The sequence below is a fragment of the Martes martes genome (assembly GCF_963455335.1).
Source record: "Martes martes genome assembly, chromosome: 16".
Taxonomy (NCBI): Eukaryota; Metazoa; Chordata; class Mammalia; order Carnivora; family Mustelidae; genus Martes; species Martes martes.
In genome coordinates this window covers 43,758,811-43,830,899 of record NC_137904.1, presented here as the reverse complement: position 1 = coordinate 43,830,899, position 72,089 = coordinate 43,758,811, and the positions used below count along the sequence as shown (strand labels likewise).

The window sequence follows — 72,089 nt, the reverse complement described above, 5'->3', positions numbered from 1 at the left end:
TAAAATTTTATTTTCTTACAACTGGCAAAAGCAAGAAAAAAAAAAAAAACAGAAGACTATTAAAAGGAATCTGACCATTTTTTAGGAACCAAATCCCTAAAATTGGTTTCAGATACCTTCATCCAAAAAGATGGTATATTTATCATCTAATTCCAAAGGAAAAGAGGTTTTTTTAAGCACAGGCATCAAAAATGCATGAGGACAGAAATCAATAAGTGAAAATACAAGTAGGCTGATAGCCTGCAAATGTTATCTGCTTCACTTCTCCAGCGTGAGGCTTTTCTGTGCTTTCAAATAAATAAGATGCTCTATGGAGTTTAACGAACAATTAACAAAACGATAACTTGGTATTACAGATGTCATTGAAAATCCTTCAGGGGATGGTATCAGAGAGGAAACACCCACTTTATCAGCTAGAATAGGAGGTACTAACTGATAACTCCCTAACACTCTCCTGGAGGTTGGCCTTTGCAGGATTGAAACCCTTCCACCCTGTCCCATTTTGCCCAAAAATCTAGTCTATGGCAATTAGATTCTGATCATAGGAAAGGAAAAATCCTGGGCGGGGGGAGATAGGGGGTGGCTCCTCAGGCTTCTCCTTTTCGCACCAGCTTTGGGGGTGCCAGGTAGGGAGGAGGTGAGAGCAGGTCACTCTATGATAATGAGAAGGATACGATGTGACCATCTCATGGTCTGCAGGAAAAGAGAGCTCCATGGAGCCCGCAAGAATATAAAATCAAAGCATGGTGTAAGAAATTTGGACCTGGGGCAATGGTCAAGAAGTAATACAGGACTAAAGAAGTATCACCAGATAACTGAGGAACTTAAAAACAAGCTAAGAAATTTTGCTACTGCTGGACAACAGAATATGAAAAATGACAAAATACGAAAAGATGGGAGACCGTCTGACACCGTTACCCATTCTTTCCTCAATTTAACCAGATTAAGGAGTTTAATAAGCAACAGAATATCCTTCTTAGCTATTGTTCAGTTGTTGTTGGGTTTTTTTTTTTTTCTAACTTGCTTACTTTTCTATAGGTTATGTTCTGGAAGGAATTACAGAAATGTTTCGAAAATACTTAAAATTAAACTAAGTAAATTGACTGCAGTTGTTGTATCCTCAAAAGAAGAGATAAATGCTAGAAAGATACAGTTAGACAACTATTTAATGTATTTGTCCTTAAAGAACACATACTTATAAAATTTCTGTGAAGACCCTGACACGGGCTTTGTTAAATACCAGTGTGCATGAGGTGCCTGGGTGGCTCAGGTCATGATCTCAGGATCATGGGCTCAAGCCCCACATCGGGCTCCCTGCTCAGCAGGAAGCCTACTTCTCCCTCTCTCACTCCCCATCCTTGTGTTCCCTCTCTGTGTCAAATAAATAAATAAAATCTTTTTTTAAAAAAAGTGAACAATCTCCCTTCTTAAAAAAACAACAAAAAACAGTGTGCAGAACTTCAGAATGTGAGTGACAAATGGCTTTTTTGTGTCCTGTTGTCCATATATCAAATGCAACCATGAGCAACACCAGACTTGACCGTGTAAAATGAATCCCTGAACAGTTCAGACAGAAGTAAGGTGTGGTTACCTTCAAGAGCACAATGGAAAACATAGGCTGTGGAGAGAAGCAGTAGGGGATGCTATGCTTATTTTTATCCTGGAATCGCAAGTGACAAAGGAGTATTGTTCTTAGAAATAAACGAAATCCTAAAGATGGAAAAATATTTTAGCTGAATACACCAGAGAAGGCCATTATCTACAAAAACATTATGGCAGTTCTATGTTCAAACAAAGAATCATCACCTAGTTTGTAAGAACTTTTATGAATTGGGTATGTTTTAAGTGAGGCTCCTAAAAAGTACCATTTATTATGTGTTTCTGAAGATTCTTTAATGCCCTTCTTTACGTGTGTGTACAAGGCCCTCGTGAACAAGAGGGAAATAAAGTGTGGCAACTGTGTGCTAAGAAATAAAAATGCTAGAGAGTTTTGTTTTGTTTTTAAAGAGTTAGTTTATTTATTTATTTATTTATTTGACAGAGAGAGAAAGAGAGAGAGATCACAAGTAGGCAGAGAGGCAGGCAGAGCGAGAGGGAAGCAGGCTCCCCGCCGAGCAGAGAGCCCGATGCGGGGCTCGATCCCAGGACCTTGAGATCATGACCTGAGCCAAAGGCAGAGGCTTAACCCACTGAGCCACCCAAACGCCCCTAGAGAGTTTTTCCTCAAAGAAGAAGATTTTAGCATTTCATATGTGATGTCATGGTACACCCCGTTCCCCCCAAAATGTGAAAGGTGAATAGCAAATTACAATTAAAACAAATGTTAAAAAAAAATAAAAATGAAAATAAAAAATAAAACAAATGTGAAACTGAGGCTTAGTGTTTCTGGAACAGTCCTTTAAAAGACTGTTCAGAATAGAGTATTAACACGGACCTAATAATCACTGAGAGAGATTGAAACCTATGCCAGAATGTGGAGGCCAACAGCGATGGCTTGAGCAGAATCTAGGATGACCTCACTTCTTCCAACACTGATCTGGAAATGCAGATTGAAACCTGGTGGAGGAGTTGGCTGATCTCATGAAGAACCATGAAGATGTGTTTGTCCAGAGGCTGAAGTGTAACTTGCCTCTTCCTTATTTCTTGTCCTCAATTCCAATCTAATGATGAGGTTAAGTTTGTTTTTTTGTTTTTTGTTTTTTTGTCAGAATGAGAGAGACAGAGTATAAGCAGAGGGAGCAGTAGGCAGATGGAGAAGCGGACTCCAAGCTGAGCAGGGAGCCTGATGCTATACTCAATCCCAGGACCCTGGGATCATGACTTGAGCTGAAGACACACACCCAACCCATTGAGCCACCCAGGCATCCCGAGGTTAAGGGAAATTCTAATAAATGAATTCTAGTGCCATCACGGTTGAATCTCTTGATGGTTGTTCCCCCTTCTGGAAACGGAAGGCCCGCCAGAAACCACAGGCTCTGACAGGCATGTGGAGACGGTCGTCATACCTGGAGCTAACCTAACCGAGCTCCTCAATGACGTGAGAACTCCCCGTGAAGCCCTCACTGAACAGAATCTCCAGGATGCTAAAATTAGGTTCAAGAACAAGGTAAACTAGAAACACAGTCAAGGTCAGAAAATTAGGACGACTTCCCTTCCATGATAAATGGCTCTGTTTTATAATGGCATTTCAGAGCAGACCGCTACTTCAGCAGATCGTATCCAATTCTGCTAAGATTCAGATGAATGGGCTGAGTGGACTATTCAGGCCATGGAGCTAGAACCACAGTCTGCCTGAGCTCCAGTATGTAACAGTCTCCTCCTGGGTGAATATGCCCGAAAAATTTGTCTTCACAGGTAATTTCATGATTTCACCTCAGCAATAGGTTTCCAAAATATTGTATTCCCTAACGAAATTTATTTTTAAAAGCTCTTGAAATTTTAAGACCTTTGGTTTCTTAAGTACTAACTCAGACAGGAAAGCGTTCATTTAATATATGAAAAATATCTAGAAGCAAAATTAACTGCACATATCCACCCCTATTTTGAAAATACTCCAGCCTCTGAATCAGTTAAGACACCGCAAATGTCAACATGAGCTCACTGTTAGAGAAACACTGGGCAGGCTCATTTCCAGAATGAGATCACTTGTTTCTATCTCCAGGTAGGTGGTAAAGCAGGACTCCTGTCTGAAAGCTTAAGAGAATTAATCTAGGTAAAATGTCTTCATGAAGATCCAACTATGATTTCCTTCAATATCAATGTTGTTGTGTTTTATTGTTGTGTTATGTTGTATTATGTTGTGTTGTGTTTTATTGTTGTATTATGTTGTGTTTTAATTAAGAAGATTTTATACATTTACACTTGAAAATGTTCTCCATTTTAAAAAATCACTTTTCAGGGGTACCTGGGTGACTCAGTCAGTTAAGCGTCTGCCTTTGGGTCAGGTCATAATCCCAGGGTCCTGGGATAGAGCTCCACGTCAGGCTCCCTGCTCAAAAGTGAGAAGGAGAAACATCTCCTCTCCCTCTGCCCCTCTGCCCGCTTGTGCACTCTCTCTCTCTTTCTCCCTCAAATAAATAAACAGAATCTTTTTTAAACACACACACACACACACACACAAATTTTCACTTGTACTCCCAAAAGACAACATTATTTATGATAAGCATTTATCAAGTATCTGATGTTTCAGAAACTGTGAGAGAGGAAACAGGATAGCAGTGGCGTTTCTGTCTTCTGGGAAGCATACTTTAACCACAGGGAAGATTTTATTAAAGTAATAATGCATTAGCTAGTTGCTATATTTTGCATCAACCTGGGAGACCTGAGCCCCAGTCCTAGGCTATCTCTAAACTCAGACTATGAGCTTAGATAAGTCACTCTTCCAAATGCATTCATCTCTAGACCTCATTTTTCCTTTCTCCATTAAACAGGGGAATTGATAATCCGTAAGGTACTTTCCAATTCTAAAATCTATGAATCTAGGCAACTAAATTTTTAAAACAATAAAAAAAATCAATGTGGTGAAATGAATTGTTATAGTGAATTAAAATTAGGTCAGATTCACCCTAATTCAAGGGGTTTGCTGAAACTTCTGTAATACCCAACATCCAATGTCAGGTTCTAAGGTAGGGTGTATCAACCTTGACATTCTAGACATTTGAGATTGGATAATTTGGGGGCAGGGAGTGGCTGCCTGTACAACTTTATCAGTTATAGTTTATAACTATATCATCTATAGGTTTTATCCACTAGATACCAGTAGCATCCCCCATCATCCTTTGTGACAACCAAAATGTCTCCAAATGTTACCATGTACCCAGAAGAGGAGCAAAGACATCCTTCTGAGAATCAATGCTCTCGTACGCATTCAGCGTTTTCATATTCCACAAAAGCAAGTGCTCACCACAGTTTGAAATGCTTGTCTTGGTACAAAACACAAAAGATAAAATACCCTCCTCCTTCCCTCAAATCTGAAAACTTCACCCCCCTTGGAGCCCCTGGGTAGCACAGAATGTTAAGCATCTAACTCTTGGTTTCCACTCGGGTCATGATCTCAGGGTCTTGAGAACAAGCCCCTTATTAGGCTCTGAGCTCGGCAAGGAGTCTGCTGAGGGTTCACTCTCCCTCTTTCTCCATCCCTCCTTGGGCGCATGCCGTCTCTCTCTATCTCTCTCTCTCAAATAAATAAATAAATCTTAAAAAAAAAATTCACCCCCTTAAAACATGGTATCCAAGTGGAAAAGTTATCTCTGTTTCACTTGAAAGGGGAAGGGCTAGAATAGAGGAGAAAAAATGGCTTTGCATTGTGTCTTCTTTCTTACAACATGAATAAGGACGCTTTCTGATACTCATCTGCCTGAATAACTCTTTGTTTCATCTTTTGTCTGGGGAAAAACCTCAAACTTCACAATATCCTCAGAAAACATGCATGGAAGCCAGGCTGATGGAATCTGACGCCGACTAGCAGACTCAGCTTGCACAGACCCACACGTGGATTCTGACCCCGGAGATCCAGGTCCTCAAGTTCACAGGGAGGGAGAGAGCCAGAGTGCAGGCCGCCAGCAGGACATCAAGATGTGCGTGGAGAATGAAAGGGAGACCCACCACCACCTGCTCCAAGGACAGGGCTGGTACGTGGGAAGCTGTGAGTTTGGAGAAGAAGAGGAGAAGGTGGGGCTGAGGGCTAGGATAGGAATCTGGTGGCTCCTATTTACGTTCTTAATTAAAAGCAACAGTATTATACCACAGGGGCTGAACAAACTTCCATAAGGCCCATCCTGTCCCATTTTTTAAAAAAGATTTTATTTATTTGACACACAGAGAGAGAAATCACAAGTAGGCAGAGAGGCAGGCAGACAGAGAGAGGGAAGCAGGCTCTCCGCTGAGCAGAGAGCCCGATGCGGGGCTCGATCCCAGGACCCCGAGATCATGACCTGAGCTGAAGGCAGAGGCTTTAACCCACTGAGCCACCCAGGCGCCCAACCATTTTTAATACCCCCTCAAACAGCTCTATGAAGGTGGTGACCAAGGCCTTGATTTACAAACCAACTCCCCTCCCCCACTTTCATGCATTGCCATCCCATACAGGACACTCCAGAAATGTTTGCTCCACTGAATTCAAGTTTAGGGCAGCACTGTGGTTCTACTGTCCCTGCTCAGGAAACAAGCACATTATATCCAACCTACTGTATGCTTAATAGTCATTCGGAGCCACGTAATTCAAAAACAGAATGAATAAAAACACAAAAAGTTTAGAGTCAATGTCTTCAACTCAGTCTTTAAAAACAGTCCTGGGTATTACAATTTTTATGACTATCTCAAACAATCACTGTAGAGTATAAGAGCTTCTGTTTTTCTTTTCAGTCATGAGTTTGAAACTGCATAAGAAAGGGGAAATAAAATCAAGGGTAAGTTCAATGAGAAAGATTTTCCATTATCCTATTTCATTTTCTTTGGAGGAACAGTATATTCCAGGGCCAAGAGAATTGAGTTTTCATATGAACTTATCATTTATATTAAGCATTTACAGGCGTATGAAACCAAGGATCTGACTTGTGGAATAGTTTCAACTGAGATATTTATCAAAATAGTGCTGTAATTTTTTTCTTGGAGATGTACATCTATTTAAATAATAATAAATGTCCTAGAAGCTTTTACTACATCATATTCATATTTCCTTTCAACATTGTTCAACTCAAAATGTGGGGAGACATTTTATTTTATCTTATTTTATTTTATCTTATTCTATTTTATTTTATTTTACTTAATTTTTGAGAGAGAGAGAAAGAGCATGCACATGTCGGGGCAGAGGATGAGGGAGACAGGGAGTCTTAAGCATGTTCCACACCCAGTGCAGAGCCTGACATGGTGCTCAGTCTCACAACCCTGACGTCACGACTAGAGCCAAAATCAAGAATCAAGATGCTTAACTGACTGAGCCACCCAGACACCCATGGGGGGACATGTTAATGTACGTTTACTTTGAAAGGTCAAAGGATATAAAGAAATAAAGGAGACAGATTAAATAGATAAAGATGCTTCACGGAAGACAAAATGTTATGAAACAAGGTTTAAGCTAATAGGTGAGTTGAAGACCATTTTTCAAACTGCAGATTTTGACCTGTTAGTAGATCTTTAAAAATATTAGGTCCCAGTCAGCATTTTTAAATGGAATGAAACAGAAAACAGTAAAGTCCATGTTAGCTATGAATGATAAATATTATTTTACAGAAGTTTTGTTTTAATTATATACGTGTGCGTGTGTGTGTGTTGGTGTTGTGTTGTATACTGATGTTACAGTATAAAATGCATTTCTTTTGTGGGTTGCCAAAATAAAGTTGGAAAGCTACCCTGTTGTTATCGTTTCGGGATTTTGAGGGGTTTTTTTGCAACCTGTCTCTACGTCTATCTGTTCATCTTCCATACCGCTGCTAGAACCATCTCCTAAATTTGGATCACATCATTCAGGCACTGTTTCAAGCATTTCATACATGTCAACTAATTCAGTTCTCACTATGGCCCTATGAGGTAGACTATTAGTATGAGGAAACTAAGACACAGAGTAAGTTAAGTAAGTTGAGGAAACTTATGAGGAAACTAAGACACAGAGTAAGTTAAGTAAGTTGGCCAAGGCAGTCAGTAGGTTACCTTTCCAAGTTTCTGGCACAGGTCCCTCTATAGATGAATCAACAGTCTAAAAAGAAAAAAGAATATATGTAAATATATAAATAATAAAGCACTAACCATAATTCTGCTGGACTTCACATCAAAACCACTCCAAATTAGTGAAGCTTTAAAAGTAAAGATTGAGGGGCACCTGGGTGGTTCAGTTGGTTAAGTGTTTGACTTCAGCTCAGGTCATGATATCTGGGTCACAGGATCAAACCCCTTATAGGGCTCCATGCTCAGTGAGGACTGTGCTTGTCCCTCTTCCTCTACCCCTTCCCTGCTCATGCTCTCTCTCCCTCTCTCTCAAAAAAATAAATAAAATCTTTTTTAAAAAGTAAAGATTGAAATCAATGAGATTTACATGCTTATCTTTCTATTCAGTAAGTAATCAGTGCCCAATAAAAGAGCTGTCTCACTTTTGATTAAAGTGGAATGCTTTATCAATTTCCTTCAAATCCATCAACATAAAATTGATGTTTCATTTTTCATATTTTTTTCACAGAACCAACAAAAATATTCCAGTACAATTGTTGAAGAATTTGTTTTTTTTTTTTTAAATCACACTGATGTGTATTTTTTTTTTAAGATTTTATTTATTTATTTGACAGAGAGAGATCACAAGTAGGCAGAGAGGCAGGCAGAGAGAGAGGGGGAAGCAGGCTCCCTGCTGAGCAGAGAGCCCGATGTGGGGCTCGATCCCAGGACCCTGAGATCATGACCTGAGCCGAAGGCAGAGGCTTTAACCCACTGAGCCACCCAGGCGCCCCTGTTGAAGAATTTGTTGATGGCCATCATTGTCTCATCACAAATAAAAGATGTTCACCAAAGACCAGCTTAAGAAGCATCACACAAATCAACCAACAAGAAGTAAGACAAATCAAAGACCATTTAATCTTGGTCGTGAATGTAGGATAAACTGTGCAATGTTTAGAAAGTCAGACTGGGGGCGCCTGGGTGGCTCAGTGGGTTAAAGCCTCTGCCTTCGGCTCCGGTCATGATCTCAGGATCCTGAGATCGAGCCCCACATCGGGCTCTCTGCTCAGCGGGGACACTGCTTCCCCCTCTCTCTGCCTGCCTCTCTGCCTACTTGTGATCTCTCTCCGACAAATAAATAAAATCTTTAAAAAAAAAAAAAGAAAGAAAGAAAGTCAGACTGAAAGAGATGTGAAGACCATGGGATACATTCACACAATATTGATCTTTTAACAATAGGAACAAGAAATGTCACCAAGATATTTGGAGACCTTTTTTTTGGCTGATATACAAGAAAGTCGTATAAACAGATTCACTCAATTTTGAAGTTTTTTTAATCTTTGTGAATTTAACAAAAACGGGTACACCTCCAATTCAGGAGGTCTAATGTTGAGGTTTTCAGTTCTGGTCTGAAGCAGTCAACTTGGGCCAAGTGCCTGGTTAAACACTCGAGATACTAAACAATAAGTATGTCCATCTAGAAGCTAACATCTAGCTGGAATGTAAGAGATACCCATGAGAAGTTCAATGGCATCAGAATATCACATAGCACCAAAATTAGTAGTACAGATGATAAGTGCCAAGGGAATTCATAGATGAGAGTTCAATAAGGGCCAGAGAGGCCAAGGAAAAGCTCACAACGCTCTAAAGTTACAATAATATGACAGTCCAGGGAACCTGGGTGGCTCAGTGGGTTAAAGCCTCTGCTTTCAGCTCAGGTCATGGTCCCAGGGTCCTGGAATTGAGTCCCGCATCGGGCTCTCTGCTCAGCAGGGAGTCTGCTTCCTCCTCTCTCTCTGCCTGCCTCTCTGCCTACTTGTGATCTCTGTCTGTCAAATAAATAAATAAAATATTTAAAAAATAATAATAATATGACAGTCCATACTCATCAGTGAGCAAAAGTTAAAAAGACAATATCAAGTGTTGACAAGGATGTGAAGAAACTAGAATATCCTGCAACTAACTGAAACACAATGTCTACTACTGATGGGAGTATAAATCAGCACAAAAACTTCGGAAAATAGTTGTTATTATCTACTACAGTTGAAGAAGATACACTATGAACCAAAAATGCCTTTAATTCATTCATTCTTTCATTCATTCATTCACCAAAGTGAACCCTAAAAGATTAACACTTAGGATTTCTCAAAGAGAGCTGAAAATGTTTCCCTAATTCTCAAACAATGCTGATTTCAATGACCATCCCTTCCAAGGTATGACTCACTAGTTTTTCTGGCTACTTGGAGGAGTTTCAAAGGTAACGATTTTTGACGGTAACTGAGCTTGTCATACCTGCATGTCAACCCATCACCAAAAATTTCATTTCATTTCAGGAGTCAGCAATGATAGATGTACTGAGCCACTGGTGAGATGAGATATTTGGGAAAAAAAAAAAAAAAGCAATTAAGAAGGAGTTGAAGCTTAATGGATTAGTATAATGAATTTTTCCAAAGGCAACAGTGTGAAAATATTCATAAAAGGTGCGGCAGAATGTGGAATCACTGAAGAGCAACTATTCTGGCCCTACCAACAGTTTCGTTTTTCATATAGACTGGACTAAATTTCAGAAAGTTCATTAATTTCTAAATGTAATTGTTTAAGATTTAAGCCAAAAGACCTCTTAAAATGTATTAAACTTTAAATTTTTTTTAACTGAATAGACCAGTGGCATAAGAAGCCAAAGAAAAACAAACGTCAAATTGAGGGGCCAAAAAATGTAAAGGAAACAAAAAATGTTCACTAATTTCAGAACACTTTGTACCACCAAGGAGTACAGTATTGTAGAAGACTACAGTCTTTAAGAAGTCAGCAACTGTGTTCAGCACTAAATCAGAAAATGAATCATGCACATTTTAAAAAAAATTTTTTAAGATTGTATTTATTTATTTGACAGAGAGAGATGACAAGCAGACAGAGAGACAGGCAGAGAGAGAGGGGGAAGCAGGCTCCCTGCTGAGCAGAGAGCCCAATGTGGGGCTCAATCCCAGTACCCTGAGATCATGACCTGAGCCAAAAGCAGAGGCTTAACCCACGGAGCCACCCAGGTGCCCCTGAATCATGCACATTTTTAATACCAGATTATTTTTAATAGATAGCTCCAAACTTATTGATTGCTAAAAATGTGAAGGTATAGGTTTTTTTTTTAAGATTTTACTTATTGCGGGGCTCGATCCCAGGACCCTGAGATCATGACCTGAGCCGAAGGCCGAGGCTTAATCCACTGAGCCACTCAGGCGCCCCAAATGTGAAGGTATAGTTAAAAGTAAAAAGGTGATATAACTAAACTATCAAAGGTATCATATGGAATCATATAGTTGAAAAGAAGGGGTTTTGATTTACTCAATCTCTAGATTAACACTGAGAATTTATCAAAGAGAATGGGAAATGTTGCCCAAATTTTCCAACAGTGCTAACTTCAACAAGCGTATCATTCAGCGCATGGTGGCTAGTTTTGTGGCTGCTTGGGGGGAGGTTTCAAAGATAATGATTTTCAAAGGTCAAAACTACTGATCCCAGCATTTTCTCTAAATGCATAAAATTATTCACAGAAATAGAAGTACAATCTTCACATAAAATTATATGATATATAAGAGATAATTATGTTGTATTAAACTGGGTAATTGCTGGGTATAGTGGATTAGTGTCTTTAATCTGATCACAGCCCACACCCAAGAGGAAAAGATTCTCATTCTATCCTAAATATACAACAGTAATCCCTAAGAGAGCAACACTTCACCTGGTTATATAATAAGAAATCCAAACAAACCTGAACCTTGCAATGAATATTTCTCAACATTTTTGAGAGAAGTTTAACAATCTTCAATTAATTTTTAAGACAAGATATAAAGTCAATAAAAGATTATCTACTCTGATATTCACTCATGTGTCAAAAGCATTAAGTGAACATTAAGTCTAAAGGATTAATGGCAAGACCCATTAAATTAGTGGGAGTTGGGGCAGGTTCCAAAGAAATATAAAACACGCACTGTGTGCCCTTGAGAATTTCACAATTTAGTTAAGGAGAAAATAATTACCAAGCATTTTGAACCTCACTTAAAGATTATGGAGAAATAAAATTTTTATTAATCTATATATTTTAAGTGCCATTCATTTAATACTCAAGGTTAGATAGTATCTCCTATCTGGGGAAATAAATTTAAAAAAAATTTTTTGTGTGGCTAAAATTTCTTTTGCAAAATGTCTCTTTGTGAAAAACCTGGATGTATCTCTTCTGAGACTCCATTTTTTTTTTTTTTTTTTTGGTGGGGTGGCAGGGGGTAGTGTTTGTTTTTTATTTATTTATTTAAATTTTGTCTATTTAAAATCAATTAACATATAGTATATTATTAATTTCAGAAGTAGAGTTCAGTGATTTATCAGTCTTTTTATTTTAAGTTATTTATTTATTTACTTGACAGAGAGAGAGATACAGCAAGAGAGGGAACACGATCAGGGGGAGTGGGAGAGGGAAAAGCAGGCTTCCTGCCTAGCAGAGAACCCAATGAGGGGCTCAATTCCAGGACCCTGGGATCAAAGGCAGACGCTTAACAACTGAGCCACCCAGGTAAATCTTGATAAATCAAGACTGATTTATCAGTCTTATATAGAAGACTTATATATAAATCAAGACTGATTTATCAGTCTTATAGATTACCCATTGCCCTCCTTAATGCCCATCCCCCAGTTACTCCATCCACCTATCCCCCTTCCCCTCCAGCAACCCTCAGTTTGTTTCCAGTGACTGAGTCTCTTATGATTTGTCTCCCTCTCTAATTTCATCTTGTTTTATTTTTCCCTACCTTCCCCTATGGTCCTCTTTCTTTCTTAAAATTCTTTTTTTTTTTTATGAAAAATTTTTTAAGATTTTTATTTATTTGACAGAGAAAGAGAGATCACAAGTAGGCAAAGAGGCAAGCAGAGAGAGGGGGAAGCAGGCTCCCCGCTGAGCAGAGAGCCCAATGTGGGGCTCAATCCCAGTACCCTGAGATCATGACCTGAGCCAAAGGCAGAGGCTTAACCCACTGAGCCACCCAGGTGCCCCTCTTTCTTAAAATTCTGCATATGAGTGAGATCGTATAATAATTTTCTTCCTCTGATTGATTTATTTTGCTTAACATAATACCCTCTAGTTCCAACCAGTCATTCCAAATGGCAAGATTTCATTACTTTTGATATACTCCATTGTTTATATATATAATATATTTTCTTTATTCATTCATCTGTTGATGGACATCTGGGCTCTTTCCACAGTTTGGCTATTGTGATACTGCTGCTATGAACATTGATGAGACTCCAGTTTTTATACATCAAGCTTACTTAGAAAGAGATCCACAGGTATCTCACAAGTCCAAATGTCCTACCATGCTCACTGTGTCCTCCAAAGCTATCCATCCAATCTGAGCAAATGGAAGGTTGTTTTGATGGACACTTGGGTTAGTTCCACCCTTTGGGTAGTACAATCAGTGCTGCTATCCATAATGACAGAAGGCAAATCGATGGTTCCATAAGCTGGGGGAAGAGGGAAATGTGGAGTGATGGCTTGATAGGTACAGGCCTTCCTTTGAGGGTAAGTGCTTTAGAACTACACAGATATATTGGCCACAAAACACTGTGAATGTACTCAATGCCAGTGAACTACACATTTTAAAAATTTTATGTTATATGGGGTGCCTGGGTGGCTCAGTGGGTTGGGCCTCCACCTTCAGCTCAGGTCATGAACTCAGGGTCCTGGGATCAAGCCCCACATCGGGCTCTCTGCTCAGCAGGGAGCCCGCTTCCCACCCCCACCACCACTCTGCCTGCCTCTCTGCCTACTTGTGATCTCTCTCTCTGTCAAATAAATAAACAAAATCTTTTTTTAAATTTTATGCTATATAAATTTCATCTCTGCTAAACTCAACAGTAGATCAAAGAGAAGAAGAGCAGCAATTCTAGGAACAGAAAATCCACCACCTTCTGGAAGGAGGACATGCGAAGAAGTGAATTCAAGGTGATCTATAGGAAGAGAGACTGTGGGGGGAGGGCTGGCTCCTGGCAAGTGAGAGAGCAGTGGAGTACAAAAATCAGAACTTTTAGAAGTCCACTCCACTGAGGGACATCGCTCCAGAGCCTAAGCAGGGGGTGGAGCCCTTGCGGGGACAGTGTGGCCTCAGGACCGCAGGGTGACAGAAAGACCAGGGTGCCTGAGTGTGGCAGAGCTCCCAGGTATTGGAGCGGGGAAGTTGGCTGCAGAGATGTTGCTGAGGAGGGGGCTTTCAGCTCGGGGTTACCTTAAATCATGACCCGAGACACAGTCAGACCACTGCTCTTCGAGCGGGAACTCCACAAGTGGCAGATCCGGGGAGATTCACCTTCCTTCCCTGGGAGGAGCGACACAGGAGCATGTTGCAGGAATCTGCTGGATTTGGAGACTCCAAACGGGACAGTGTGCCAGAGATAGAAATGCCCAGTCACAGGCCGGGTGAGCACAGTGTGCAGCCGAAGACCAGGGAGATGGAAGGGATTGACTGCTTTTCTCTGAGGGTGCACTGAGGAGCAGGGCCCTGAGCTCTGGAATCCCGTTGGCCGGAGATTGGGAGGCCGCCATCTTCATTCCCATCCTCAACAGCTCTACGGAAAGTGTTCAGGGAACAAAAGGTACCAAGAGCAAACCCAAGAAGATTACTTAACCTGGCCCCTGGCAAGGGTGGTGCAATTCCACTTCAGGCAAAGACATTTGAGAATCAATGCAACAGATCCCTCCCCGAGAAGATCAGCAAGAACATCCAGTCAAGACCAAGTTCACCTATCAATGAGAACTGCAAAACTTCAGAGGTACGGGAATACAGCACATAGAATTCATGGCTTTTTCCCCATGATTCTTTAGTCTTTCAAAGTTAATTTTTTAAAATTTTATCTTCTTTTTCTTTCCTATTTTAACATTTTTAAACTATGTTATCTTATCAATACCTTTTTTTAAAAATCTTTTTTAATTTTCATTGTTATAGTCATATTCTATCCCTTCATTGTATTTTTTGTATACATATATGTTTTGTATATATTGAGATCTTCTAATAGATCAAAATATACCCTAAATCTAGAACATGGCTTTGTTCTAGTCTCCAGCCTAATCATTCTTTCCTCTTTTTTTCCTGTCTTCAACCAACTTCTTATCAATTCCTTTCTTAGAATCTTTCTCGATTTTCATCTTTACAGTCATATTCTATCCCTTCATCATGTTTACCCTTAGTGTGTGTGTGTGTGTGTGTGTGTATACACACATATAAGTTTTTCTTTCTTTAAAATTTTGGGAGGCAATTTCTTCTAACAGACCAAAATTCACCAGTCTAATAGATATATATTTCCTTTTTTCCTCCTTTCTTCTTCCCCCAGTTTCGGGTCTCTTCTGATTTGGTTAGTGTATATTTTTCTGGGGTCATTGCTACCCTTTTTGTATTTTGTTCTCTCATTCATCTGTTCTTACCTGGATAAAATGACAAGGTGAAAAAACTCACCTCTAAAAAAGAACATGAGGCAGTACCGAACAAGAGGCTAGGGACCTAATCAATAAGGACATTAGTAATATGTCAGAACTAGACTTTAGAATGACGATTATCAAGGTACTAGCTGTGCTCGAAAAAAGCATGGAAAATACTAGAGAATCCCTTTCTGGAGAAATAAAAGAACTAAAACCTAACCAAGCTGAAATTTAAAAAGCTACTAATGAGGTGCAATCAAAAATGGAGGCTCTTACTGCTAGGATAAAGGAGGCAGAAGAGAGAATTAGTAATATAGAATACCAAATGATGGAGAATAAAGAAGCTGAGAAAAAGAGAGACAAACAACTACTGGACAACAAGGGGAGAACAAGTGATAGATAAGTGATGGACAACAAGTGATAGAACTTTCTTGAGAAAACTAGACAAAGACCCCATCAAAAAGGAGAATTACAGACCAATATCCTTGATGAACATGGATGCAAAAATTCTCACCAAATACTAGCCAATAGGATCCAATAGTACATTAAAAGGATTATTCAACACAACGAAGTGGGATTTATTCCTGGGCTGCGAGTTTGGCTCAACATGCACAAATCAATCAATGTGATACAATACATTAATAAAAGAAAGAATAAGAACCATATGATACTCTCAATAGATGCTGAAAAAATATTTGACAAAGTACAGCATCTTTTCTTGATCAAAACTCTTCAAAGTGTAGGGATAGAGGGTACCTACCTCAATATCATAAAAGCCATCTATGAAAAACCCACAGCAAATATCATTCTCAATGATAAAGACAGACATATCACAAAAACTGAGAGCTTTTCCCCTAAGGTCAGGAACACGGCAGGGCTGTCCACAATCACCACTGCTATTCAACATAGTACTAGAGGTCCTCACCTCAGCAGTCAGACAAGAAAAAGAAATAAAAGGCATCCAAATTGGCAAAGAAGAAGTCAAACTATCACTCTTTGCAGATGATATGATTCTTTATATGGAAAGCCCAAAAGACTCTACCCCAAAACTGCTAGAACTCATACAGGAATTCAGTAAAGTGTCAGGATATAAAATCAGTGCACAGAAATCAGTTACATTTCTATACATCAGCAACAAGACGGAAGGAAGAGAAATTAAGGAGTTGATCCCATTTATAATTGCACCCAAAACCATAAGATACCTAGGAATAAACCCAATAAAAGAGGCAAAGAATCTGTACTCAGAAAACTATCAAGCACTCATGAAAGAAATTGAGGAAGACACAAAGACACAAATGGAAAAATATTCCATGCTCATGGATTGGAAGAACAAATACTGTGAAAATGTCTATGCTACCTAAAGCAATCTACACATTTAATGCAATCCCTATCAAAATGCCATCATTTTTTTTCAAAGAAATGGAACAAATAATCCTAAAATTTATATGGAACCAGAAAAGACCCTGAATAGCCAGAGGAATGTTGAAAAAGAAAACCAAAGTTGGCGGCATCGCAGTTCCAGACTTTAAGCTCTATTACAAAGCTGTAATCATCAAGACAGCATGGTACTGCCACAAAAACAGACACATAGGTCAATGGAACAGAGTAAAGAGCCCAGAAACAGACCCTCAACTCTATGGTCAACTAATCTTTGACAAAGCAGGAAAGAATGTCCAATGAAAAAAAAGACAGTCTCTTCAACAAATTGTGTTGGGAAAATTGGACAGCCACATGCAGAAGAATGAAACTGGACCATTTCCTTATACCACACACAAAAACAGACTCAAAATGGATGAAAGACTTCAATGTGAGACAGGAATCCATCAAAATCCTTGAGGAGAATATAGGCAGCAACTCTTCAGCCTCAGCCACAATAACTTCTTTCTAGAAACATCGCCAAAGGCAAGGGAAGTAAGGGCAAAAATGAACTATTGGGACTTCACGAAGATCAAAAGATTTTGCCCAGCAAAGGAAACAGTCAACAAAATCAAAAGACAACTGACAGAATGGGAGAAGAGATTTGCAAATGGCATATCACATAAAGGGCTAGTAACCAAAATCTATAAAGAACTTATCAAATGCAACACCAAAAGAACAAATAATCCAATCAAGAAATGGGCAGAAGACATGAACAGACATTTCTGCAAAGAAGACATCCAAATGGCCAACAGACACATGAAAAAGTGTTCCACATCACTTGACATCAGGGAAATACAAATCAAAACCACAATGAGATACCACCTCACACCAGTCAGAATGGCTAAAATTAATAAGTCAGGAAACAACAGATGTTAGCGAGGATGCAGAGAAAGGGGAACCCTCCTACACTGTTGGTGGGGATGCAAGCTGGTGTGGACACTCTGGAAAACAGTATAGAGGGTCCTCAAAAAGTTGAAAATAGAGCTACCCTACAACCTAGCAATCACACTACTGGGTATTTACCTTAAAGATACAAATGTAGTGATCCAAAGGGGTATGTGCACCCAAATGTTTACAGCATCAACGTCCACAATAGCCAAACTATGGAAAGGACCTAGATGTCTATCAACAGATGAATGGATAAAGAAGATGTGGTATATACATACAATGGAATACTATGCAGCCATCAAAACCCCCCTAAATCCTGCCATTTGCAACAATGCGGATGGAACTAGAGAGTATTATGCTAAGTGAAATGAGTCAATCCAAGAAAGGCAATTATCATATGATCTCTCTGACGTGAGAAACTTGAGAGGCAGGGAGAGGTATGTCTATGGTAAATGCTGTGAATTGTGTAAGACTGATGATTCACAGACCTGAATCAAATAATACATTATATGTTAATAAAAAAACTATTTTTAAAGACAAAAGAATCTCACTTCAAGCAGATAGAACTCATAATGCACACGTTCTCAAGATAAATGAAAACCATCCTCAGGTGAAAGGATTTGACAGCATCATTTGTCACATGTAGCTCATCCTAACTTTACCTAGCAATTGGGGTCACCACCTGTGTTAGCTAGTAGGTTTTTCATAAAAGAAAAACAAGCTCATCTTATCTTTATGACAGGAGGTGGTTTCTGAGAGATGCACCCACCAGAGTTAGGCTCCTAGCCTCCTACAGGCACTGAGAGATGGGACCGCTATGTTCTTTGGATAGGTACCACCCAAAGATATGGTTCCCAAGTCCTTGAGAAAGATATTCCAGGGCCATAAAACTGGCCAACGCCTTATTTAGCTTTTAAAAAGATTTACTTAGATTTCAAAGAGACAAAGAAAGAATGTACAATTAAGTTTTCTGAAGTAAATGCTCTAAGAGAGAGTGGGAGTGTGTGTGTCTTACCTTATGTTCAACAGGGAGAAGTAAGTCTCTTATTTTTAATTTACATTTGCCCTTATAGGCCTTTTCTTATCCCCTCAGCAAAAAGTAATTACTCTCAGGGCTCCTGGGTGGCTCAGTGGGTTAAAGCCTCTGCCTTCGGCTCAGGTCATGATCCCAGGGTCCCGAGGTCAAGTCTTGCATTGGGCTCTCTGCTCAGCAGGGAGCCTGCTTCCTCTTCTCTCTATCTGCCTGCCTCTCTGCCTACTTGTGATCTCTGTCAAATAAATAGATAAAATCTTTTTTTTTTTTTTAAGTAATTACTCTCTGAAGTGCCTTTCTGTGGCACCTCCCACTCTCCAACCTTGAATTGAAGCAATTCTGGCGGGATCCATATCTGATTCCTTTCTTCATCCCTCACGGTGCCCAGCACACCACACAGAGCCACCAATCAGGAAAGGCCCCAGACAACCAGAAGGAAATTTGTGGTGATAGAAATATTCTGATTCTCAACCGTACAGTGTCCATATCCTGGTTGCAATATTATTGTATAGTTTTCTAAGATGGTATCACCGGGGAATCTCAGTATGTGGGATTTCCCTGTAGTATTTCTTCCAACTGAATCTACAATTACCTTAAAATAAAAAGTTCAGTAAAAAAGTAAAAAGGTCTTGAATAAATAAACACATGTGTATTATCAACCATCAGACACTACTCACAGAATACGATAAAAAGAAAAACAGACCAAACTATAGAGAAGAAAATTCACAGCTGTATGCAGGGAAAGAATTACGCAGAATTAGGAGACGCCTTTGGGAAACTGCGCAGAAGACCCATCAGGATGCTAGAAACTTCTAGGTACAGTGGAAAACCTGTGAGATGAGCCTAAGTAAAAAAAAAACAAAACCAACCAAAAAACTGTTAAAAAATATTTTTAAGAGAGAAGAAGAAGATAACAGAGATAATATCCAAGAAAGAATGGATCCAAGTGCAAGAGATTCAGTTGTTTAGAATAAACCAAGATGAGGGGAAAATAACTAAAAGCAGAATATCCAGAACACTGGAAGATAGCGGGCCAACGCCATCAGTGAAAGAAGGGGAGTTTAGAAAAACCAGTATTTCAAAGACAGAAAGGGAAGCTAAAGGAACACCTGTCCAATTGGTGAGAAAATTGTACTCAGGGCCCAGCAAAGACCTATGTCCTAAGGATCATAAAAGAAAAGCAAATAAGGTAGCTCATGTGGGACCAGCCGAAAGGTGCACAGTTTCAGCCTAAGAACTACACCTTCTGGGCGCCTAGGCAGCACAGTGGGTTGAGCATCTGACTCTTGGTCTCAGCTCAGGTTGTGCTCTCAGGGTCATGAGATCGAGCCCCACATCAGGCTTCACGCTCAGCACAGAGTCTGCTTGAGATTCTCTTTCCCTCTGTTTCTCCTGCTCACAAACATGTTCTCTCTTTCTCTCTCTCTCTCTCAAATAAAAATAAATCTTATGGGGTGGGTCAGTGGGTTAAGCCTCTCCCTTCAGCTCAGGTCATGATCTCAGAGTTCTGAGATCATGGGCTCTCGGCTCAGCAAAGAGCCTGCTTCCCCGCCGCCCCTCCCCCCCCCCCATCGCCCACCTCTCTCCCTACTTGTGATCTCTGTCAAATAAATAAATAAAATCTTTTTAAAAAATTAAAATAAATAAATCTTAAAAAGAAAAAAAAAAAAAGAACTATACCTTCCAGCGTTGGGATTTAATGAAGGCACCTCCAGAGGAAAAGGCGATGGGGAAAAGGAAATTGAATTTCCCGAATAGTTTTGCTTAGTGCTTATAGTCTATAAGCTACCAGTATTAACAGGAGCTGTATTTGCAATACATTGAAACTGGACGTAATGAGGATCTTCGATTTCCCTCACCCCCTGGTGGCGCTCATTTTTGAGCATGAAACGTCTGCGTGCCAGCACTGGGTGCTGCAGTGAACAAAGTAGGAAGAGGAAGGACTGTAGGAAGATACCAGAGGAGACGGGATCCAAAGGCAGAGTCCTCGACTGGAGAAATGGTCTTGCTTTTCATTCGTGGGTTGCAGCAGCAAAGAATGAAGTCAGTAGCCGCCAAGGGCAGGCCTGTGTGTGTACCGTAGCCTGCTCACTTACTCTGTACAAAATGTATGTGCAAGAAGTACTGTATGTACATATGCGTTGCATGTGCACCTTGAAGCATGCTGAGAAAATGCTGACAGATATATTCCAACACAAATCTTTGTCTAATTATATTCCTAACTGACACATGAAACAAGATGAAACCATATCATGTGGAGGCATGCTCCTATGAGCAGGAAAACCAACAATATAACAAAAAGGGGATAAACCAGGAAAGTAAAGGCCTGTCACATAACATGATTTTTCACAAGAACAACAACAATACATCTTTATCTGCTGACTAATTATGCATCTATAATCTTATTAAAATGCATGATTGATTAAAAAAACACAGGATCCTTAGCTACTGAAGAAATTAACACTTAATAAATAAAATAATACCCCAGCTCTATGGGATTCTCACCCAAATTAAAAGATCAGTTGGACTGATATGTCTTGTCTAAAGGAAAGAGGTTCTTATTTACAACTGCCTGGAGAAGAAATCCATTTAATATAAACTCGTGTTGCTGTCAGTTCTATCTGGCATGCTTGTTAGAATAAAACCTGATCACATCGATGCATAGGATGAAACATTAAATGGACTAAGATTTGTGATTCTTGTATACAACAAAATTAAGTACTTTTTTTAAAAGATTTTTTATTTATTTATTTGACAGACGGAGATCACAAGTAGGTAGAGAGGCAGGTGTGGGGTGGGGGGGTGGGTTGGGAGCAGGCTTCCTGCTAAGCAGCAAACCCAATGTGTTTTGTTTTGTTTTTTTTTAAGATTCTACTTATTTACTTGACAGACAGAGATCACAAGTAGGCAGAGAGACAGGCAGAGAGAGGGGGGAAGCAGGCTCCCCGCTGAGCAGAGAGACCGATGCGGGGCTCGATCTCAGGACCCCGAGATCATGACCTGAGCCGAAGGCAGAGGCTTAACCCACTGAGCCACCCAGGTGCCCCCAAAATTAAGTGCTTTAAAGGAGGCCCAAGTGCCTTGCATTAAAAGTGCATACATATGTGCCCAAGGGCAATACATAAAAATAAATTTGCCCATTATTTTCTTTTCCATGTATTTTTTTTCCTCCTTAAAGCAAAAATCCAATCTTAAGTAGAAACGGGTCAGGGGAGATGCTATTTCCCACAAAGGTTAATGCAAATCTCTTCATATCGCCCAGCAAAAATCCACCAAGATGGTAGGTGGGTGCGTGCCTGACCCTTGGATTTACAAACACCAAAACGTGAGGTCTGTAATGTTCTTGAACTGCTTACCTGTCTCCTGCTAGTTTCTTACTAGCCCGGCTCCCACCTCCTTGGAGCAAATAAGTGACTGTTCATTGCCTTTGGGGAGAGTGAATAAAGCCATTTATAAAGTCTTCGATTGAAGAGGACTCAGGACTGAGTCAAAAGGTACAGAAGAAACATCATTCATCCCACACACATTTTCTGTCGGCGGTCTCAGCGCCAGGCACAGAGCTAGATGGATTCAGGACCAGACAGACAGGTCTTGGAACCATGCTAGACTAGAACCCTCAAGAAGAGAAGAGCGTCTCTGGACCAGAGGGAGAGAGGAGAAAGGAGACAGGTGGATCCCTGGGAGAGGAGCCCCAGGCCCTGCTTCTGAGTCTGAGCCCCTGCAAAGCAGCAAAACGGGAGGGAAGTTGGGGAGTGGACTGCTTCTTGGATTGTGGCCCCGGGAAAGGGACGAGGGCCAAATAGGTTTCGGTTGAGCAGTGTGTCTGGGCAGATGGGGCCACAACCTACCCGCTATTTCCCTGCCACCGGAAGCAGCAGAATGGTTCCCAGGCTCTCTGCCCAGAGGGGAGTCTGCAAGAGGGCGGCTGGAGGCAGTGAGGGCAAATGCAAATTAGAAAGGAGAGGCCTAATGCTCCAGGTAGAAAATAAGGGAAGACACACAAACTCCCCCTCTCTTAGAGCATTTACTTCAGAAACCGTGTAATTGTAAATACTTTCTCTGTCTCTTTGAAATGTAAGTAAATCTTTTTAAAAGCGAAATAAGCCCTTGACCCATTTACCACCTGGAGGGTCTTGACCTGGAAGGTCTTCCTCAAGGACCTGGGAACAAAACAGTCCTGTCTGTTTCCGTGGGGAGGTAGGAGCTTCTCTCCAAACTACATCCTGTTATAAAGTGTATTTTTCCTTTATGTGAAGCCTCTTAGTGAACACAGATGGTCACCCCATAACCAGGGAAAGTCACCAAAGTACAGGATGAATTATGTGTGACTAATGGTGCTGTCACGTGTGGTGTCTCTCCCCCATCGATCGGATGGGGGTCCCCAGATGTGAGCCAAGGATCAAGAGCGTGGGGGCTGGGGGTGTGGCCAGTGCCAGGATTCAAAGGAGGTAGTTTATTGACTACACTGCAAGGGAGCAGCGGGCAGGGCAGCAAAGGAAAGGGGGTCTGCAATGAGGCAGTGGGTGGGAGCTGTATTTAGAGGGGAAGGTGAGGAGGTATGGGGACTATAACATTTTCCCCTTTTTGGTAACCGTGCCTGGTTGTAAGTAGCCCATTGGTAAGTTAGGGCCTACGGATCATTTGAGGTGGGTTGTCTGATGGGCCTGTCTGTATTCAGCTCAGTGGTGGGTGGTTGCCATGGGCCCTTTCTAATTTCCATTGTTCAAGCCTGTTGCCTAAAAGCAGCTGCTACATCAAGTCCTCCTACTTGAGGACTAGCTATTGTTTATCTTGAGAATGGGGATGCATGGGTTGTATGCGGCTGGTACACAAAACCGTGGGGTTTCTTTCAGTTTTTTGCAATCTCTCAGTGGATTACCTGTGCTGTGCCTCCCATTCTGATTTAATGTTTATCCAATAATAAAAGTGTTTTCATTCTCTTCTCCCTTTGCAGAGAGGTTTTCTGGGTTGGGAGTTTTTGTTTTTAATTGTTTCCCCCAGCAACGTGAACAGGACAAAGGGAAAGAACAGTCATTGACTTAGTGAACACAGACTTGGACGGACGGGACGACATCAAGGACCATCCTGACCAGCCCTGATCCCATCTACCGAACTTCCCCGAAATTTAGATGCAACATTCTGGAGAAAAGGCAGGAAACCCAATTGAGGAGATTCAAGTACTCATCCTCTACAGAATGGGAGCTCAAAGTAAAGATTAATTTGTTACAGAAAAATAAACAAGGCATAATGTCGTATCTACCTGACTCAGATCTGCACCAATCACAGCATGAATAAACCAGCCATTGCTGGTTTAATGACTAGTCTTACTACACCTGTACTAATGGCCCATTTCCTTAGGGTGAAGCAGGATGGGGAAGGAGTAGAAGGAAACATTTGTAACACATAGAGCTATAATTGTCAAACTTTGCCACCTGTTAGACTCAGCCGGGGAATTTTAAAAGCGCTGATTCCCAGGCAAAACATCCTAAGCTAATAACTCCAAATCTCTGGCAGGAGGTTGGAGCATCACTATTTCTTAAAGTTCCCCAACTGAGTTCATTGCACAGCAAGTTCGAGAACCAATGATTTTAAAACGGTACTTCTCAAACTTCAGTGTACACACAAATCAACTAAGTATCTTGATAATATGAAGATTCTGATCTGGGAGGTTGGGACGTGGCCTGAGAGCCTTACGTTTCTAACCAGCTCCCAGTCTAAGTAGCAAGGATTTAAAGACCTCTATTTTGTGCCAGGGTTTTACTTCTGATTATTAAGAAGTTAGCAGCTGTGCTGTGAAGGGTAGACTCTGGAGTCGGACTGCCTGGCCTGGCCTTGAGTCTTGCCTCTGCTGTCGACTGGACTTCAGTGTCTTTATCTGTAAACTGAGGATGACGACAACACGATCTACCAGTGTTAGTAGCCGTAGAAGTAGCATGAGAAGTGTATCATTAATCTCAATTCACAGATGAGGACCTTAGAGTTCATTTATTTGACAGAGACAGATCACAAGTAGACAGAGAGGCAGGCAGAGAGAGGGGGGGAAGAAGGCTCCCCGCCAAGCAGACAGCCCGAGGCGGGGCTCGATCCCAGGACCCTGAGGTCATGACCTGAGCCGAAGGCAGAGGCTTAACCCACTGAGCCACCCAGGCGCCCCAGGACCTTAGAGTTCCAAAAGCATCAGGACTTTACCCAAGCTCACCTTGTTAGTAACTAGCAAGCAGGGACTTAACTGTTGGCCTTCCCCCACCATATCCTGCTGCTTTAAGAGTCTGAATTGAATTGTCTCATTATCTTCCTGTCTTCCCTGTATCTGATCACAGGATCCCTGAGGTTCTAGGTGCAGAGAGTACAAACCTGAGTCACCTGTGTCCCTGCCTCCTCTTCCTTTGCAAACAGCTGCCCTTCCCTAAAGCTCTAAGAGGTCACGTCCTCTCCCCTCTGCTCTATTCCTACAGCATTATTCAGATTCAGCTTCCAGATTCCAGTTACCCTGAACTTCTAAAATAACTTTCCTTCTTTATCATTAATCCCGCTTCTCTCATAGGTGTCCCTACTCTGAAATCTTTGGCGCTATTCCCAAATTAATCCGACCATGGGACTTCCCCTTTCATAAACCAGCAATGACTCCCAGCTCCTTGCCAAATAAAACCCCGCCTTCATCACCTGCTTTTCCACCATCTGACCCTGACCACGTTTCTTTTTCATTGCTTCCTCTATAATGCCTTCTTCCTCTTGTGTCCCCACCACGTGGCTTTCAAAGAGACTCTCAGAAATAAAGAGCATACAATAGCTCAGTAATATTTTAGTTTGATTCCAAGTTGAAATAATTGCATCTTGGCTATATCTGGTTAAAGAAAAATATAATACTAAAATTCGTGTCACTTGTTTCTGTTTATCTCTCTTTATTTGGCTACTAGAAAGTTGAAAATTCCAGTATGCGGATTGCATTTGTGGCTTGCCTTACATTTCTATCGGCAAGTACTGCTTTAGGGTACATAGGAAATATCTGGGAGTCCTGCTTAAAATGCAGATTGATAGGACCAGCCCTCTGGGGAATCTGGTTCAGCTTTCTGTATTTTCCACAGAGATGAGCAGGAGCTACACAGTGACTATAATTATTTACTCTCTTGCTTCTCTCCCCACTACCAAGTGCCTGATTCTTTTTGTATTTCTCTGTTGCAGTAACCGAGAAAGGGGATCAGTTTGGTCTTGATAATCATAAGTGACCCTCTTCAGTCAGAACTTTTTTTTTTTTAAAGATTTTATTTATTTATTTGACAGACAGAGATCACAAGTAGGCAGAGGCAGGCACAGAGAGAGAGAGAGAGAGGAAGAAGCAGGCTCCCCGCAGAGCAGAGAGCCCAATGTGGGGGCTTGATCCCAGGATTCTGGGATCATGACCTGGGCCGAAGGCAGAGGCTTTAACCCACTGAGCCACTCAGGTGCCCCTAGTCAGAGCTTTTGTACCAGGCTACCACAAAGGTCTCTGCCTCATGGATTGGCTATCCTGTCAAGTGTTCATCTCTAGACCAATCATTTGTGGCTGATGCGGAGGGTGGAGGAGGCATGGGTCAGGTTAAACAGAGGACAAGAATGACCAGAACCTCTCCTCTCCGGAGGGTCAATGGATGGCCAGCTTTGTTTACAGGGGACTGTAGGAATCCCCAGCACAGACTGGCCTGGCCAGCAGTGAATTAATTCAGAAATTAAAAGAACACAATGCACATTCAAAGGTCCTGTGAGCAATAGAGCCAAGGATTGATTATTTCCTGAACTACTCTTTGGATACAATTCCAGCCAAGCCACTCTACAAATAACGATGACGATAGATCTATCCTCCAAAATATTTCAGTCACTTCCAATAGCCAGCTGGCCAGAGTAAACAAGGAATTTAGGTGGGGAGAGAGAGAATGCAGAGGCCGATGGGGCAATATATGGGATACAGTGAGGTAGTCACAGTTCCAGTCCCAAAGATGCCATGACATAGCCCTAGGACCTTGAGCAAGACGCTCAACCCCTCCGGCCTCAGGCTTGTCACCTTTTCAGACTACAAAGTGACAGGGATTGTGACATTTAGACTTTAGAAGGCATGACAGACATAAAGATGCTTTTTAAAGTTAGGAGGGCTGTGCAAATGTTATATGAGTTGTCATTTACTAGACGTTTACTAACAAACGAGTAACCCCTACAGTGAGTCTTCCCCAGTGAAGACCCCCTGAACACAGACCATCTGGTTGTATTTCTTCAACTTTGTTAAAGTATTGGAAATGTTAACTCTCAGCTCTCACTGCCACTTCCTCTGGGTATACCTTCAGGAATCCACCTCAAGACATCAAACTGTGCCATGGGACCAGCAGCCTGCCATGAGCCACACAATATGCATTTGAGAGAAATACAGTCAGTCCCATGGCTAATGACAAATGTCAGCTTCATCTGATGGTAGCTTTTCCCAATTCCTGTCCGAATATTCGAGATTTACAACATCTTCTAATGTCCCACCACCACATCTCTGTTTAAATAATCCAAATGGCAAGAAAAACGATAAAAGAAAATTTTAGCTGTCATGTTTTCAGCCCTCATTAATTGCCATGCAGAATCTTGGGGGAAAACAAAATACAATTTTCTTCCCCTTATTCCCCATTTCCTTTACACCCAAGGTAAGTGGACACCCCTACCCCCACCCCCATCTCCACCCCTCACACGCTCAATTTTACGGAGAACCAATTTAGAAATGCTGAGGAGGCTTTCCTTTTCCTGTTCCTTTATGGAGAGTCGGAGGCTTCTACTCTACCAAGGACAGCAGAAAAGGATCTGCCTATTTGCATAATTGATTGGAAGCACGGGAATTCCGGTGCTTCTGAAAAAGGGAGCTCTGCGTCTTTAAGGCTCCGCGGAGCTTCGTCTCTGCTCGACGCAGACGGACCAGCTCTGCCGCAGCGACTCATCCTATCGATAAGGTTCACTTAGCCAAGGTGGAGGATGGGAAAAGAATGGAGCTGTCCCAGCTACTCAATGAGATCAGGGCAAACTATGAAAAGCTCCTCACGAGAAATCAGATAGAGACCGTGCTCTCAACAAGGATCCAGGTAATGATTTCATACAGACAGGCACCTTCCAGGATAAGGAGACAATCCCTGTCTATCCAATTCCTGTCCCGGCCTCTCTGAGGTACAGTATTTCCTTTTCAATGCAGCGTCTAACTGGGGAAGGAATTTAGGTTTTACTGCGATGTGACTGGGACCACAGGGGGAAACGCTGGGATTATACTGTTATGTGGCCATTTGATTCATGTCAATTGACGATTTTTACATCAGTGGTGAGGTTCCTATCATTAACAAAACATGGGGCCAACATGCAATAAAATGGGGCACTCTAACCTCTTTTAGCCATCCTTCAGGAAGGAGGCATTTCAAATACCCTTGGAAGATATTACAGAGTTATTTATAGAGAATGTTTCAATAACGTCTTTAAAATGGCAAGCTTTATGGTACCATGTATTAGCTTGCTCACTTCGTAGAGATAAAACGAAGTAAAATATTTCTGAAAGGTTTCTGTCATCCGTTTTATACCAGATTGTTATAAATAGAAATTATCTAAGTATGTGAAGGTGGCATTCAGAAACAGTGATGTAAATTGGGAGAATCAAAATCCCCCAAATTGATACTGACTCTCCACTTACAGATTTTTGCTTTTGTACAGATGAGAAATGTTTATTTACAATACAAGTCATGAAATATTTAAGTATTAAAAAGAGGGAGAGCCCCGTTGAATAAAGGCTAAATCCTAATTTCATAGACTTACTTTGTTTTAAAGTGACAACACATTTAGCAGTTAATTAAGACCTCAAACATTTCAATAAATATACAAACAAATGTTTTAGAAAGAAGATTTAAAAATTCAGGGTTGGATTTTGGGTTTGGGGGTTGTTTTACCTATTGTATCTAAGTTCAAATTCTATTCCAGACACCCAAATACAGCAAAGAGTAAACTTAAGAACAATCACCAAAAGTGAAAAAATATGTCTAGGAAATCATAGGACTTTATTTCATTAGCAATTCATTTTTGGTGACAATATAAATTTTACCTCTAGGTAATATTTTCATTCTTCACAAAAAATGATCAATATACTAGATCAAGCAAAGTCACTGGGATATTTAAGTATTGGAATCGTTCACTCACCTTTTGTAAAGAGAAAGGAAAACATTACTAGATGATAATTTCTGAAAATTATAAACCAAATAAACATTTTATTTGGCCATGGTACCAATGCAAGTTATTTAGTTTGTAAGTCACAATGCCAAAATTAGCAAATTAAAGGGAAAAGGCAAGGCTACAGTAAGTTTTGTTTAGGGTCTTTTTTAACATATATCTACTTTAGAAGTTTCCCCCCCCCCAAAGAATTCAGAAAGTCAGAATAAATTCAGGGAAGCCTGATTCATTATTATAAAATAAAGAAACGTAAGTTTTTTGTGATTTATTATTGTAGAACAAACTACCCCCTAATTTAGTGGGTTAAAACAACCATGACATTCTCTCTCATGATTTTGTGGGTTGACTAGGTTCAGTGGGGGTGATTCTTCCGCTGTGCATGACATTGGCTGAGACTGTAATCATCTTGGGGCACAGCTGGGCTGGGGCAGCCAAGGTGGCTCACTCCCGTGTCTGGCGCCTTGGCAGGGGATTTTTGGAAGGCCAGCTCAGCGGAGACGACCGGGTCTGTTTCTCTCTCTCTGGGTCCCCTCAGGGTCTCTCTCCATCTGGCCTCTCTGCAATCTCTCCAGCCGGGTATCCAAACTTCTTAACATGTTGGCCCAAGGCTCCCCAAAATCACAGGAGCGCAAGCTGTCAGGGCTTCCTGACGTTTAGGGCTATAGCTGGCACTTCTGCCACATTCTGCTGGCTAAAGCAAGACAGAAGGTCCACCCAGATTTGGTACGGAAGGGGGACCACACAAGGACATGAATTTGGGGAGGTGTGGGTCATTGGGGACCGTCTTCAACATCTAGCTACCACATAAACGGAGCTGCTGGTTCCATACACAAAATCCAAAAGACCAGCAGATACAAGCATTCTCATGCTCTCCTATTTCCTACCTTCTTGACATTCTCTTTTGTAGTTGCTCTGCTAAGTGTTGCTGCTTAACTTTGCCAACTTAACACTAAGAAAAAGTGATACAACAAACCAAAAGAGATGTATGAATTTTGTTCTTTAATGCCTTGCCCTAAACTTTATTTGTGAACTTTCATTTACGGCAGTGCTTTCTTTAAAAAAAAAAAAAAAAAACACACACACACAAAAATCTACCGTACCATCAAATTAAAATTTGTTATTGCAAAATGCATTTTTATGAAAGCATTAATAAGTTGCAATTTTTGCTACAAAATACTACAATCAATTCCATACGTTGCCCCTGCTGCTCTTGGGGCCAAATGTTGAGAATTCTGTCAAAGGATGCTTTCATTTGATTTGAACATGAGCATAAGAACATTCAGAGCCAAATATAACATATTCCACTTGTTATTTAATATGATGACATTTAGAAAACAATCTTTAATGATGTAATTTTGGCTACTTCCCCAGATACCCAAGATTAACATGCTTTCCAAAAAGATCGTTTAAAAAAGGTGAATCGACTGTGGGTTCTCCTTCTACGGAAGTCATTTTAGAGCCTCTAATGCCTATGACAACCTAATTCTCTGAATTATTCATAATATAACTTCCCAGCAGTATTTAATCTCTGTCCATATGCCCAGTTCCAGAATTGATCGGTTTCAGATACATAACTTTATCTGCTTTTACAAAGCAACCTACAAGAAAGTAACAGGGGGAAATAATAGCTGAGTTTCAATCCATCTTCCTCATAAGGCCATAAATAATAGAAAGTTAAGAATCAGAGGCCTCAAACTTAGATCCTCCAAAATATTACTTTTCATTTAAATAGATGTATTTTTCTCTGCATTTCATAGATCGTCATAGTAGGAAGAGATGCCTGAGGTTCATTTTATATCTCAGAACACTGAAGCAGTTCACTTGCTCCCACATCTAACTAATGAGTAACTAAGCCCTGGGACACACTTTTGAAATTTAACAGTTTAAAGAAAAACTGATGAGACGCCTAAGCTGTGTTTCTAGGATGACTTTTAAAGGTCTCATTTTCAAGAGTGCTCTTTGTTTCTGTTATTCTTGTGGCTGGTGGCTTCCTTAAAGCTAGAAGAAGATATGAGCAAAAAAATGGACAAAGATGAAGAGGCTTTAAAGGCAGCTCGAGCAGAACTCAAGGAAGCGCGACGCCAGTGGCACCACCTGCAAGTGGAAATTGAGTCTCTCCAGGCGGTGGTGAGAATGAGCTCAAAAGAGACTGGCCCACTGAGTCCCCAGACATTTGTTGATTAAAAGAGAAAGAGAGAAAGGAATAATGCCCATTACCTTACAGCCAGAAACTTGAAAAGCAAGGCCACAGAATTCTATCCCTGGTCCTAGTTCAACTAACACCCCCCCACCATCATGGCCATGGCTATTCTCAATTCGTTCAAGGTCTAGTTTATGGCTATAAAAAGGAAGTAATCCTTTCTTATCATCCTACGGTTCTCTAATTGCTGCAGTGGGAGAATATAGCCTTTGTGGGGGAGGGGACGTGGAGGGTGGGGAGGGAGTCTTCTATCTCCACGCCTAAAATTTCTAATAGTAAAAAATATTTAAATACCTTCCTAAAATGCCTTTTCTAAGCAGCCTGCTCTGCTTTAACATTCAATATTCTATATTTCCAATTTTTAAAAAGCCAAATAAATCAGAGCGATAATAAGTCAATCACACCGCAGATTTTTTTTTTTTTTGTCCATAAGAATTATCACGGGATTCCTTTGAACTAGTAAGCTCTCTAGCTATCTAGATATAATTTTTTTTTCATTTGAGTCCTCCACAAAGTTGTAAGGAAACATCTTTTGCCTAAGTGACATACCTTTATGGCAAACTTTGGAAGAGCACGATAGAATGGAGACATTGTAAATCAGATCTCAGCAGCACGTTTTGTTTCACTGATTTCACTGATGAAGGTCTATATAAAACAGGAAAGGGGCCTTGAAAACTCCCTACACGCCAGTGAGCAACATTACCAGATGCAGCTGCAAGATCTAGAGGCCGTGATTGAAGGACTAGAAAAAGAGCTGCAGGAAGTAAGGCGGGGCATTGAAAAGCAGCTTCAAGAGCACGAGATGCTTCTCAACACGAAGATGAGGCTAGAACAAGAAATCGCCACTTACCGCCGCCTCCTAGAAAAGGAAGAAATCAGGTACCTAATTCCGTATACAGTCGTTAATGGCAAGTGACCAGAAGTACAGAGCTTCTGTCTTTGTTGAGGTAGAGAAATTACATCAAAAAAGCCATCATCAGCAGGGCATGCTCCCTGGGTTCCTACAGCAAAATAGGATTAGTAGACATTGTAAAGACTATGTGGAAGAACTAGTTCCAGCCTCCCAAAATTATAAGCAGAATGGCCAAAGTTGGGGACAGTAGCTACAACAAAAAGCCCTTCACGCCTACAGCGAAATGTAAATAATTCTTGATCACTACAAGCATGACCTTTCTGGACTTGCTCACTTTCCTTGTCATTCATCTCTTTTAGAATTAGTTAGTGCCTTCTATGGACCACCCACAAAGAAAGCTTGGAAAATGCACATATTACCACATCCCCCCCCCCCACCCAGGGCCCACTCCCACCACAGATCAAAAGCCAAAATGAATAATAATTTAGTTCTGAATACATGATTTAAAAGAGTTCCAGATTTCTTGATAACAAAAGTATCAAAATATCACAAAAGAGGAATTCTTACTAATTCAGTTTCATAATCGGCAATCACTTAAAAGGTCACATGGCTTTGAGCACAGGACACCCTCCAATTTTCCATGTTCCCGTAGAAAGAAACCTTTATTCTTGCTTGCTCCAGAATTCTGAGTCTTCTACAAAATAAGATGAAATTGCTTTAACCTATAATAAGTTTTGACATTTACTAAAGCTTTGAAAAACATGGATTGAATTCAAAATCTACCACTTACTAGCTGAGTGACACCAGGCAAGTTACCAAACCTCTCTGTGCCTCAGTTTTTTCATCCATAAAATGGGAATGATACTACCCCCCTCATAGGATTCCTGTGCGCATTAAATAGATTGTTTGTAAAGTGCTTAAAACAGTGGTATGTTAATATACACACACATATAATTTGTTGTTAAATAAGTGGTTATAGATTTTATTTAATGCCTTTAATTTAATCGTTGAAGATGTTGAAAAGTGGTCTTTAATATTCCTTTAATACAATTTTTAAAATATTCATTATGCTATATTTAAGATATACAAGAAAGTATCAAGAATTTCATGAACTTCATGTACACACTTCCCCCAGCTTGAGAAGTGAAATATTTGCAGTGTTGTTGAAGTCTCCCCACCCCCACTCCAGGCACCTAACCCTATCCCAAACCCCCGTTCTCTTTCTTAGTCTAACCTGGCTCCTGAATCTGATGCTTATTAGCCTTAAACATTCCTTTCTACTAATATGTATATATATCCCTGAACAAAATATGAAATTGTTTTGCCTTTTATTTTAACCTTTATAAAATTAGCTACAAATTACCTTTCTTTTCCCACTCAGTGTTTACTTAGGAGATTCATCCATAAAGAAACAGTGTACCCTTAGTTCATTTATTTTCATTGTTAAATAGAATTTCCATTGTATGAATACACTACATTTTATCCATTCTCTTACTGGTGAGCATTTGTTTCAATTATATGCTAATACAGTGTTGCTTCTATAATATAATTCTTTCCAATTTCAGATATTATGGTTGTATCCAAGGTGAGAAAAAAGAACAAAAACCTTCCACAAGTAGAGTTGGCTTTGTTTTACCTTCAGGTGAGTTTCTGATATAAGTAAAAAAACTTAAAAAATAAAGTGCCATTTATAAGGATTATAACTAAATATTATAAAGTAGCAAAAACAAGCAATATTTGAATGAAGTTTGACATATGAATCAACTGTGACTAGTACTACAACACTGTGGTTTAACGTTTCACGATAACATTTTCACAGCCATTATAAATGAAATATCTTTTTCAACGAAACTCCCACAAAAGTATGAGAATGAAAAAGTGGAAACAGTGACCAAACAGGCAATACTAAATGGAAATATTGTGAAGGAGAGCACTGAGGCTCGTGGCACTATTCAGTAAGTAAAATAACTTTGACTAATAATAATAAACACATGCAAACTTCAGTAATCTTTGCATGTTTCCAAACACAATTTTAATATGCTATTTTTTTAAAGCTGACATGAGTAAATATATTTAAACAAAACTCAGATATAGGAGTACTCAATCTTTAATTCACCATTTTTCCAAAAATATAATCAAAACATGAAAATTCCATAGAATTCCTTGGAAATCATACCTGTGTGATTTTTAAAGTGTGTAAATTATAAACTCCACAATGTAAATTATGAGTTATAATTCAAAATGTGTCAATTATGAATTACATAACTTTCTTGATTTTTCATGTGGAATCCATATTACATATTTTTAATAGATCCATACTTCTTCATATGGAAAGGTTTATTGTATCATTTCAGGACAGAGAAAGTGGATGAAGTTATTAAAGAATGGGAAGGCTCCTTCTTTAAAGATAACCCTCGATTAAGGAAAAAATCGGTTTCTCTTCGATTTGATCTTCATTTAGCAGCCACTGATGAAGGGTGTTTACAGACTAAGCAGGATAATCTACCAGATATAGAAGTCAGGCTTATCATGAGAAGATCATGCAGTATCCCCTCTATCAAACCTCCATCAGCAGCTAATTAATCCAACGACAGTACTTGACTTGATTTGAAAATGACATTAGGGTGGACCAAGGTGGGCCATGCTGACTGCCTTCTGTCCCGAAATGTAAGTTATTAAGTATGTATGCAATGATTAATGAGTGATTCTCTTCAGAAAACAAACAGGAAGGGACACAATTTCTCTGAATCTAATTATGGATGCATTCTTTGAAGAGGAGGAGCTTCAAAATAAAATCAGAAATTCAGTATGGTTTCTATTTTGTTTACTCCAAATAGTGTTCTTTTCCTCTTGAAATTTTATCAGAGACTATAAGCATTAAGGTGGCTTGGTTAAAAGTTTTTGAAATTTCACTCAGTGGCTGAGTATTCTAAGGAAAAGGAACAATTTGTTTAAGTATGATTGTATTATATTAAGAATCACACTGACTTCATCATTATTCCATGACTGGTTATAGCTAAAAAGATTTTTCTACTTAAAAAAGAAAGCAATTGTAAACAAACTTTTAAAGAGGACTCACTAGTCATATATCAAAAAAAAAAAAATTTTTTTTTTTGAGACAATCATTTGCATACTTAGAAAAATAACAGAGCTACTTTCCACAAGCACTTCCAAACAAACTATAGAACACACCCCTGGCTAATCTGATGATTAAATAAATTTAAATTAATCTTCACCCAAAAGCTTTTTGTAATATGATCTGATTTCCGAAGAGTTACTTTATTCAAGGAACTTTAAGGTTGTGTCCTCCCCCACAAAAAAATCAGAAGGCCAGTAGCATAAACAAAAGATGAAAATCTTGTTGCTACCATTCCTAGAATAGAGTTCTCTAATCTCACCATCCCAGCTTTTCCTTCTGTAAAATTAAATGTGCCTAATTTGAATATTCAATGTGAACATTAGGTAAGATACTAGGTAAAAGTATTATAAATATTTCTTGCAATCATTTATGTGAGTTAAGAGAACAATATTGTTATCTAAATGATGAGTATTTGCAGGATTTCCGTTTTTAAATTGTTCAAACTGTAATAAATATGGACAGAAAATCTATTTGTGAATAAGCCAAGTATTGTTGCAAAGTTTTTTAAACAACTTAATTTGTTTAATACAGGCATATTTATTTATTTTAAGACCTTAAATAATAAATACCTGTTTTAAAACATTAGAAATTTATAGGCTATCACTTTTTTTCTAAGCAAAAAAAAAAAAAAAAAAAAAAGTTGAGTACAACTTACCATACTTTTTCCCAGCTGAATTATCATCAAAGGGCTACAGCTCAGTTAGCATTTTCATTACCAGTCTTTGCAATCTCTCTCTCTCTCTCTCATTTCACTCAGAACAAAATATATATTTTAACCAGGAGAAAATTATGTTAAATCATCTTTAACATAATACAGGGATATAAAATTTTAAAATTTTCTTTTTCAATTACCTTTAGATTCCTTTTAGCCTCTCTTATTCTATTTAGCAAAAGGGACGATTTTGTTTTGTCAAGGATACAATAGCATGTTAAATGCTTATTCTTGTGTAAGCATCTGTCCTAAAATACATCTTATACAGTGTTTTCATTCAATATTAGTTAAATGCTATGCTACTACTAACTTCATTAATGCTTTGAAAATGCAATCATATAAACTATTATACTAAAGTTACTGTACTAAGCAACAGTAATCATAATAAAACAATATCTAGTATAATCTACATGCAGCGCTCAGAACAGTACTTGGCATCATGAATGTAATTGCTTGTTATAGTAATTCCGCTATGCAGCTCTTGTGTGTATAACATGTACATTTTAAAATACAGTACTTGAATTTATTTAAAAAAATTATTTGTTTTGGGGCATTTTAAATCGGGATATGAATTTACCAAAGTAAATGATACCACTACAATAAAAAGCAACCTGAAACATGAACTCCAAAGCTGCATTTTATTTGTTTGATACATTGTATTGTGTTTAATTGTTCCAATATTGTTAGTTCCCTTGGGGAATAAAACTGCAACCCTAGACAGATAATAGTTTTTATACTTTTTTTTGGAAAAGAAAAGTTAAGAATGGTACAGTTTAATAAATGGTATATTCTAATTAAGAGAATCAAAACAATCCCATAACCCTGGGAAAAGTATAATAGCCATAATTTGCTAAGTGTTTATTCTGCTCCTGGCACTGTCCTGAGCAAGCTCATACATGTTCTCTAATCCTGATAGCTGGGCTACAAGATTCTATCCTCATTTTATGGATGAGTAGAAATTAATATTCTTCAGTCTGATTTTTGTGTATGTTAACATACAAATACGAAAGCAAAGAGTAATTCCAGTTACTAACAATTTTATAGGATCCTAGCCCGGGTGCTGTCACTAATTCCCCATGTGAGCAGGAAGGAATCATTGGAATCCCCCTAGGCCTCAATTTCACACTTGAAAACAATACGAAATACAGTGCTTGGTAATATTCCTACCCTGCCTACATCACAGAGTTGTTTGAAATAATATACACATGAAAATACTTGATAAAGCACTACTCAAATATACGGCACCATTTGAATGAAAATTGTCATTGGGAATTTGTGAGAACAATCATAGCTGTCGATGATTAATAGTTCAAAACACAACAGTAAAGAAAATTTTCAGATTCTTCCATTGCTGCCATATGAATTATCTTTTACCAGGGAGTTGCCTAATTGGAGCTGTTCTACCACAATAGTTTTGAAAGTACAAAAATGTTCTCTTTAAAAAAAAAAAAAAATGAGGGGCGCCTGGGTGGCTCAGTGGGTTAAAGCCTCTGCCTTTGGCTCAGGTCATGATCCCAGGGTCCTGGGATAGAGCCTCGCATCGGGCTCTCTGCTCCGCAGGAGGCCTGCTTCCCTCTCTCTCTGCCTGCCTCTCTGCCTGCCTCTCTGCCTACTTGTGATCTCTGTCTGTCAAATAAATAAATAAATAAATAAATCTTTAAAAAAAAAAATGCTTAAATTTAATTTGAAAGTTTCAAGCGGAAACACGTTATGGGACATGGGCCAAAATTAAACTTTGGTTAAATAACACGTATACACACATTATTCAAATGTGTGTACACATAAAATCAAGGTGTGTGCACAGAGAATTTACTTCTGTGTCTATAAATTAGGGCCAGCATGGACCCACAGATTGTTAATAGATGGACATACTACAGATACATTTTTTTTTAAAGATTTTATTTATTTGACAAAAAGAGACAGACCAAGAGAGGGAACACAAGAAGGTGAAGTGGGAGAGGGAGAAGCAGGCTTCCCGCCAAGCAGGGAGCCGGATGCAGGGCTCGATCCCAAGATGCTGAAAGGCAGATAGATGCCTTAATGACTGAGCCACCCAGGAGCCCTGACAGATACAGATTTTAAAGGAAGGTATACACGCGATCAGTACAAGCCTTTTCCTGTTTCCCTCATCCACTTAGACCCCAGGCCAAGACTGGCAAACTTGCTCTGTAAAAGCCCACATAGCAAATATTGTAGGCTTTCCAGGAAATATGATCCCTGTAAAAACTATACAACTCTGTCCCTGTAGCTGAAAGGAAGTATAAATAATATGGAAACACATAGGCATGGTTGTGTCCTAACTATAAAAACAGGAGGCAGCTTAGATTGGGTCTGCAGCAGTCCCAATCCCAGGTATTTGCTCATACCTGCCCTAGAACCTCAAATAAGGTCTGTGGATGCTAGACCATACCCCCAGATTCTCCAGGACCATCCTGTTTTCATCCTTTCCCACACCATGTGTCAAAGCTCATGTCCTAAATCCCCAAGGCATTTTGCAGGGAACGCGGAAGTTTGTAAAAGCAAACCATACTCTGTCAAATTCTACAAAACACTGTGAATTACTCTATCCTGGAAATCTACTGGGCTTCAATGTCTCACAAATATTTCTAGCGATAGAAACTGAATACCCATAACTTCTGCTTTCACAGAAACAGCTGAGAAAATTAACCTATTTCACCATTTTGCCTATAACCAGGCTTTTATAAGCTATTTGGCCCAGGGAGAACTCTATCATCCCTTTCCTTATTTTAAGGGGGGAAAAATCCATTTAAGGGGCACTTAGGTGGTGCAGTGAGCTAAGTGTCTAACTTTTGATTTCAGCTCAGGTCATGATCTCGGGGTCCTGGGATGGAGCCCAGCCTCAAGCTCTGTGCTTAGCACAGAGTCTGATTGAAATTCTCTCTTCTCCCTCTGCCCCTCCTGCTCAATATCTCTCTCTAAAATAAATGAACAAATCTTAAAAAAAAAAAAAAAAAGAAAGAAAGAAAGAAAAAGAAAAAAAATCCATTTAAAATAGCTTCATTAAAGATATTACAGACAAACTACATGGGTTCAGTGGTTGGTTCAAAATCTTTTTGCTGTCACAGATCTCTGAAAAATCTGTTGAACTACTAATCATCTAGCTGGGGGGGAGGGGGGAGCAGGAGAAGCACAAAAAATTGCACAGAATTTTAGGGCCTAGTCATGGACTACCTAAGTATCCAAGGACTGCAGGATTTTCCTCGGTGTCTCCCATTTCTCCTTTTCCTTCTTTCTTCCCAGCCACAGTTCTCTTTCTACCCCTCATTCTGTCTCCTTCTCTCCTTCCTCAGCTTTTTCCCACAGTACTATGGAAAGAAATCAAAGAGAACTGGGCTTAAATCCAACTTAATCACTCACTAGTTCTGGCTTCCCTGTTTGGGGGGGAGGAAGAACCTCAGAAAAGTACAGGTAAGTGTCAGAGAGGAAAGCAGGCCAAGTTCCTGGGTCTTGCTGCCAGAAAGAAAACTAAACTACTTGGGCCTAAGACTAGGCTTCTATGAGGGCTCCTAACAACCTTTATGGTTATAATAGTTTAAATAGTCATAATTAATGATGCATCTCATATTTTCTAGGAATAATCACCATTCCAAAAGTCTGTCCTCTCATTCCCATAAATACCCCAGTACATACAAGATCATACCTGTTTGCTTGCAGGGGGTGGGGGTGGGGGGGGCCACAACTCAGTGTAAACAGAGTCTATCTTGCTGCATATTTTTCTCTTCAGTCTTAATTTCTTCAGGACTAGGGAACCAGACTTTTTTCCCATTATATTTTGTCTGTATTCTTCCTTTCTTAATTTTACAACTCTCTGGGAGTGGGAAAAGAGCCAAGCAGAGAAAATGAGATACCCATTGATTCATTCTGCAAATACTGAGCACCTGGACGTACCATATACTGTTCCAGATGTGAAAAGTCCCCACCTTCAAGAAGCCTTTATTCCGATGGGAAGAAAAAGACAACAAAATAAAATCTACAACAAATATAGTACGTTAGGTGATGATAGGAGCTATAGGAAAAAAACAAAGCAAAGACCATGGAGAGAGCTGGAAAATGAGCTGTAATTCTTTTTTTTTTTTTTTAAAGATTTTATTTATTTATTTGACAGAGAGAGATCATGTAGGCAGAGAGGCAGGCAGAGAGAGAGAGGTGGGTAAGCAGGCTCCCTGCTGAGCAGAGAGCCTGATGCGGGGCTCGAGCCCAGGACCCTGAGATCATGACCTGAGCTGAAGGCAGAGGCTCAACCCACTGGGCTGCAATTCTAAAAAGGTTTGAGAAGACCCACTGAGAAGATGGCATTTAAGTAAAGATGAGGAGGTGGGAAAGCGCATCAGTGCCGCTGTCACACTCAGCTCCCCTCCTTTCTTTTTCCACCATTTTTGTGCCATCCCTTTCTCACTACAGTGTAACATCTAGCACCTGCAGAGGACTGCCTGGAGATGACACAATGGAGCACCTGCCCCAGCATTGCACTTGCCCAATCCCCCACCATAACCCCAAGTACAGGGAAGAACCCAGGCGGAAGGTGCTGGACAAGACCAGAGAAAGAAGGTACTGATATCCTTGCTGAGGCTCCATGTATCTTACATTAGTCTTTTATAGGTCTCAGATGCTTTTATAATAAAAATGCAATTTCAAGTACAGTTGACCCTTGAACAACATGGGTTTGAACTGTGCAGGTCCACTTGCACGTGGATTTTTTTTCCCCAATAAATACATTGGAAAAATTTTTTGGAGATTTGCAACAATTCAAAAAAAGTTGCAGAGGAAATGTATAGCCTAGAAATGCCAAAAAAGTTTTAAGATAAAGTTAGGTATTACTGTAAGAACACAGTACATAATACATCTAAGGTACAAAATATGTGTTAACCTACCACTTATGTTATCAGTAAGGCTTCCAATCAAAAGTAGACTATTAGTAGGTAAGTTTGGGGGGCATCAAAAGTTATAGCTGGATTTTCAACCAGGGGAGGTCCCCAACCCACCCCTCCTATTCCCCCCTGTTCAAGGTCAACTGTATATTAACTCAAGTACCACTCAGACTACCTATTATCCTTTGATGACCTCTCTTTCAGTCTTCCCCTTCAATTTCACCAACCCCTATTTATGAGTATAAAAATATTGGAAGCAGAATTACAGAAAATGTCACTTATGCCTGGCTGTGCAATCTTCTGGAGATGCCCTGGTTCCTGTTGGCACACAGAAAAGCACCTAAGAGCAGCCCAAGAATCCAATCAGTCACCAAACGTCAACAGTGTTTTTTAAAAAATTACAGATCCTTCTCCCTTCACAGTGGCCCACAGCACAGTCCAGGTGTTTATACAGCCAAGGAAGGGGGTAGTACTGGTAAACCAATGTACTCATGATTTAGAGGGAAGAACCTTGGACTAGACTAGAAAGCTGTCTCTGTTCCCATTTACTGAACATCTGACAATGAATCAAGCCCTAAGTAGGCACTGGCAATAGAAAGATGGTCAATGCAGATTAACTGAGCCTTTTCTTTCAAGACCCACTGTAATGGGTCTTGAAATGTCCTGTAATGCGCTGTAATGCGCGGGAGATGACAAACGCAGTTCAATACAATAGATCAGGTATAGAGTACAGTGAAGTTACCAAAGAACCGTGGGAGTTCAGAGGAAGGACTATGGGGGAAAGTTCCAGGAGGGCACCACAGTGAGAATCTGAGCAGGATCCGGAAGGACAGATAAGCTGAAAGTGGGGATGAGCCAGGGCAGCGCTGGGCAGAGACTAGTGGCACTCCCCGCGCGGCAAGGGCGCACAGCCTTGGCCGAGGGGATTTCCATCTCTGGGCCCCGGCTCAGAAACCTGGCACTTACAACACACGCGCGCTTGGAAAAACTAAAAAAGGTCCGTGTTGCTTTTGGTCAAGGTTTCATGCCTGGCCGTTAAGGCAGGAAGCCCCGCGAGGCGCGCGTGGGAACGGAAACTGCGCGAACCCGGTCGCCCTCGCCTCCAGCCTTCGCTTGCTGAAGTATATACTCTTTCACCGAGAGAAAGAGCAAGGAAGAACCCGGAAAAAACCACCACCACCCGCGGGCGCAGCGGGGGCCCGGCCGCCGCGGCCGCAGTGGTTCCGAGCTCCTCTACCCGGAGAGACCCCGCCGTCTTCCGGCCCCGCGTGTGGAAGCCGAGGCCAGTGCCTGCCGCCACGCCACCTGCAGCCACTCCGGCCCAGCGCGGCGGCCGTTCGGGCCTCTCCCGCCGCCGGGCCCCTCCGCCCACTCCGCCGTGACGAATCGGCGCCCGGCCTGGGGAGTACCCACATTCGTGGGGTTTTGAAGAACGTGTGGGGCCTGAAAAAAAATCCCTGACCAGAGGAAGCATCACCGCGTCCTCACCTGGAGCTTTATTTTTTCAAAAAGAGTCGGGGGAGGGCTGGAAAGCAATTAAGAAGAGTGTGGAAAGTGCGAGTGCGGACGCTCCGGACGCGAGGGGCGGGGCGTGCGCGGGACAAAGGGAAACGAGGCCGGAGCTGCGGGCGCTTTTTCTGCCCGCGGGTGAGTGCTTCCGACTGGGCCGGAGCGGGTCGGGAGGGTGGCGAGTCGCGGTGTCCCGGCTTGACTGGAGCTCGAGTTCCCGGGGGCTGCTGGGGTTCAGGCTGGGCCGCGGGCCCAGAGCTGGGGGCCGGTTGCGGCCTCCTTGAGGCCTAGCGGAGCGGGGTTCCGGAGGGAGTCCCGTCTGGGGCCCCTCCCCGGCGGCAAGATTTGCCCCTTCCACTAACCCCGCGAAATTGGTCAGGGTACCCATGCATTCCTCTTCAGTGGAGTTGTTAGTGAAGTGCATTCAGCATAACAACCTGAAGGAAGCGACCTCAGGGAAACCCGTTGGGGCAGGCCAAGTCCGTGGTCCATCCCCCCTCTTCCCCCCCCCCCAAGGAAGGTGGTTTCCCTTTGGTTCGGCAGCGACCGAGGACACACTGTGTGGCTTCGAGTGGAGAGCGAAAGCTCGGAAACAATCTGGCCTGGGTTTGAAACCCAGCTCTGGCACTTCCTGGCTGTGTGGCTTTAGACAAGTTACTTAAACTCGCCGCCGAGGCTCCCATTTTTCTTGTGTAAAGTAGGGATATCAATACATATCTCGAAGGTTAGTTGTGACCATGAACCGAGATAAGTGATAAGCCTGCCCCGTAGAAAGTCTTCAACGAGTACCTAGTATTTTATGCCAGGCGCCAGGGATGGGTCCAGTGGCAGACAAATGTACAAGCCCACCCTTAGAATTTATCGTAGCAGACGACAGCAGTAATTTTGAAGTATTAACAATAGTGTGATGTACCGGGTAGCTTTGGCTTTATTATCAGGGCTCCCCACAGCGAGGCCTACTTGTTGTTGACAGCCACCGCCCCCCATCCCACCCACCCCCCCTCCATGTGAGCAGGAAGGAGATCTGCACCAGAGTCCATGGTTTCTGCCCGAAGGTTCTTACCGAAAGAGGGAGAGACCCAGGTTGGGCCGTTCAAAAAATACTTCTTTCCACACAGTCCTCTGATTCCTTATGTTCCAGGGAATTCCCTTAAAATGTAGAAGAGAAGCAAAAGCATCATGCTTGTTTCACGTAATGTTTGATGAAAGTACTCCAGTAGTCATAGAAGTTATTTGCTCTTTTTCTAAAATGTTTGTCTCTTTGTACACATTGTGTGTGATGTATATTGATGTAAGAAACAAGCTCACGCCTTCATGTTCTTGTTCAGAGCTGGTAATACTAGGACCAAATGTAAGCATGAGCTAGGTGCTGGGACTGCGATAATGAATGAGATGGCCTCTGTTCTACAGTTTAGCCATATTAACAGGTATAATACAATGTAATGAACAATATTATAGATTTAGGTGAATTGGATAGGAGTACAGAGAAGGAAGCAATTTCTTCTCCCCAAGTAATTTATCACGAAATCTCCATTGAGATATATATTTTGAAATGGGCTGTGAAGGGTTAATAAATTTTTGAGGTAGTGGCTCAGAAGTTATTCCCAGGAGATACAAAGCTATTAACCACTCTAAGAGAATGTGAAGCTCTTTATCAACCAGTTACCTTTTGCACTGCCTCCAGAAATAAAATGCTGACTTGTTTTAATAGAAGTTGTTACTCTAAGAGGAAGGTAGAGCTGCTGTTGATCAGTGAGCTGTTAGTATCTGGTAGGCCTTGTTGGGGTGGGCCCTGGTAATACATCACATTCTATTGTCATTATATTTTTATCAGTTTAAATGTTTACATGGCATTAGCAGAATGTTTTCCATGCAGGAGGTGGCAAGAAAAAACTTGAAAGTACACGTCTAATATTACTTTTAATATCCCCAGTAATTCGTTTTAGTCGTTTAATTCTGATGAACCAAATGACCTATAAGATTTAGTAAAATATGCTAAGGATTTGATTACTAGACGATAGTGTAATTTTACTAAGAAATACCAATTAAACTACCCTATTCTTTAGGAAAACATCTCTTATGCTTGCTGAGTTTTGATTCTGTTTTTTTTTCTTTTTTTTTTCTTTTTTTTATTTTAGTGTCTCAGATTCATTCTTAAGGAACTGAGAACTTAATCTTCCAAAATGTCAAGTAAGTTTCATTTTTTATATTTATCTATTAATAAGAGACTAATGCCCTAGCAAATGGGAATTCCAAAATACTCTCATTTTTTTTTCTTCAAAACAGGACCATTGGTAGTTTTGTTGCATAGTATTATATCTCAGTTGTTTACAAGAAGTTATTTATTTTCTTTCAAACAGAAAGACCATCTTATGCCCCACCTCCCACCCCAGCTCCTGCAACAGTAAGTTTTAATTTTCTTGTTAATGTAATAGCCAAGTCTGGCCTTGATACAAAAACCCAGATGTCTTCCAGTGACAGTCACTCAATCATCACAGCAACAGGATGAAAAATTCAGCCAAAAAACAGCACTTCCTACTAAATAAAATAACTCTCTGCATCTTACCTTGAACCAACCCCAACATTTAAAGAAACATACTGCTGAAATTCCAACCTCCTCTGCTCAGTTCTCTTTTTTAAATGGGAAATAAATGATAAACTTAACATCTCTTTCTAGCTAATCTCTGTAAGAGTCTTAAAAGTTGATATGAGTGAATGCTCAGTCCGGCATTTGTTATTATTTTTAAACCTAACCTTCAACTGGTTATACTTTCTCTCCTTGTTTATATATAATTTTCATATTAAACAGTAAAGCTTCCAGTACCATAATAACACTCATTGTAAATTTTTATTTTCCAAGCTGTTTAAGTAAGGATTTCATTATCTGTGGGTCAGATCCTGCCTGTTGAATATGTTTTCAAGTTTCTAAATAATACTTGTGAACTAGGTTTTTCATCAAGCAAGTTCTGGCCCAGCTTGGACAGCATGTAAAATAATCATCCAATCCACAAAATAGATACAACAGGAACTATTCAGGCCTTGCTGAAACGGATTCCTTGTTGTTTTTTGGGTTTTTGTTTTTGGGGTTTTTTTTTTGTCTTTAAAAAAAACACTGTTAACATTGACCATGGCCTACAAAAGCAGTTCTTTAATAGCTGTTAGCCCTCCTTCCTGACCCCTTATCCCCAAAATTGCAGGCTAGCCTACTAATTAGGTCCTTGTGTAATTTTTTTTCTCCACTAGATAACTGCTCTTACTTACTAACCCTCAGATGTATGCTTTAGTTACCTTTATCAACAATTTGTTTCTCCTTAGTAAGATACTTCTTAAAAGAGATACTGTATCTCATGTTCTCATTTCAACTTATGTAACATACAGTTTCTAAAGTTACTTCCAGAAGATCTTAAAGTCCTGTGTTTGGTTTGTTTTCTTTCTTAAATCAAAGAACATTTCTTAATGACCATCTCCTTGGCCCTCTGCTAGTGGCTATACAGGTGGAGTTGAACAGTTGAGATTCCTGACCTCAAAGAGCTAACCATGTACTTCAGTTTTGGAAATGGTATAATTGTAATGTTTTAGTTTTGATTTTTTTTTAATTCCCGTAATTTTATTACATTATTGCCTCATAATGTTGAACAGTGATTTTCATTCTTTATGCAACCTTTGAAGATGTCATTTTGACGTATATACTGCCTCTGACAGTGTATAATCTCTGGAAGACAAACTTGATTTTTTGGGATAATAAACATAGCTCAAAAACCAAGTGTCCCCTTATGACTTCTCAAATGTAGAAAGGGATTTTTTTTTGGCCTTTCTTTAGTCCTATTTCTGTACTATTGTAATTTCACATTGACACATAAAATAAAGAAGACTAGGGATTAGGACATCCAACAGAATGGATATCAAATGAATTATCCTCCTTCCTTTTTTTTTTTCCATTCTACCATCACCACCACCACCACCACCACCACCACCACCACCACCACCACCACCACCCAACGTACCACTCCAAGTAATATACACTTCTCTTGTGCCTTTGATACTTCATCTGTGTTTTGCCTACTTAAATATGCCTAATTTGCGTCTTTTATAACTATACATACTAAAATTGATCAGTTGTTCTCTTCTCCTAAAGAGTTTCAGATGTAATATCTGCTTGAATATCTTTCTTTTGGACACTAAGGATATGTACAGCGGCATGTTGTAGAAAATTGTGTTCATAACAGCCACAGCTTAGTTGGGATGTGTTAAGTGTATTTTACATTCTACAATTGAGGACTCATATTGTTAATTGCATGTTAAAATTAAATTAGTTGTTTTGGTTGAGTTTCATTAGATAAAATTCCCTACTTTTGGTTTCTCTTTGCTACATCCTTTTTATGCATTATACCTTTATTCTCATGAACATTGGATGTCATTGTATGAACCGCGAGGGCACTGCTATATTAAGAGCCCATTTGTGATTACATCAACACATAATTCATGAAACCAAAAATTCCATTGCTGCAATGAGCAGTTGTGTTTTGAAAGGGTCAAAGGTATCGAAACTAGATGAAAAAAGAAAGTTCAAGTCTGTAAACTAGAAAAGTAGTTCACATTAAAATTAAATGGCAGAAAGTGTTCATGATTGGCCTATGGAAGATGGATCAAAGAAGAGATGGAAGAGAAAGCCTAAAAAAAAAAAATGACTGGGTTTAAAAGATCAGATAGCGCCCCCAAATGAAATCCATGCATTTCTTACAAGTCTTTGTTTTGAAATCATGTATGTGACACCCATTGAATTCCACATATGGTGTTTTCTACTGACTACTCTGGCTTCCTGATTTGAGTATCTTTTCATTTTTCACATTATATAGAAGGATTTAAAATTGTCTCTGACACGATCCATTTCTTGTTTTTATTTGTTCTTAGTAGATAAATACATTGGTGGGCATCTGCATAACTGTCAAGTAAATCACATTTTGTTTTGCATGTAAAGTGTTTCAGACTTCTAGTTTATCACATGTCAGGCCTTCCTATTTCAGACACCTGTTGCTAAGTTGTTATATCATATTATTGACCATGAAGTAATCCGGAGTGTTTGAGACACTTTGGTATATTGCTTATTCCAAAAAAACAAGCACACACACTCATGCTGATGACAAACACGACTTGCCCCTGCAAAGAGAAAGAAAGGGAAGAAAGGAAAACAAAAACAAAAACAAAAAAAACCACTTGCAGACTGGTTTCTCAATGAAAGATAAAGAACAATTACAACACATCATTGCTTGTTTAAATTCAGGTTGCTTTTGCATGCCATATGCAGATCATTTTTCATTTCTGTGTTTTCCTCGTTTGAGCTCATTTCTCATTCGTGTTTTTGTCTCATTTGTTTCCATCAGCAAATGCCCAGCACACCAGGGTTTGTGGGATACAATCCATACAGTCATCTCGCCTACAACAACTACAGGCTGGGAGGGAACCCGGGCACCAACAGCCGGGTCACGGTAGGAGAATCAACTATTACAGCATCCGGCAAACAACTGGATTTGACCAGAAATGCCTCCAGAGTTAGGTCCTTTTGAATCAGCAGCACAGCCATTTAAAAAAAATTTTTTTAACCTGGCTTTTTGACTATTTTAAACATTCATTGTACGATCTTAAACTGGAAAAAAAACAAAAAACAAACAAACAAAAAAAAGAACAGTGAAATCTGGATATGTATGTAGAAGAAAAGAAGAATCCATTCTGTTTGGTGGTTGGTAGAGCTAAAGCCCTGGGCACTTACTGCTTATACTGTATGTAGATAAACCTAGAGTTTCTTATGGTTAAAATACCCTTTTTGAGATAAAAAGTATCTTTCATTTAAGGTAATTGGCATCAGGCTCAAGAACTTAGTTTCTGAATAAAAGCCTGGCTTATGGACCTGGGCTTTTTTCGGCTGGCCTACCAGTTTGAACTGCTACACATAATTATTTGTCTTTTGGATTTAATATTCAACTTTCTGAGATTCATTTCTCTCCAGTTAAAAAGAGATTTAATATAACTTCAAAGAATTGCAGAATGCAAGTTGAATGAAATTAATTTGACATGCCAGACTAGATACCGACAACTAAAAGTGTACTTATAATCTGTAGGACAGGGGTATGATTTCTGAAACTGAGGATGTTTCATTTAAATGATCAACCTAAGACACCCAAAATTGGGTGATATATTTCAGGTACTTATTTTAGAATCATCTTAAACTGCATTCAAGGAAGCTTAAGTAGCAAAGAAATAAATCTAAAAATGATTTACCAAAAGTAAATAAAAATAAATCCAAAAGCCAAATACCTACATATGTTGGAATGTGGAATTGGTGAGAATTTATACAACCCAGAATGGCTGTAAACTTTTTAATACTTGGTTTTTGTTTGCTATATTCATAAATAATTAATGTGACTTGAAAAGAGCCCTCTCACCCTGTAGTCAAGCTAGAGCAAAAAGCTTGTAACTATCAAACTATATGTCTATCTTGGTAAGCATATTGCTTAGCTTGATAGGTTTTGTTTGTCTAAATTTTTCATTGTTCCTGCATAATTTGTACTTCATAAGCATATCAAGTTTTATGTGCCATGCATATTTCATGGTATCTGAAAAGAATTTTGACAAAGTGTGTGTATGTATGCATTTCATAATGCATACAATTTTTATGTACATCGGTATGTGTTTTTCCCTGGCCTAAATGTGTTTCACAAGTGTTATGGGTGGCAAGGTTATCCAATGATAAAGAACATTTTAATTTAAACAAGGAGTAGAATCAATTTTGGATCATTCATGTTAATGCAGAAAATTATTCATGAGGAGTGAACAAGAGAATGATTACATTTTAATAGCTCTATACAGTCAGCTCTTGATTATCTACATGAATGGAATAGAAATGGTGATACTGTATTATTAGAATCATTTGTGTTTCAGTTTGTATAAGCATTTTGTCCCTAACTTGGATGTATCTGTGGGAATTCTCTGTTAATAGAGATCATTCAGTAGGAAAAGGAAAGGTCATCCACTGTGTCAGCAGGGCCAGAGTCAATTACCGGTTCCTCCTCATTTCCTCTTGGGGATGTTTGAACCAAGCATTTGGAGTTGGCACTAGTTTTGGGGTGGATTAGTACAGGAGGGTTGTTGGGCATGGAAAATTTGGCGTTTTGGTTCTTTGTGTTGGTTTTTTTGGTATTATTGTCCTCAGCACCAGACTGAAGTGTAATCAAACTGCTGTCTAGACTTAACCTGAAGGGACCTAGAAACTGAAGGCTTTTAGCCTCTGTTAATCCCAGCCCCTTCAACTTTTAGGTCACTGAATTGCTGTCTAAGAAAATCAGTTATGCCTAAAGTTTTACACAACATTTTTTTTATATATCTATCTGAAGCTTTGTTAGGACTTAATGGATATGATTTTGACCATTATAGAAGTATTTTATTTTAAGATGACCCCGATAATGTGTTACCTTTTTTATTCCTTTAGGCTCCTATGTGGTATCACTGTTTGCAAATAGCCTTAAGTCAGCGATTTGAAAGAATGAGTCTGTGAAACCCTATCTGGTAGCTTCCAATAGGCTCTGAACATCTGGTTTCCCTCATGACTCTAGTACACTTGAATAGTTGTGCGACTTTTTACAGCGTGTTGAAAGTTTTGGAGTGCCTGTGATAGCCATGAGACGGAATTCATTCCTAGTCAGTTCTTTCAGATGGTGGTTAACATTCTCCTAAGTACAGGTGTGAAAACAGTTTGAGACGAGATGTTAAAAATGGCTTATTTTTGTGCTAATGGAAATTCCATTCTAGAAGAAAACTGTACCAGAGAAAAGGAAGAATTAGAAGAAACAACAACAAAATCTCTTGAGTGGCCAAAATAAATTTCACAGAATCATGATCTTTATTCTTAGGCGATTCCAGGAATTACTCTTATATAAGCACAGTTTTAACTTAGCTAAGCATAGTTTTTACGTTCCCCCAACTCATTGCCAGTTAGAAGCAGAAAATTATAAAGAGGGACAGTTGCTGCTACAGGTAGCTTTGCTGATAGAAACAAGGAAAGAAACTGCTAAGAAAGGAAACATTCCCTCCAAAGGTGTAACCACTTGGCCATTTAGTCAGGGGCCCAGCAGCTCTCACTCCTCAAGTCAGAGGAGTGCAGAAAAGCAGGGGTTGTTTCTGATGGACTCTTATCACAATAAGGTCAAAGTGTCTTGAGGGCAAATTGCCTTTTTTTTTTTTTTTTTTTTGGTAAAAAGTAATGTTTAAAACATGGTAGAAAGATGTCTGCTGAGATGGTAAATAAATTAGGAATGTTTAGTCATATAAATCTTTAGTGTCCTGAAAACCAGCTAGAATTTAACTTTGTGGTTATTGTTTGGGTTTGGTTTGGTTTTGTTTGTATTTATAAATTGCCTAATCAATGAAATAGAGCCTTGTTTCATTCAAATGAAAATATAACCTCAATATGTAGACATTTTGGGTACCTACCTCTGGAAGAAAGAATAAGCAAATCTATTAATGTTATCAAATGTCGTTCTTTGAAAAGTAGAGCTTATATTACTATGATTTGTTTTTGAAGTGTTTTAAGTCAATATATTTAAAACATAGACATTTTAGAGTTCTTTATCTTTTTAAAGAAAATTTGTTGGTGGTGATATACCAACTTCAATTATTGGCACAATTCCAACTTTATTTGTAACCCACTTCATGGAATTCTGAAGGCTTGTGTTGGATATAAATTGGAAATGCTTTCTAGTAACTTTACATATGAAAAATCAGACCTTTGTGTATCTTGCTCTGAACCCATGATGTAAAGTTAGCCTCGTAGGAGTTCCCTTACCCCTCTTTGAAAGAGCTACAGACCTTGAGACCGATCTTGTCTTGTCTTACTGGCTGTTCATATGATTGCTGTTGACAGTGTCTATCCCTTCTGGCTTACCTCACTCCATTGCCCAATGCTGGCTTAAAAAAAAACAAAACAGGGTCTTTCCGCACGGGCACCAGCATGAGGTATGGTATGAATGTATGGGAGGAGTGGAAAGAAGAGAGGAAATACTGCTTCAAAGGTGATATGCTTTCTAACAATCTCATGTAAGAAGAAGCAGAGTTACTAGAAGTATGTAGGGATGGAGAAAGACCCTTGTCCTAGGAGGAGGAAGCATTGTTTGAAAGCAGTGGAATTGGGCAGACGCACTAATCTCCGAGATTAGTGTGGATTAAAAAATAAGGTTATAATTGGTGTCCCAACCCAGAAAGGAGGAGTTTGTCCAGTGTTTTACCACAGCAGCAACTGAAGGGCAAGGGAACAAAATATCTCTTAGTCTCCTTATGAGGATTTGCCAGTCCCTGTCCTTTGATAATTAGAGCGAAGCCGGCACCTCTTCCCTCTAGCCTGGCAAGAAGAATCAATATCCGTTGTCTCCTAGAAACTGGGGGGAAATAAATGTGATTCAGCCATGATGAATTTATTCTGGGTCCTTGAGCAAAGGTAGTCATATATGTTAAGATGAAACTAAGCTCAGAAATAGGCGCTTGTGGATCGCAGTTATCTGGGGCGCCCACTAGACGCTGCCTGCTCTCTTTTAGCTAGCTATTAGCCCGTAGAAAGAACCGGTCTATCATCTTTTTCTTTGCCTTTGTTTTCCCTCTGTTCCACTTTTTTCTTTACCTTTTTAAAAAATATTTTTAGTCTTCCCTCCTGCTTGTGTTTTCATTTTTTTTCTCCCCACTAAACCAAAATTTTTAAACAATATAAGGCCTCAAAAATAACCTAATTGGGCCCTGTGTCTGCGATTTCTCTGCCCCTGGGTAAACTCGTTCACTCCCACTTTATTATTAGGACTGAGGACAAGAAAAGGCATGACTTTAGTTTATAATTCTTGATCCCCTTTATAGAAAGCCACTAGATATGGACCTAGAACCTTAAGAAAAATAAAATCTCTAGTCCTGATAAAGGAAATAAGGTATTTTGTTTTCTGTTTTGAACCTAGAAGGTAGTTTTTGTAGGGGTGTTGTTTATGTAGGGGGTGTGGTGCGTTCCTGGAGTAGTACAAGTAGATACAAAGACCCCCGCAGACAGTGTGAGAGTGGTAAGTCCTGAAGGAGCCCAGACTCCAGCAGATAATCAAGTGTTGACTGTATGTGTAATGGCAAATTAAGCACAATAAAAGGGTGCTAGGTTATGTCCTAAACGTGGGACATGTGATATGTAACCATATATTTTCATTGTATGGATTATTAAGTAATACTTTATTTGTTCTTACAGCCAGGTTGTCAAAGCAGTAGCAAAAAACTGCTAAGTAAAATATTTTAAAATAATGTACCTAAAGTCATTTTCTTTATTTTCTTTTGATGTGAACATTTCTGAATTTGCAGTGATAGCTATTTTCAGTGGAGAAAATATAAGAATCTTGTATCCATGGACGAGTAGAAGAAAGGCGCATTAGAATTTTTTAAGGGACTCTCTTTTCGTTTTGCTGATGAACTACTTGCAGTTGAATAATGAATGTATTTAACTCTTTTGTAGGCATCCTCTGGTATTACGATTCCAAAACCCCCAAAGCCACCAGATAAGCCGCTGATGCCCTACATGAGGTACAGCAGAAAGGTAGGTGCCAGGAGCCAGAGGGAGGAAGGACTGCTCTCTTTGCTGCTTCGCTTTACATTTCATAATGGCATAGCCAGGGTTTCTGTGTATAGTCAGAGGAAAGGATAAGGAATTGCAGTTTTTAAAGAACTTGATTCTGATTTCAGAATTCCGGAACTAAAATCCAGCAAGAAGAACATAATTAAGTAAACCTTTTAAGTCCATAAGACAGTGTTATGTAGCCCTTTGGAGAAATTCAGTGACATGAGAAAAACGTGAAGTGAAAAAAGGCATATAGAACTACATATATTATCTTATTTTTTATAAAAACAATAGCAACAGTATGTTAGTTTGAAGAAGAAAAAAGCCTAGAAAGCAGTGGTTATCTCTACAGAGTAAGCTCATGGTGATTTTCATTTTTTTTACACTTTTGAATTTTCCCTTGTGGTTTGGTTTGGTGATGAACCTATATTCTCTTAAAGTAACAAAGAGAGCCAATATCTTTATTAATAGTAAGAGCTTTGAGCTGTTTTCACCACTATTTAGAAATTTTGGGTCACACTTATTATACGTGTATTTGATGATATGGTCTGTTATGTTATGCAGATTAACCACTTTCCTTCTAAATTCTGTGAACTTTTAGAGAGACAGAGACTATGTTATTGGGTTATCTCATCTTAACCGTCCCCAGTGATTGGAGATGTCTTGAGATCTGCCATGGATTAATCCAGCAAAAGAAATGAGATTGGCCAGCTATTGATAATTGTTGCAGTGGGCTGATGAGAACATAGGGATTTGATACTATTCCTTCTGCCTTTGTTTATGTTTAAAAGTTTCTATATAAAAAGTATTTTTAAAGGTCTTTATTTTTAGGCATCCATACTGAAATTTCATGTTTCATTTTTAAGGTCTGGGACCAAGTAAAAGCTTCCAACCCTGACCTAAAGTTGTGGGAGATTGGCAAGATTATTGGTGGCATGTGGCGAGATCTCACTGATGAAGAAAAACAAGAATATTTAAACGAATACGAAGCAGAAAAGGTAGAATGGGGACCTCAGTGGGGTGGAGACGATATAAAATGCATAAACATTTGCTTGTTCTTTGTGAAAGAAACAAAAGATCTAATCAGCTGAGGCTGTACTGTCTCTGCTGGGTCAAGTCACTTTCTCTAGGCTTCAGATTCCTTGTCTGTAAAAAGGAGATAATTCTGCCTTTTGATATTCAAGTGAGATAAAGCTATCCATATAACCTGCAATATGTTAATTACAAAACTGAAAATTATTTGAATTTCAGATAGAGTACAATGAATCTATGAAGGCCTATCATAATTCCCCCGCATACCTTGCTTACATAAATGCAAAAAGTCGTGCAGAAGCTGCTTTAGAGGAAGAAAGTCGACAGAGACAGTCTCGCATGGAGAAAGGAGAGCCATACATGAGCATCCAGCCTGCTGAAGATCCAGATGGTAAAAAAAACAAAAAATGGGGTTTTGTTTATGCATTCTCTGAGAACTTAAAATACAAGCAATTGCCGAGTTAATGTCCTACCCTAAGTGGAAAACAAAGCATATAAGTGCCATTTCAGTATTTTGATTACTTATCTTAAGATCTGCATGTGAAGTTTCCATTAAAAAAAAGATACATCCTTGTTAGTGCAGAAAATAGCAAAACCTATTTATTGTTTATCAGAATCTTTATGCTCAGAATGCAGGAAAGGTTTTTGAGTCACAATCAGAATTTTGCCTCAACTGCTTTTAAAAAGCTCAGTGCTTTTTGGTTCCATCCTGTTTTCCTATTGGTTCCTTAAACTTGTTGAATTAAATGCTCTCCAGGGAGAAAGTTAATGAGTGGGGAGAAGCATTGTGAAATTGTTTTCCAGTTAATTCAGAAATCCAGCATGGCCTGTGATAACACATGAGGGTGCACACATGCACACTTTATACACACACACAAATATATGTACACACAAACAGCAGAGCTTCCTGATTGGCTTTCCATGACTCGTTTGCAGGTATACGGATTACATTCTTGGTCTCTGCAGCCAGGCAGGGTCTGAAGCTGCAAAGAGCCTCAGAACTAGCCCCCTGCATCAGGGGCCATACTCTTCTATGAGTCACGCCTGCTGTATAAATCACATATTCTCATGTGCTGCTATGATGTGGAAAAGGCTAGAGGCTCCAGCTACAAGCAACAAAACATCAAGAAAATAAGATCCCATTTCAGAGTAGGGATGTAAAGAGAAGGCTTGTAAGAACTTGAACGATACTGTGGAGAAAGGAAGCAATAATGCCACCTAAAAACATGAATAAACATGTACCCCATAGGAGAGGGAGGAAATAAGTTTTTAAAAAGAATGGACTAGGATATTGACAAATACTCTCATAAATACAGAAAAGAATAGAATAATGTAAATAATAATAGAATATGGATTAGAAACCATACTGAGTGTTAAACAGAACCAGCAGTGCTAAGGACATGCGAGCAAACACAGACCAGAATTACTCAGATTGGATGATTAATGCAAGAAAAACATACAGAACTAACCAACAAAAAAGAAGATCCAGTCTACGAAAATCTGGAAGGATGAGAGATGAGTAGAAGAGTATCAACAAAGATTAGCAACATGGAAGCCACAAGTAGAAGCAGTTAAAAGTTTCCTTTAGGTGAGAGGGGACAGTGAACTGAGCAGGACTTCGGAGATTCACTCAGGAACAGTTTTCAGAAAAAGATCCTCTTCTCGGTTCCTCAGACTTCAGCCCATTATGTTTTGTAAGTTTAAGATAAGAACTGAAAGCTGCTGGTAAGAAAGGACAGGTGAAAATGCAGATGCCAGGATAAGAGTGACTTCAGACCTTGGACTTTATGCCTCGGAAATAGCAGAAGAGGAAAGTTTGCGAGGTGGGGATTAGCATCAGTCCAAGAGAAGGACTGTGAGCGCAGTGGCTGCCTGCTGCTGTTCTAGAGAGGGCTTATGCAGCTTCCACATAAGACAGCGAAAGGTTTTTTAAATGACATTTTAGAGAATGAGGTAAAATAAAGAGCTGATGAATTTGAAAATAACTAGAAAATATAAGCCCCCCTCCAAAAAGTCAGAAAACTCTAAGGGTAGGGAAAGACAAGCCCAGATTGCTAAGACTTGATTTCCCCTACCAGAGGTCAACACTGGAACCATATAAATGAAAGCAGAAAGCAAAAAAGTATATACAGCTCAGATAGAGATAGCATGAATATACCATGTATAATCTTAAATGTGAATATGAAAAACTTAAAAAAATAAGGTCACAGAATTTTTTTTTATTAAAGATTATTGTATTTATTTGACAGAGAGAGAGATCACAAGTAGGCAAAGAGGCAGGCAGAGAGAGAGGGGGAAGCAGGCTCTCCGCTGAGCAAGGAGCCCGATATGGGGCTCGATCCTAGGACCCTGAGATCAAGATCTGAGCTGAAGGCAGAGGCTTAACCCCCTGAGCCACCCAGGCACCCCCAGAATTTTTTTTTAATGGTATCCTATATCCCAGTAATTTTAATTTCAGAAGTATATTAAAGAAATTACTTGAAAGGAGACAAAAAGTAGTTTGCACAACAGTTTGTAGCTGTGGTGTTTATGATGATGAGCATTTTGGGAACAACTTAATTACCAAATAATAAGGGAGGTGCTAAACTGTGACATAGCAGTACAATTTGGGCCTCAAGCAAAGTTTCCTAAAGTGTGGTCCCTCTACCTCTGGTGGGACACTAAGATGATTAGGTGGTTCAGAGAGGAACTTTTTTTTTTTTTAACTTTTTAAATTTTTTTGAATTTTTATTTTTTAAAGATTTTTTATTATTTGAGAGAGAGAGCAAGCGAGAGGGAACACCAGTGGGGGCAGAGGAGCAGAGGGAGAGGGAGAGGGAGCTCCCCACTGAGCAAGGAGCCTAATGTGGGACTTGATCCCAGGACCCTGGGATCATGACCCAAGCCAAATGCAGACGCTTAATGACTGAGCCACCCGGGCACCCAGGAACTTTTATTTTAATGTGTATTGTTTAAGAGGAAGCTTTTTTAGAAAGATGAGTTAATTTAAGTGACTATGTTAAATAAATGATAGTACGGCTTTTTAGCAGATATGTCCAAAACTGTGGAGGTGATAAGGCAGAGGTTGAAATGAAGGAAACGCTATTGCATAGCTATTAAAAATAAGCACATAAACCAGATCCATGCCATATGTATATGAACTTGGGGGAGTGAAAACAACATAGTATCTTTACGCACTGAAAACTATGTACGTGTATAGATTGACAAAAATTAAAAGTAAAATTTGGTAATAAATATTCTTTTCCTATAAAATTGCCTTAGGGCTTTAATAGGTTTTTTTAATCAAATAAAATGTATGTGGTGGTCTGGGACACAGTATTGCTAGAGATAATGTTCTCTCTGCAGTGGACATTTTCATTGTATTACTTTAGTATTAAAGTAATACAGTGAGAAAGACACTGCCCAGTTCCTGTGTTGTCATCAGGTGTAAATGCCTTAAATTACCACCAAGAGAGTGAACCTTTCAGCAGTGTTGCAGTCTCGCTGTAACATGCAGTCTTCCCATTGATGGATTTCCAGGCCAGAAGATACATGGTTTTTATTGCATTTGTGTTTCAGCCAAGTCCTTCTCAGACACAGTGAGAATAACCAGTACCCTGGCCAATGAACACATTATGTCCTCCTCAAGATTTTTATCAAATTACTTCCCCCAGTGCTCCCATGATGCCCTTAAGGCCCCCTTGTGATTGTTTTTGTTTTAAAGATTTGATTGATTGATTGATTTCTTTGAGAGAGAGCATTGGCGGGTTACAGAGGGAGAGGGAGAAGCAGACTCCTCCCTGAGCAGGGAAGGGCCGGCTTGTTAGACCAGTGAGGGCCAACGCCCCTTGGTGTTCAGGTGTTAACGTTGTTACTCTCTGCTGTTTATGTTTTCTGGCAACTTCATTTCCAAACATCTTGTTTATCCCAGATTATGATGATGGCTTTTCAATGAAGCATACAGCCACCGCCCGTTTCCAGAGAAACCACCGCCTCATCAGTGAAATCCTCAGTGAGAGTGTGGTGCCAGATGTTCGGTCAGTTGTCACAACGGCTAGAATGCAGGTCCTCAAACGACAGGTCCAGTCCTTAATGGTTCATCAGGTAAAGTCACAAAGCATCAGTTATAATAAATTGGGCCTTTGTCACAGAGTCCCAGTGGCATGATTCTATACTGTGTATCAGTCTGTGAGCTAAATATTTCTGTGCTCAGTCTAACCTGTTCCTGATTCAGGGCAGAGGCTTGAAGAAGTAGAGGTTTCCTGAAGATTTAATAAGTTTGTCATTAAAACTGTAATATAGACTCTTGTGATATAAAGTTTTCACATTAAGAATTTTAAGATACCTTCTCAACCTTTATTGCTTAACTAAATATTTTTTCCTGAAGAAATTGCTCAGGCCTGAAGCAGTGTTCTTTGACATATACTTGTTAATTGTAGTCACTCCTCTATGCTGCATTTTTATGTTTTTAAAATCTTAGCTAGACACATTATGCAGTAAGTGATTTAATTTAAAAATTCAAAAACCTTTGTCACACTGTGAGAAAGCATGGACCATTAAGAAATGTCCATTAAAAAAATGTATTTTGCTTTCAAGAAAATAATTCAGTAGTAATAAAGCCTAATCATATGTCTTTCAGCGAAAACTAGAAGCTGAACTTCTTCAAATAGAGGAGCGACACCAGGAAAAGAAGAGGAAATTCCTGGAAAGCACAGATTCATTTAACAATGAACTTAAAAGGGTATTAATTCAATGTGTTCACTGTACTTCTTATCCCTGTGACTGTTACTTTGTTCTTGTTCCTTTCTCCAAAATAGTGTTTTTATTGAATGTTGTTCACTTTCAAATAGGGCGAACTTTGCTCTAATGGTAAGGTCTTTGCTTTGTGTAATTATTCCCATTTCCTGGCAAAATTTCAGTAGGTTTAAGATATCATATAGTATCCACACATGTACTAACTGGCCTGTAGTCCCTAGAATCCCCTGGGTGTTTTAATTTAAACGCATGCAGTCATGAGTTGTTTCATTTTATTGAGACTTACTCATTAAATGTAGCTTATAGTGTACACTTTGTGTTAAAACAAGTAAATCCTGTGTTTGGTAGCTTGAAATAGGAACCGGAAGCCTTCTATGTAAATCCAGTGCTTTCAGCATTGCCTCACCAACCATTCCGTGCCACTTGCTGGTACGTGGCCACTAGAGCAACTTTCTTTTCCTGTAGACACAGGAGTTTCCGAGAAGACCTGGAATCGCCTTTTACCCCCTCCCATATATATGTATATAGTTCATAACCAAGAAAACCCACTCGTGAAATAATTTCTCTGGTTCAGAGGTCGTAAGAAAAGAATGGTACTGAGAGAGCTTTCTTTCTTTCTGACTACTAGTTGTGCGGTTTAAAAGTAGAAGTGGATATGGAAAAAATTGCTGCTGAAATTGCACAGGCAGAGGAGCAGGCTCGAAAAAGGCAGGAGGAAAGGGAGAAAGAGGCAGCAGAGCAAGCTGAACGCAGTCAGAGCAGCATGGTTCCTGAGGAAGAGCAAGCTGCGAGTAAGACCGAAGAGAAGAAGGACGACGAGAGCATCCCGATGGAGACAGGTAACCTGCCCGCTGACCGCAAAGTCAGTGTCAAGGGCTGTCTTCTATCTGATCTACGCATTTCCTTCCAAATCCTAACCTCTGTAGTAGATTCACATAAAATGTTAATGTCCATACAAACAGCAGTGAGGCATTGGTCTTTAGTCTGGCTCTTTGAGGTCCTGGTTATTTGTCCAGGTTGAGTCATGTCATTTTCCGGGTTAGGTGTATATAGTATAGTGATAGGAATGGTTGAGAATACGGGCCCTGGAGTCAGACAGATCTGGCTCTAATACTCTTTCACAACTTGCTAGCATAGGAGTGGATAAATTACTTAATCTGTTTCCTCACTTTTAGGTACTCTGGTACCAGCCTCTGAGAGTTCCAGAGGAAAAATGAGGAAATGTACATAAAATCACTTAATGTTGGATTTATAAAATCACTTAGGACTGGATTTCACATGGTATTGCCACTCAGTGTTTTAACCTTTATTGCTAAAATGTAATATGTGGTTGTTGCTTTTAGGATCAAGCATCTTTGGTGTCCTAGGACAGGGTTGGGCAAGTAAAACCTGCAGGCCAAATCCTGTCCTGCCACCTGCTTTCGTAAAGAAAGTTTGGTTGGAACACAGCCTTACCTGTGTGTTTACATATCTGTGGCTACTTTGGGGCTACCATAGTGTAGTTGAGTCGGTGCAGAGACTCCTGGCCCACAAAACCCAAAATCTTTACTATCTAGCCTTTATGGGGAAGGTTGGTTGATACGATCCAAGAGAAGTTCTTACTTCCAGGCAGACTGATTATCCAGTTAAAAGCATTCCTCAAGACACAAAATAACATGTAAAACTTTCATAAAATACTGATTAAACCGATTATTTGAAATTTTGAGATTACCTCACCTTCTGGCACCATTTTGACCCTGCCCAGTGCCCTATGTAAGCAGGAGTAAGTTAAAAGTGTTCTAGGAAATAACAGCCAAAGGCTCCCTGGACCATCACTGCAAGTAAGGCGAGGGACAGTAGTCATAGTTAGCATTCAACTGACAACTTCCAATTTGACATCAGGAAAACATTTAATGGAATATAGATCACTTTTTTTTTTTTAAAGATTTTATTTATTTATTTGACAGAGATCATAAGTAGGCAGAGAGGCAGGCAGAGAGAGAGGAGGAAGCAGGCTCCCTGCTGAGCAGAGAGCCAGATGTGGGGCTCGATCCCAGGACCCCGGGATCATGACCTGAGCCGAAAGCAGAGGCTTTAACCCACTGAGCCACCCAGGTGCCCCGGAATATAGATCACTTTACCAGATGTTACTACAATATTTCATTCAGCAGATTAGCATTTCAGATAGTCAGATTTTAAGTTTCATTATCTGAACCTTTTTCTGTTTTTTGTGAACATATTTTTTATCTTAACAAATTTGGAGCATAAGTATATTTTTGTGGTTAAAGCAGGAGCTTGAGAATTAGGGTATGGAGCATGATTCTTTGCTCCTTTTGCAACTAGACAGAACACTCTGCCCTTTGCCTCTGTTCTGTCATTTATGAGTAGAGCATGCCTATGGGTCTTCACTCAGATTTATCCTTTTAGCTGAAGGAAAAAACAAAATTGAGACTGTTAGAGCAGAAACCCTCAGGTTCTTAATTTCTTACAGAAAACAACCCAGCATGACATTGAACAGTGTACCTAAAATATTGCCCTTACATCATTTCCATACCTGCTTTCTCACTAATTAAATCCAAAGCACAGAACAACATTATGTCCAATAGAAGGAAAATGTAAGTCCCTGTGTAATTGTAAATTCTCTAACATTTTTTAAAGTAAAGGAGAACAAATGAATTAATAATAATATATTTAGCAGCACCTGGGTGGCTCAGTCTGTTAAGCATCTGCCATCATCTCAGGTCATGGTTCCAGGGCCCTGGGATTGAGCCCCACAGCAGGCTCCCTTCTCAGCGGAGAGCCTGCTTCTCCCTCTCCCACACCCCTTGTCTATCAGTCAAATAAATAAAATCTTAAAAAATAATAGTAATATATTTATTTAACCCAGTATGTCTTAAACAATATCTCAATATGTAATCAACATTTTTTTTCATCTTTTTTTTTAATTTTTTTATTTTAATAAACATATAATGTATTTTTATCCCCAGGGGTACAGGTCTGTGAATCGTCAGGTTTACACATTTCACAGCACTCATCATAGCCCATACCCTCCCCAATGTCCATTTCCCCACCACCCTCTCCCGTCCCCCCTCCCCCCCGCAACCCTCAGTCTGTTTGTAATCAACATTTTTAAGGATTAACTTTTCCATTCATTTTCATACTAAGTCTTCAAAATCTGATGTGTGTTTTTTACCTGTAGCACATCTAAATTTAGAAGCTAAATTTTCATCAGAAATACTTGGTCTATATTGAGCTTTTGTAAATTTACAGCTGAGAAGTAGATTTTCAAACCTGAATTGTTTCAAAGGTGCTAACAGTTCCTCAGTCCCCCTACCTCGTTCCGATACTTAATATCAAGTGCAGTGAGTGGCTACCACGTTAAACAGCATAGCTGGAGACGGTCAGCATAATTAGAAGAATAAACTTTTGTCTTGGAACTGACAGTGACACATGTGTGATTACAGAGGAGACACACCTTGAAGAAGCGACAGAAAGCCAACAGAATGGTGAAGAAGGCACATCTACTCCTGAGGACAAGGAGAGCGGGCAGGAGGGGGTGGACAGTATGGCTGAGGAAGGGACCAGTGATAGTAACACTGGCTCAGAGAGCAACAGTGCCACGGTGGAGGAGCCGCCAACAGACCCCACCCCGGAAGACGAGAAGAAAGAATAAATGTTGCCTTGTTTTATGTGTTCTAAATACTTTTTTAAATGAAAAAAAAATGTTTTTTGAGTTTTAATGGTGTTATGTGGTTTGTGTATTAATATTTTTCTTGTCCATATCGCACCACCAAAGGCTTTTGGACCATTTAGCATCACAAGCCAAATGGCACAGTCACCTTTCCTGAGCCATTGTGAAGATGGTTCTTTTCTTTGGGTCTTATTTCTAGCCCTCAACTACTGAAAGCCTCAGAATTTAAATTAATTGAGAAAATGCCCACCTCTTTTAGAGAGTTATCCTTTGATGCTGCACAATCTACTCTTACAAATGCCTTCCTACAGCTCACTGGGGTGCTTACCAGAGCCATAGCTTTAAACCTCCCACTCCCCGACAGCAGCTTCCCGAAAGTCCCCATTCCTCTATACTTCCACAAAGAGTAGCTTCTTGAAAACATAATCATGTATGAGTATGTATTTGTTCACTTACCTTTTTTATTTTTAATCAGTGTCGCATACCAAGAGTTGTGTTAAGGAGTTGACTGCAACTGAGCTTGGATCGTACTGATCCAGAAATAGTCTCCATAGTTCGAAGTTACCAACTTAAGAAGTAGTCATTAAAATGACCATGGCACATACACATTATGTACACTGCTTTTTGTTATAATTCGTATGGGGTGTGTTCTGATAAATTCATCCTTATTGTACAGAAAAAAAGAATTACTTTTTTACCAAGTTTTCCAAAGACAGAATAGGTCACAAAGCTTAAGGAGTTGAATATTGTCGCAGTGGACTAGACAACTTCCAAACAATTAGCTTGTTCCAGATGGAAAACAGCTGTGAATTCAGTTCATCCCTTTGAAACTGTTCTACAATAATCAAAACTCAAAACCTCAAGGCTCAGCATCCCATAGATCAGAGCCTACCTTTTTGATAAACCCTTAGTAAAGTCTTGGAGATTAGAAGCAAGGTAGTTTGTGACCCGTATGCTTCCCAAAAACTAGAATAGATTTTTACTGAATAGTGGTGTATCTGGTGATATATGTTTCTTAAAGGTCCAAATGTAATAAATAAGTGGAAAAAAAAGTCTCTGTGTTTTTATCACTATTCTTACGCAAAGCAAGTGTATTTATTTTGTTACTATAACACAGGGGCAGGGACAGCAGGGAGCGGGTTCCCACAGCCATTACAGATTTGCACCCTCAGGTAGGGCCCTTGGCTCACCCAACAACTATAAACTGATGCGGCATTAGGTTCAAGACATTCGGGAAAATCAGTTTCCTTATAGTCACGTCACGTATCAAGGTTGGCCTTTGACTCCAAAAGTAAAAGGAAATATGTTCCTACATTTCAATTACCTTTGAAGAAGTAGGTAAATAAACAAACGTAAGTCCTCCGCTTACATGCAGAAAACCTCACAAGGGCATGACTTCATTTATGATTCACCGCTGTTGAACTTGAGCTCACAACACACAGTGCCTATGGCTGACTGCACTTGTTCAGCCCCTTGAGAATGAGAGGAGGAAAGGAAGCTTCGGACTGGTGTTGGACGTTGTAGGGCTAAGAATTTAGCCATCGACCCAACAAATTAGATAGCTCCGTTGGTGCATTCCCCCTCAAAACGGGGCAGAGAAGTTGTTGAGTACGTGTGTGGAGAGAGTGCCAGAGCAGGATCAGGCTGTTTTCTGCGGTACTGACGTCCCTGAGACGAGGTGGCACCTTTGCCAGGCCGGAGAGGGCACTGGGGAACACATCTGCTCAGCCTGCCCACAAGCATGCTAGGGCAACCGGCTGGAGAACGAATTTAATCAGATACGATTTGACCGCTTTTGACCACAGGGCAAGGAAGATTGAATTAATATTCCCCTGTGTCAGAGTGATCTGTTGCAGAAATCACCAACGTTGGAGATGTTCCTAAGTTTCTTTGAGAATGTGGGATATAATTGAGGTCTTTGATTTTTTTTTTCTTCCCATATCCCCGTAGGCATTGGGCAAGCCACTTAAACTCAGAGCCTGTTTCAACTCCAGAATGGATGAGGTGCTTTGTCTCATGCCCTTACTGCTCCAAAAAGCCATGACTTGGAGTGCATTTATTTGCATACGAATGCATAGAATTTAAAGGCTTCTATTTTCATTAATTTTTAACAAAAAATGGGAGGGGGAAATCCCCCACAGCCCCCTAGTTTTCTCACCAGAGTTTCAAATTTCCTATCTCTCCCTGTCTGTCAACAAGCATATATTTTTAAATGGCTCTGCTGCAGTACGTGGATATTACTCTAACAAACAGAACTTGGACAGTTAGTAGGAGCTATCCCATTTTAACACAGTATGAACGTTGTATGGAAAAGATAAAACAGCTCGGTACATTTGAAAAGAGAATCTGACATTTAACTAAGTCACTCTAAATTTTTTCGTTTTGGTCCATCACATTTAGATACCAGTTTGGGGTTTCAGACAGTTGGTGCTGACAGTGTGAAACTCCCACCGCCTGCAGTTAAATTTGAAGCTTTGGTTTCTCATGTGAACAGGCAAGGATGCTGGGATTATGCTTTGTTCAATCCTCATTTCGTGAATAGATCTCCTCTACCCCCAAGCACTACCACACACAGGCTCTCCACCTGGTTTCAGCATGCGCAAGAGTTTTATCTTGTTTCTCACCACTGGGCAAACCTTGCTGGAACAATTGGCTTCTTAAGGGTTTGCACATTAGAGGGCTTAACGTCTTTGCAAATGAAAAATCCGCTGTGCAATAACAAGTCAAAAGGAGCTCAGAGCCTTTTTAGAAGAAATCATGCTGTATTATAACTCGGCTTACTGTGATACTGTTTCTTCGATCAGTATGCAAAGGAAAATTCTGGGTTTAGTAGAAAACGATATCCAAATGCATCGGAAGTTATAAAACTGTTTATAAAAATGTCTTTAGTATCAGGTTGAACTATAGGAAATTGCCAGTGTAGGTTTTTGTCTACAAAATGACGAGTTCACCTGATTCAACCTAATAATTCTGCATTTTATAGTCCAAGTGTAAGTTCTTAAGAGCAGCTTTCTGAGTGTAAAATGATGGAACTTTTGAATACCAGACTGATCTACATATCTCTCTAATAATTACTGCATATTGTTAAACAAAGTCCTGATTAAAATGCAAATCCCCACCTGATTTTGAAAATACATTGCAGGAAATAGTTAAACCAGCGGGCTTATGTTCACATGTTTTCTCATTTAGCACCAAAAAGGTTCTAATAATTTTTTTGCATAATTTTTTTAATCAAGTGTTATGTCGGGAGGGGAAATTCCCAAATGATTTAATTGCTTTTTATGCAAAACTGAGACAATTGCAGATAATGGTTTCCTATGATAAGCCATTTGAAAGGAAGAAAAAGCTACCTCAGACTCCTTGACATTGAAGAGTGGCAAAGACCTTAGGTCCTATCCGGTCCTTGGAGAGAGAGCATCCCCTTCCCTGTGTCCCCTAGGGTTGTCATGCGCTGCTGAAATAAACACCTGTAGTCTTGGGGAGCTCATCCTCTCTGAGCACAGCTCATTCGTTGTTTAGTTGAAGTACTTCTCACTGAGCTAAAATCTGCCTTTCTGTCAACCCCCATGTCCTTCTTCTACACCTTGAAATCAAATAGAATAATTGTATCCTCTCCCAAATAAGAGACCTTCAGGTATTTCAAAACAAGTGCACCTTGAGAGCCTGCCATAGGATACAGTTTCTCTCTTTCAATGTCTCTTAATGAACTGGAGGTAAAAGACTATGCCTTTTTCTACCCTTGAGGTCTGGACTACTAGAAAGCACTAATGTTTTCTCTAATGGAGGAAAATCATAGTTCCTTCACCATGTACTGCCCTTAGTCAAGGAACATCCCGAGACCTCAGAAACCACCTGTCTGGAATGAGAAGGGGTTGTTCTTTGATGACCTTAAGGTCCTGTCCAACACAAAATGTTTTTAATAGTACAGATGCAGGGATATCTGGGTGGCTCAGTCGGTTGGGCCGCTGCCTTCAGCTCAGATCATGATCCCAGGGTTCTGGGATCGAGTCCCTCATGGGCTCCTTGCTCGGCAGGGAGCCTGCTTCTCTCTCCGCCTCTGCCTGCCACTCTGCCTGTTTGTGCGCTCGCTCTCTATCTCTCTCTGACAAATAAATAAATAAATAAAATCTTTTAAAAAAATAGTACAGATGCAAACTCCACAAAATGAGTGTTGATTAATAGTTCCATATGGAGCAAAACTGGGAGCAAATGGGTTTAATTCACTAACACAGTACTTCTCAAAACTCAGTCATTTGCATAGACAGCCCCAATTTCTACCATTTTTGGGTACCATCTGTACTATTACTACTTAACAGCTTTCTCTGAATCAACTTACTTATTCCACTTGAATCATTCATTTTAAAAGGAAACTTTATATCAGCATAAATGTGAAACCATGGTCTTTTTCATAAAAAGAAAACACTCTTTAAAAAACAAAAGACATTTATTTATTTGAGCTAGAGAGAGCAAGAGAGAAAGAGAGCATGAGCAGGGGGCAGGGGGAAAGAGGTAGAGGGAGAAGCAGGCTCTACGCGGAGCCAGGAGACTGACTCGGGGCTCCATCCCGGGCCCCTGAGGTCATGACCAGAGCTGAAGACAGACACAACCGACTGAGCCACCAAGAAGCCCCAAAAAGAAAATACTCTTGAATACAGATATTTTACTATTGATGTTTATACTTAAATAAGTACTATTCTAAAGAACATTATTTAGAAGATCTGCACATTATCCAAAATCATCTGAAGGATCTCGCAGAGTAGTCTGGATAAAGGTCCTTGGAGAAAGCTGCACTAGAAGGGAAGGATATTTCCTGCTACCTGGAGGTTCAGGAGTCTTGTCTTCTTAGAAATGATCCCTGAGTCAACAGCAGTTTGTAACTCAAGGTCAAATTAGTAAAAGCTAAAAAAAAAAATTAGTGAAAGCTGATCCTGTGATTACCTAATATTAAAGGCCAACATTTTTTTGAGCACTTACTATATACCCATGTGTTTTTTCATACCTCTGAGTCTTATTTTCTAATTTCCTAAAGTTAATATTAGAGTAGATCACTTTCCCAGTGAAATCTGTCTTTGTAATCTTGGGCCGGAGTTAATCAACCCCTTTAAACCAGTTTTGTTGGAGGGGAAAAAAAAGTCTGTAGCCCAAGAGAATAAAAATGAAATGGAGATTGCGTATGTGTCCTAGAATTTCATCACTGTGGATCAATAATCTGAAAGACTTAAAGACAAAAGAAACTACTTGGAGATCAGTGTTCTTATACTGGGAGATACATGTGTAAAAATTATTCCCTTTTGAATCCTCATCTCCTTTCCTTCAGAGTTCTCCATACTGCCAAAAAAAAAAAAAGAAAAGAAAAGAAAAATGCACAGATTTAAAACAAGTGACTTCTAAACCTCAATGCAACGAGTTACCATGCTGCGTGGAGAACGGCCTCCGTGTCTGATAGGTTGTGTTAAGTTTGCATTTTACCCCTGTTGTGGTTTCCTGTCAGTCTGTGAGCTTTGGGGAACCTTTTACAAGACTTGAGTCTCAGAAATTTCAGGAAGTACCAATATCAGATGGCTGTCAGGCATCTCTAAACTTTACCCACATCTTCTTCCTGTGTGTGCGCTCTGGATGGGTCTTCCTCCACCTCAAAAAACACTCCACGTATCCTAAAATATCAGCTTTCGAATCAAATGTCAGCCATGGTCCAGGTGGACAATTCTGAAATTAATGAGCATCAGAATTTCCCCAGGGAGCCTGCCCAGGGCCCCACCGAATCCTACTGAATTAGAGCCTACCAGGTGGGAGCCCAGGAATCTAGGATATCAAAGGTTTGAGAACCACCAATTTGCTTTAATCCCCTCATTTTCCAAAAGGGGATACTGAGGTCCAAAGAAGAGAACCAAGTGACTCATGTGGAACCCGCCATAAGAGCCAGTCCTAGAATTGTTCTTTACAGCTTCTGCTGGGGAGAGCAGACCCTCAAAATCCTGCTCAAGGAGTGCCTGGGTGGCTCGGTAGGTTGCGCCTTCAAGTCTTGCTCCCAGCTCAGGTCTTGATCTCAGGATCATGAGTTCACACCCCACATCAAGCTCCACGCTGGCATGGAGCCTCCTTAAGAAAGAAACAAACAGAAAACTCTGCTCCAGCCTAATCGAACTGAACTTTGCCAAATGTTTGATGTCATTCTTGAATGTTTCCCATCATGCCAGTCTATTTAGACCAGGATCACTTTCCTTGCAATGAAATCCTACAAGCAGGGGACAGCCGCTTGTGTTGTCCCTGGATACCCAAAAGCAGTTGTGACCAGTATCCAGGAGCAGAGTTGGATGGACTCTGCAAAAGCCAAAGCCGTGAAATCCAACCTGTAAAGGGTGAGATCCGCCCCATGAAGAGAGGCAGTGAAGAGTGGGGTCAAGACACAGGCTTTAGTGCAGTTCCAGGTTCAAGTGCAGGGACGCCATCTGCACATTGGGGGCCAAGTTCCTGCACTATCAACTTCCCAGGGTGATTGGAAGAAGCAAACGAGAGGCAGATGAAAGTACCTTGCCCGATGTCTGGTACGTGGGACGCACGCGGTGCGTGGCAGGGGTGAGGACAATGACAATGGCTCAAGACCGAGTGCCTGCCTGGGAAAGCATGGGAAACAGCCAAACCCACTCAACAAGTGTATCAAAATACGAAGAAAGCCTTACTTAACTGCCATACAATTCTAGCTGATGCCGTATTGGCTTGAGCCAGTAGTCAGCTTGGAGGGCAGGTAAAGGGAGCCCCTCCATTCTTCAACAAAGTGTTGTGGAACCCCAGCCCGTGGCCAGGCACCATCTCATTTAACCCTCACAACAACCCGACCAGCTCAGCTTTAAAGATGGACAGACTGAGGTTCAGAGAAGTGAAATAACTTGTCGAAGATCACACAATTCCTGGTGGAGACAGGATGCCTCCCTCTCCTACCCCAGACCCACCGGAGTCCGGCGCTAGGGGGAATGGATACCTCCAGCGGTGACATATGGACTCAGACTGCCCGTTGACCCTGGCCTTCTCTCTTCTGCAACTCTCTCAAAGTACCACTGCTTTCTCATACCCCCCCACCCAGTTCTTGAAATGATTTTTTTAAGAGGTTAGGTGGGCTTAAAAACCAACAACTTCTCTTTCGAGAGCATTAACAAGGAGTCGTATCCTAACTGGCATTTCCCAGATATTTGCACAGGTGGAAAGACCCACGCTGACGACTTGTCAAGTCACTAATGGAAGCTCTGTGTTTTTATACCATTATGTTGGTGTTTTCAGCCAGGCCCTCCTTACAAGACAGATCTCACAGAACACCCATTGAACTGGAATTATCACCAAAATATGAAGCTTGATAACAAAGAGCGAGCAAATACAAGAATAGGTAACGATCCCACCATGATAGCATCTGTTCTAAACACTTTGCAACCCAGATGAGCACCTCTATGCTTCAGCAGTCAGGGTCACGCACGAAAGCAGGGGGCTGACGCGTGGAGCACCAGGAAATCTGTGCTCATCGAAATAGCTGACTCGCTGTTGGCCACAGCCAGGCTAACGGCCAGAGCAGGATCTGCAAGGGTCTCCTCACTTGTAGCAAGATTATCTCACCATTATCGCCCCCCATTTGTGAAAGTGAATTTTATGATCTCCCACTCCCCCAGGTAGGTCCGTAAACTAGGGACAGGTGCGTACTTGATAGACATGCTTAGAAAGAAGCAAGCCAGTTTGTTCTGCTATGGCCCGAGACGGTCTAGGTCAGCATAGCTGGAGTGTCTGGCTGGCAGGGTCATCAGAGCTGTCGTCGGCTAGAACACACTGGGTAGTTTGAGAGCCCAAGACGAAGAGCAATATTTTTATACATGATTTGCCTCCTTGCGGCCAAGAAACAGAGAGGGCTCCGAACACCAGGCTTGTCTGACGAGGTAACGCCCTCTCCTGCAACAGGTGTCAGTTTCCTGCGGGAGGGGGAGGAGGTGGGCTACTTTCTGACTGCTTCTGGCCAGAGACAGAAATGCTAGTCTGATGGTGTCCCGGTGGTATTGCCTCACACCAGGGAGAGCCAACAAATGCTCCGTCCACCTGGGCTCCTGTACCCCGGGCTGTTCCTCCAGCGCCCTCTATAGGACACTGTTAAGAACTGGACGCAGGGAGCGATTGGGACAAAACCCTCCCGTTGACCCGTTTCAGGGGGACTGAGTGGGGACTTTCAGTGCTAAAACTGGGAAAGTCCTGGGCAAGCTGAGACAAGCTGGCCACCCTAATGACTAAAAGGGGATCTAAAGCTGGTTGTAGGTGGTGGAGTGGGGACCCTGAATTTTTTGAAAGATTTTATTTATTTATTTGAGAGAGAGAGCGAGAGGGAGAGAGAGCACATGATCAGGGGGAGAAGCAGGCAGACGGAGAAGCAGACTCCCTGCTGAGTAGTGAGCCCAACGTGGGGCTTGATCCCGGACCCTGAGATCATGACCTGAGCTGAAGGCAACTGCTTTACCAACTGAGCCACCCAGGCGCCCTGAGACCCTGCATTATTAAACCACCATCACTTTATGGTTGAAATCAGAGAACGGGGAGGGGAGAGCAGAATTTTGAGAGAGGGGCAGGAGCTAGACCACCTCATCTGCCTGGCCCCTGGGGATGGACAGAGCCCGGAAAAAACAGATGAACTCCTTGGTTCAGAGTGTGAAAGAAGAAGCCATCACATTTCCAACCACAGGAGGCTGATTAAATAAGTAATGAGACTAGAGGTATTTTGGGGGGGTTAATGATGATGAGAAAGATGATGGAGCCACATGGGACATATGCATATGCTCTCCGGTTAGGTTGTTTCCAAAAGTAAATGTCTTTGGAGATCATATCATGTATAATTAAATATGCATCTGGACGAGGACTGGAAGGGAAACTGGGTCCAGACAGAAACTAGATCCAGGGGGTTTGTGGTCAGATGAGGGGTGATTCTTTAATTCTTCTCTTTTCAAAGGACATTTTTTTTTAAAGATTTTATTTATTTATTTATTTGACAGACAGAGATCACAAGTAGGCAGAGAGGCAGGCAGAGAGAGAGAGAGAGAGAGAGGGAAGCAGGCTCCCTGCTGAGCAGAGAGCCCGATGCGGGGCTTGATCCCAGGACCCTGGAATCATGACCTGAACTGAAGGCAGAGGCTTCAACCCACTGAGCCACCCAGGCACCCCCAATTCTTCTCTTTTCAAAACTCAGTTCATATTAATATAAAGTTCTCATGTGCTACACGCTACTGAAAAATAAAGCAAAAAACCCCTCCACGATGGCTTTGAATGAGACCTGTTCCAAAACAAAGGACAGTCCTAGATTAATACACTTGAAGTTACCCAGGAAGAGAAGGGACCAATGTTGGCAGAAGGGAATTAATTCTCCTTCCAACTCATGGGGCTTAATTATTTTGTTCATCTCCCCACCCTGCCGGTGCCGGAGCTGGCGTCGGAACACCCAGGCCCCAGGTAGAGACACTGGCTTTGCAGAGCTGCCCGCAGGCAGGCCAGGAGATGGAACAAGAGGCGGGTGTCCTTCCAACAGACGATCTTTGAAGGATAATAAATCCAAGCTGCCATCAAAATGAAGACACGAGGCTGACTCAACAGCCAGGCCGGGCCGAGCGGCGTCCTCCAGCCCTGGCGTGTGTGCGGATGACAAAGGTGGCCCGGAGGCCACCAGGACAGGTTACCAGCTGCTGAGGGCCAGCTCTGGGCCTCAGAGGTGGGTCTAGTGCCAATGGGAGACAGCCGCCCAGCGGCCTCTCCCTTCCTCAGCCCCTCACACGCACCCCAGGATCCCTGCCCCCCACCCAGCCCCCTCTCCATGGAACTTCAGAAAAGGCTTAGGGTTGTTTGTGTAAGTTTTAAACAGGATGCTTCCTGTTCATCCAGTTTCAAGGCTCCAGGGAAACCAGTGAGGCCCCATCCCATTATGTTCTCCACCCAGCGCTTATCCCAGGACCCAAGGCCTCCCTCCCCCCGCCACCCCCGAGGCCTGGCCTGGATTGTGGACAAGGAACTAGGTATTAGCTTGTAGGAAATTTGAATCGTTATTGAGTCAGCTCTGTACCAGAGCTTT

General features: G+C 40.5%; 2 protein-coding genes across 2 annotated transcripts; both read left to right on the top strand.

Moving 5' to 3' along the window:
• Positions 1–27,427: 27,427 nt before the first annotated feature.
• KRT222 (keratin 222) lies at positions 27,428–34,282 on the top strand (the record flags this gene model as incomplete). Its single annotated transcript, XM_080826987.1, has 6 exons — positions 27,428–27,523; positions 30,645–30,773; positions 31,505–31,725; positions 33,265–33,341; positions 33,519–33,654; positions 34,054–34,282. The coding sequence occupies 6 exons, from the start codon at positions 27,428–27,430 to the stop codon at positions 34,280–34,282; spliced, it is 888 nt and encodes a 295-aa protein (XP_080683113.1).
• Positions 34,283–42,001: 7,719 nt separating this feature from the next.
• On the top strand, positions 42,002–62,057 carry SMARCE1 (SWI/SNF related BAF chromatin remodeling complex subunit E1). The gene is made up of 11 exons (XM_080825452.1): positions 42,002–42,086; positions 44,087–44,138; positions 44,309–44,352; positions 47,330–47,434; positions 52,471–52,551; positions 53,439–53,570; positions 53,824–53,995; positions 57,515–57,687; positions 58,223–58,324; positions 58,967–59,177; positions 61,782–62,057. Exons 2-11 carry the CDS (start codon positions 44,132–44,134, stop codon positions 61,988–61,990), a joined length of 1,236 nt encoding a protein of 411 aa, XP_080681578.1. The 5' UTR covers positions 42,002–42,086; positions 44,087–44,131; the 3' UTR covers positions 61,991–62,057.
• The last annotated feature ends 10,032 nt before the right edge of the window (positions 62,058–72,089 follow it).

What these genes read in the sequence shown, in the direction of transcription:
- SMARCE1 (XM_080825452.1), top strand. An exon ending in TTAACAATGAACTTAAAAGG is followed by an intron (nt 58,325 to 58,966) that starts GTATTAATTCAA and finishes TCTGACTACTAG; the next exon opens with TTGTGCGGTTTAAAAGTAGA. An exon ending in GAGCATCCCGATGGAGACAG is followed by an intron (nt 59,178 to 61,781) that starts GTAACCTGCCCG and finishes GTGTGATTACAG; the next exon opens with AGGAGACACACCTTGAAGAA.